Here is a 72,089-nt window from a genome sequence, read left to right on the forward strand (position 1 = left end):
GGACAACCAAACCGTTTGTACAGTAGGTTGGTGAGGGATAGGGTGTATAGCTTATGTCTTTAGTTCCCTAAAGCTTTATCAGTGAGATCGCGTGTTGGAATCACGCTCTCGCCGCTGGTTGCCCTCTGCTTTATACGATATAGCAGCTTTGTTATCAAAACAAAAATCTAAACATTAATTCCAATGCAGCTCTTAATGGCATAAATTCAATCATATCAGTGGTTTACCGGATTGCACAGTATATAGTAGATGTATACTCTCAATATTGATTTATTTCCTCTGTATATAAGGTCTAGAGCTAATGTCCTTACGAGGTCATGCATGAAATATTTCCAGATGCCAGTAGCGTTTTTGTATTTCCTATATGACAGAATGATGGTGTAAGACTATTGTCTGATAACTTAGCTTCTAAAATAAACCGCCGTTTTGGGTCCAAAGTCTAATGATCCAGTGGCCACGAAATTACATATTCCATGAGGACAACATGGCCTGCTACCTTATACTACAGAAAAATGACCCAGTTTTAGTACTTCCTTGTTAACACAAAATCTTCAGTGTGATATAGCATTTGAATTATAACAAATATATGGGTTGAAATTATGATTATTGTCTGGAGTAAGTGTTGAAGTATGAAAGTCTATCTTCAAACATTCTCATAGATAATCATCCGTTTATAGATAACCCTCTCTATTCACTGACTCAAGTTTGCTGCTTATTTGCTCGAAGAAAACATTTCTATTTTAGGAAAGGTTTCAGTGTTTTCACACTCCATTCTTGCATTATGCTACGTTAAAGCATACATGAAACGCTTGGTTTTTATTTCTTAATGGCGAGTATATTGTGTGGTCTAACGTATAATGCTAGAAAAAAGCTTCCCAGGTTTATCTTTTCTTAAACCTATACTCTCCCTTTTACAGTATGTTTTCATATATCCTCTAATGTTTTGACGACAAATACTGGTGGTTGAATATGTGTTAACAGGCTAAGGTGTAGACATTGTTGAATAACTTTTATTTCTTTATTACTCGTGCAAATGCTCAATGATCTCTTTATATCAAACATTTTATATTTTTAAAAATTGTTTACATATACCTAACGTTCACAAAAACATGTATTATATCATTAGTATTGGGTTCTTTAGGTATGCGTTATCCAGTCGTGGTTCAGCCATTTGACTGGCTTCTGACATTGGTCTGGTTTCTCTTTGCAGGAGACTTGTGTTAGGGATCTTGACCTTGGTCTGGTTTGGCGTTTGGGAAATGCCACGCACCAGTGTTTGTACTGCCTCAAAACAGGAACCTTGGCTCACTCACACTTAGCTCAGATGACCTGACATTATCCAGAAATATTTCCTGCCGGATAACTTTAAAAGAGCAGCTTTCCAGATGGATGTTGTCTTGTCAGTAGAACTGAGTCAAGTATCAGTAAGTTAGCTATTGAGTAAGTATACATACAGGTATAGCCCCGATTTTTTTCAGCGGTGAGACACACAGTTTTAATTTATAGTGTTATAGAAATTTTAGCTATAAGATCAGGTAGAGATTCATATTATACCCCAATTTTGCCAAAAAAAAATAAATGAATAAAAATAAATAAAATAAATCATCGGATCAATTTTATTCTTTGTTCTTTTACTCTTACTTCTTCATGCAGTCAGTTTTTGTTCCTTGGTTGACTTTATTGCGTTGTAACATACACCTGTTAATTTGTACTTCTAACTTATTTATTTGATTGGTGTTTTACTGCTATACTAAATATAGGCGGGAGGAAACAACGGCGGAAAACCACGATCATCCGCAGTGAAATGTTTATGAGGCCCTATTAACTGACAAACAGCTGACCTTATCGATCTCAAATTTTCTTATTTGGATTTTCTATACACGTTTCTGTAGATTGTCTTTCCCTACGTTGTATAGGATGGAAGCTTGGTTAAAAAATCTTCGATAAGCCTGTCTTATGGTGCACATGACTGTTTTAGCTAGGGAACAAACCCTTGTGGTTCATAAATTTCATGCATTTTATGTGACACTTGAGACTCTACATGGGTCGAAAACCATGAAGACATGAGGTGAGTCTATGACTGTCACCATATTGTCTGTAATGTTCTAGTATAGGTATTTAAATTCACCTCTCGAAACCACTATCTGGTTTATTGGGGGCATATTCAACATCTTCGGACCTGATCGTAAACTGAATTCACCGTTCAACGGAATAGGGGAATAGCGTGTATTGATCAGCAAGTCAAGATATTGGGAGCAGGTGTTCGTCACTTTGAAACAACTTACACATCGCCGCATACATCTGTCAGCTGTCGCGGGAGGAAATTTAGCAAAACTTACCTGACTGAGGGGCCAAACTCTAGAAAACGTGTTCTTGTTTCCTGGTCTTTTAAACGTTAGAACGCCCGATTTGTGTGCGGTAGCCCTGTGATCAATCCCGAACAAGGCCATGTGACTGACTTGAAAATGGTCTGCTTACATTTGCACCCCGGGGCTGATACCGCCAGGTGGAAGTGTCACTGTCTGACAAGGAAGAGTGTTCTTCATGATGCATGAGTCTTGTGTGAATATGGCGGGACCGACCGGGGTCTGTTTTAATAGTGGGTGACGCCGTCTTGAAAACGGTAAAACCTAATCAGATGATTCCCTTCTGCTGACTGAAGAAATGGACTGTTTAAGAACATCTTCCGAGGTGTGGTGTTGGGCTTTAACTAAGCTCTGAAAAAGCTACCACATCGACATAATATAACTCCCGCAAGGCTCATAGCACCATGGCTTAAGTGGAATAAGGTGAACAAAAATGCAGTGATTTCAATAGACGTCACTGGTCTATAACACTGGTCGATGCAATTTCTCATCTATGTAAATATGTATTGGATGTTTATACCCGCGTATATAGATCTCACTTTATGACTGACATTTGATGTAACCAAATGTAACCAAAATGTAACCAAAGATACCCCACTTGTACATGAAATTACTTTTGTCATTGCTCAGTGTTTCGATATATGTCACTGGCGTTTGACTCAGCTTAGTCAACATTATTTTTTGTGCATATGCATGGCGTGCACCTCAGTAATATTGTTCTGTTAGCATCTATATATCGTTGATGGACGATCCACATAAATTCACATAGCCAGTATTTTATGATGCTGTACATATGCAGACTGGACTGCCTGCAGCGGGTCTCCACATTCAATATTATTTCATCCACATGTACTTGTAGGCTTGCAGCTTATATGCTGATCTCTGTGTCCTCTCAGTTCATTCTGCCCGGTCTGCATAATAAAGAGTTTTTAAAGGGCAAGAAAGGTCAAAATAAGAGGGTGAACCGGTAGACGAATTAGAAAATATTTCGCGGGATTTTTTTGAGTGCAATGGCTAAATATATACCCATGTTCGTTTCATTTCGATCACTGTTCATGACAGAATTATTGGACAGTTGGAGATCATTCCATCTCAGAACACTTTAGTGAGAAGATATCTCATCCAATTATTACGACCGATATTGTATATCGTGTACCTTTATTGCAGTAACAACCAATATTATGCCAACTAGTAAAAGATAATATTAACGTAAGGCCAGTAATGTTTACGGTTTTCTTGCCGATGTTGAAAGTGGATTCCAACAGGTGATGTCCTTAATTAGCGTTAATAACACTCATATATGATGTACGGATTATTACGTCATCATCGTAAGTTACTACACGGTCGCATAGATAAGAGTTTACTATGTGTCAATTAGAAAGGAACATATACACTGTACTGCGTTATTGGTGTTAACACAATATCCATGAGAAAAAGGTAACTATACTATCTAACTGAAGTGTCTGCAGCATCGAAGAGAAAAGTTTTAACATTATTGGTTGTTTATATAAATGTATGTAAAGATGATACAAAATGGGTTTGTTTACTACAACAAAGTAGCTACTTCACAATTGGTCGTAATAAGAGACTTATGCAAAAAGATATACCAAAACACAAGCCTATATCATGAGTTATAAATGGTAATCATAGGATATATTTATTATCTGCGTGTGAGGAAAAATTCAAGGTAGAATCACAACAAAAATATAGTTAAAAATATAGGAATAAGTAAATGTTTCCAATATTGCATGTAGTACAAAGAAATGTGTATCATTTTGAAAATTGTTCAACGCCGCAATTTGTGCAAGTTGTGGAACGGTGCTTGGTGTCTTACGAAAAAGAGAACTTTCGCCGAAGGTTAGGTTTAGGGACCGTTGGTTTCGCTTTAGGATAGCTATAAGGCCCGACTTTGCCACAGCCCTTATGCCACTGCCTGAGTGTTATGAAGGAGGCCACTCCTGCCAGTGCCGCGGCCCCGCTCACCACGCATACAATCAACACCGTGTCGTCGGTTGCTCCGTCGCTAGTGGACTCCTGGGTTTTTGGCGTGGTCACTGGTGAAGTTGTGGGCAAGATGTATTCCACCGCAATATCTGCGGCTGATATTGCTGTTTCGTTGGTCAGGTAAACACCGAAACTGTTGTAGTTCGTTGATACGGTTCCAGAACCAGTTGACGTGATGACCACAGACAGTGACCTGGGGAGACATGCGGGAGAATTATTTCTCATCTGTGAATTTAGCTATATTTATTTATTTATTTATTGTTTGATAGGAGGTTTAACATGAATGAGAATTATCAATCGTCTGTGGATCTAGCTGTATTCATTTCCCTTTTGTTTTGCTTGATGGGTTGTTTACTTGCTAATATTTCAGTTATATGGGTGGAGGAAGTGTGTATGTGTAATACGAGGAATAAATTAACCTCCAGCCTTTCGCATGGAACTGACCAACTTTCCCAAATGACAAGTTAGCTATTGATAGAATATATAGGCGTCAAACAGACATTCGTATACCAGCCGTTAACCAAAATGCACGTCCTAGGTCAATAATCGTGAGATCAACACCGTTTAACACGAACCATCAAAGAAATGAGAAAGTATATAAAGTAAGATATTAGGGCTTATCCCTACAAAGAAAAGCAGCCAACAACTCTCAGTGACGATGGAAAGACGTAAGACATTTCTTCGTCAAATATTTTCATTTCCAAAATGCACAAGGCACTGCTTTATATATGCCGATAACGACGTTATGAGTATATAAAGTCATGAAACTCACCCAAGGTCAAAGTTTTCTGTTAGGTTTAACCCCTGCAGATCTAAAATGAAGACCCCAGAGCCATTTCCGGCAGCCGAGGCGGTGACGACGAATGTGGTATCAATCAGACCGCTTGCATCTGTTATGGTAACCGTGAAGTTTTCATCAGAGCTCCCATAGTTGTGGAGAGTGTAAGGTATCTCAATTGGTACGTTTGGGTCAGCTCGAACTGGATAACAAGGACATAGACAAAGGAAATAACACTAGTAGTCATTGGTGTAGTTGTTTTGAAATCAAACCTGTGTCATGGTGACATAATGATATACATGCACTGAAGCAAACAAAAAAAACCAAAATAATAATAACTAGAATGGATCTGCGAACAGCACATCCTAGGCCGGGATCCCGGATCGGATCGATGACGTTTTCCCCACCCAATAATACATGGCCCTTGTAACTGCAAGTTCATACTTCTACGTATCAATCCACGACCTGTCATGCACAGACTATCTGCCTGCCCCCCCCCCCCCCCCCCCTCTTGACAACGGGGCTAGGCAGCCATACTTTTGCACACATAGAGTACATGTGTAGCGCTTTGCACTCGGTGATTTTCAGCTTTACACCTGTTACGGTTTTCTCGCAGCAGACCTCCAAATGTGGTGAAGAATTGCGCTTTTTCGCGTTTTCATCGCAATTTGCGGCAAAACTATACGTCGCCGGAAAGAAATAAGTCCACATTCATGATCAGGACGCCAAACAGGTAGCATGCTTACAATGTTCGTGCCTTCATCCTAGTTGCAAATGCATTTAAAATGCATCATATAACATGGGGACATCAAAGTGCCAAATATAGCAAATCGGCCTTTGGACAATATTTGAAGCACTGCAACTCCGACGTTTATTGACACACTTCAATGATTTTCCTCACGCTTACAGTACACATATGGCCCTTTGGATCGAACTCTGACATGACTGACAGGCATCAGCGGTAAGAGAAGAGAAAGAAGAAAAAAGGACATCGGGACATCTGCCTGATGTCCATTTCTTGACGTCGATCATCTTCGCCGCTCGACTGCCCCAGACACATCTGCGTCACGCCACACAGCCGGGAGACGGTTAGCGTTTAAATCCTTGTGTAATTAGGTCAAGTCGGAGAAAATTTCGCCACCATCTCCCATACCATCCACACTATTATATATCTCACTAAATCCCCAAAGCAGTCGCAATTCTCACTTCAAGTCTACATACACATTTTCTTTACGCTTATATCTTTCATATGGAGCATAAGTTATCGTTCGAAAATCAACACATAACCAGCTACACGGCTTTCAATGTTTCCATGCGACCTTACACTGTTTGTCACAGAGGCAGTCTGCCAGTCATTCGCTATGCTACGCTACGCCCAGTGAAAAACGGCCATTCCTTGGCAGACCGAGCCCGTGTTACAGCAAGTTTTTACTTCCACGACAGGGGCCTCCGTGGCTCAGTCGGTTAGCTCACTAGCGCAGCGTAATGACCCAGGAGCCTCTTACCAATGCGGTCGCTGTGAGTTCAAGTCCAGCTCATGCTGGCTTCCTCTTCGGCCGAAAGTGGGAAGGTCTGCCAGCAACCTGCGGATGGTCGTGGGTTTCCCCCGGGCTGTGCCCGGTTTCCACCCACCATAATGCTGGCCGCCGTCGTATAAGTGAAATATTCTTGAGTACGGCGTAAAACACCAATCAAAAAAAAAAAAAAATCAATCCACGACCTGCCATGCACAGACTCACTGCTCTATTGATAGATCGGCCGTTGTCAGAAAGTCAAAACCTGCACCACGGCACATGTCCATATCTGTCAATCACCCTGGCCTGGTTAGCTATAGTAAAGACAAGGTGTGCGCAAAACAAAACTAACTTTTACAGGTCCACGTCATGTGCTGTTGTAGTTCGAACTCTACGCCATCTAATAGAGTACTGGAGTTAGATGGGAACTGGACTGAATGTCATCGTACAACCGTTTCGGGAGATCACGGACAGTGTAGCCGAAAGCATCAGGTCAAATACTATAAACCAAGTCCAGTTCCCCTCTAACTCCATGTTAAAGCAATAGGATTCTCAAATTTTTCTAAACAAAAAACGGTGTTGTCCTTTAAACGCTTCTAGTGAGAAAACTGTTGATCGTAGATCAAATCCGTTGGCGAATGACAGAAAGAGCATGTCTTGGGTTACACTTTGGTGCAAGTTGCACATTTCTAGCTTCCATAGTTCTCGAGTTAAACGTCATTGAAATTACCTAACTTTGTTTAGTTTTTTGCTTATATCTCCAAAAGTTACATAGATATGGAAAAAATAAAAGCAGATTCGGAATCAGCAGCTCAAGATACATCAGAACCCGTTGAGAAAAATTGAAATTTCAGAACTTTTTTCGACCAGTGGCGAGCTTCCAGAGTTTTGACCGGAAGTGAACCATTTTTGGAAACTTATTGTCACTCGTGACCTTCCAGCTGCATGTGGAATTTGAAAACGATCGGTTCTGTGGTTCTTGAGAAGAAGATTTTTAAAAGTTTTACACAAAACCCAATATAGCGGACGAGGCACGTGACCTAGAAAAAAAATGGAGAATATATCCCTAGGAAATCTCTGCCAGATAACATGAGCAAAATTTGGGACCTCTATGTTGAGCGGTGTTGGAGTTCTCCTGCTAACAAGGTTGGTGAAAAAAAATAATAAGAAAAAACAGAACGATTTCAATAGGGATCTCGTTCGGGAAGAACGGGATCCCTAATAAAAAATATCCATCGGGAGCACCTTGACTGATATATATGGTTCATGACTCCTACATGCACTTTTCAACTTTAGATTTAAAAAACTGGATACTGAAAACAAAAGACTGACAAAACCTAGATACTTTCAAACAATGATTTTGTGTGCGAGGTTTGATCGTGCTGATTATCTATTTACTTGGTGTTGGTTGATTTATTTCAAGTCTGAAATCTTGGGGCTCATAGTAGTCCTCTATCAGTCGGTGAATGGTGTTCCCTGCGTTGTCCATTCCCGTCAACAGTATCTGGAAAGGCTGTAACACAGAGGAACTAAGCGATAACCAAAAGTCACTTCTTCAAGAATCGCGTTGCCTTGACTAAAATATCAAATCTACTTCATCAAAGATGACATTAACGCATAATTTTAAAATTTTGTGAGGGATGCGCACCATAAAAGCCATGCCATTTCCCAATGATGCAAGCAAAACACATACATAGGAGTAAAGACCTGCAAGTTTATCGTAGAAAAGAAGGCCGCGTACATTAACCCTTAGGCATATCTATACATATATTACATGTAATTTGTAATCTGGTACATTGTTACAATCTGTTGCGGAAGACTAACAAAATAAGTCTATAAATACACTGTAAAGCTCTAGACTTTCTCCATATGTACCGATCTTTTATGGCACTGGACATGTACGCTTGTCACATAATTATAAATTATTATAACAGGGTAGGCCTCTATACAAAGTCATTAAGCTCTTTGACACATAGGTAAAACTAAATGACGCTTTGGGCAAACTACATACCTGGTTAGGAACGGTTACTGACGCTGTCAAGAAATTCTCCGTGATGTATGTTAAAGGCACCTCAGAGATGGTATTCCCCTTTATATCCATTAACGTGACTTTCGTAAAGTTCCCAACACCAGTCGCACTTAATATGGAGACGCCCAATACGACATCTTTGCCTGCAGACAACACATTAGAATACATGAGGAATGCAAGATTTTTGTTACGCTTTATAATCACTACAAATTAAAATGTTCCCGTAGTTAACAAGATATGTTGGTGTACACAGTAGTTCTAGGAACACTTTTTAGTGCCCCTGCTGGCTTCCTCTTCCTCTCTACGTGGGAAGGTCTGTCAGCAACCTGCGGATGGTCGTGGGTTGCCCCCGGCTCAGCCAGGTTTCCTCACACCATAATGCTGGCCGCCGTCGTATAAGTGAACTATTCTTGAGTACGACGTGGAACACCAATCAAATAAATAAACAAATACACTTGTTAGAGTATATATTATTATATGGTTATATCTTTTGAATTTCCAATGAGATCAAGAACTGATATATATCAGAATACCTGTCACCGGCTTGCCCTCGATGGGAAAGGCTTGTCCATCCTCTGTCGTCTCAAACATCTGCACATGGACATTAACTGAACTTGCCCCGACTATTTCTACATGTAATCCTGGAACAGGGCTGTCAAGGTGCAGTCGCCAGTTCCCCTTAGTAGCGTTTTTGACGTTGTAAGCAACAAGATTGGTGGTTTGTATCTGAGTTGTCAGTACTTCATCTGTAAGCAATTATATAATCGTGTGAACAATTTACGTAAAAAAATATGCGAGGGCTCATAGCGAACAATAAGTACAGAGATGTATATTCAAAAATTGTAAGAAACCGATAAAGAGGTTTACAGTGAAAAGTGTTTAGGTGAGATCAAACATGCAATGAAATATTTATATAAATAATACTTTGATAAAACCTCGGAGTAACTAAATAACTTAAAACCTTACCATTTATTTTTCACATATTTTTTGTAACATGTGGCAGTAGCCACAACTTGGTTTTCGGTCTAATTATATCGTATTCAATATATATATAGTATAACAATACAATAACGTAGTCATTCATAGCACAGAATACCTGAGAATCTTCATTTGCATATACTTCACGCACCTGATGGGGTAAGCAGAGACATTCCGGGCAGGTATGTACCGGATGTCGAGGAGATGAACACAGAAAAATCCCGCAAAGTCTCATCCACTGGAATATTGTAATCCCTTTTTCCACTTGTTGTAATCCTCAACAGAGAGACTTGATCGCCTCCTGACAGCAAGTCGAGTACGCCACTTGCCTCGTTGATATCACTCTTCGACGAATAGAAAACGTTTCCTCCAGTCTGTGCAGCAAGAGTTGCAAAAAGTCCAGGATACTGAACTTCTGCAATTAGATTTTCTTTACTCATCAGGTTTTGGTTATGAGGGTTCTTGTGCTCTTTGCAGCGTTTTGACGTGCGAATGCGATATCTCTTCATTAGAGCTTGATACGATTATAAATTTAACACTAATGATAATTTTGTTTCACTACATCGGACATCCACGCATGTAAAGGTATGATTCGGACATTTACATAAGCTTTAAACATTAGTGTCTGTAGAACAAGAGAAGTTGAAACATGTACACACCACTGGGGTTGCATTCTCCTGTCAGCAAGAACTCTAATACGATTTGTTTGGAAAAGGCTGTGGCTATAACCTTGTCCATCAGCTGTCCGTCTTTGGCATTGGCATCTGAAAAAGTGCAACGAGTACTCAAAGTAGATAACAGGTTCTGGATAACAGTACCTACAAAATTAGTCCTCCAACCCAGCTTTTGATACCCATACAGCATACAATGATATGCTCACTCAAGTGTATATTCATATAGTAATATGAAGACTCTAACACACCAAAACTTATGCACCAACCACAAATGTATAACATATTCTATTTAACTCTCTTTCCTGGTTCACCTATGATTGTGAGAAAATGACAGAAACAAAACAACAACAAAAAACGTCATGCTGGCTTCCTCTTTGGTCGTATTCGTGGCAAGGTCTGTCAGCAACCTGAGGATCTTCTTGGGCTAATTAGCACATTTTTTTGGACTTACATAGACAATGTAACCTGTGAATTTCAAAATTCTCCTTCAAGTAGTTTTCAAGATATGAGTAAACCGACCTACAGAATAAGGACTCACTATATACCTACGGTTTAACCAGATATTGAACCAACTTAAGTGTTTATGTGAAATGATTCTGATCTCTTATACCATGGCGGTCAGTTTCATTTGAGGAGGATTAACCAGTATGCCCGGGGTAAATCCCCGAACTCTCCTAGGTGTGACGTATAAAGGTGCGTTGGCATTTTCATGGAAGAGAAGTGGTTCAAAGTAAGATTGTGCCAACGGTTCCACACGCGTCACCGACTGCTAAATGCCACAATGGCCTCAGCAATGAGAACAGAGATAGTCAAAAATAACCAGTCAAAGGCCCGGATCGAACCCGTACCTCGTATGCTCCGATGATGAAGTCATGCATCTTTCCATTCAGTATGCACGTCCTGTCCCATTATTTTGGACATTCATGCATAATGGGGTTCCTGTCGCGTATAATTTTACTGATATGAGGTAAGGACTGATGGGTATATACATGGTTTGGTCTCTTCCTGTAATCACAATCTATGTTAGACTGACCTGTGAAAATGAAAACTTTTGAAAACTCTGCGGTGGCCTGCAGCCCAAGAAGGATCCCCTCGAGAGTCCGTTCTGGGCAGTCTCCTCCACCATGTGGTACCACATCCTGGAGAATCTGTAGGAACTCCGCCCCGTTAGCCACTTCTTGGACTGGACCGATGTCTGCAAGGAAAGAAAAAAGAAACAAGCTGAGCTCAGCAGAAATAATGCATCTAAACGCTTATCTCGCAACAGCATAATGCAAATGTGTCCGATGAAATAGTTTTTTTTTTCGGCAAGAACTTAGCTGATATGAAATACAGATAGAAGCTACTGGTTTATTTTTCGTTCGCTAGGATCCATATATCTACACCGGAAATCAGGACCGTGATTCTGTGTTTGCTTATGTGATTACAGTTAAAAAAGTAAGGAAAGAGCCAGGTTGTGTGTTTCTGCTAACGTTGTCTATGTAACCATCACGTTTACTATAAAGGCTCACACAACCTGCTATAATGTACACAGTTCATGATAAAAATCTAGTCGTCAAAACAGAGATTCCTACACCAACTGGCTAAGACGTAAGACGACAACGGCCAAAACGACTTTTAAAACAAATCATCAAAGAACTAAAAAAGTATGTAAAGTTTGAAATTAGGTTTGCAAGCACAGTTTGCATTCATATGTGGAATGAAAAAGTTAGGCACAAAGAAAGATACTAACCTGGGTCTGCGAATGGGACAAAGATGAAAGATTCGGGAAGATGGACAGTCCCCGCGCGCGTGTTCACGAGGCTCTGTGTCTGTTGTTTCACAGCATTAATGTCGTCCAACATGCTGCCTGTGGTGTCCATCACAACACATAATGTAACCCCGGTTCCGAGACCAAGCAGCGTTTTAAATTTCTTATCTCCCATCACAGCCAGTATTCCATTGTCTAGGCAAAGGACAAGACAAGCAAAATTAGTTTAGTTGTAATGTTGTATTACTAAACCCTTCGTGTAAATAAACCACGGAAGCGAACAATCATATAATTACTTCCAGCATAACTAAATATTATCTTGTGTACGTGGATACAGGTATATAAGATCCCAGATCAGCAATTATTAAGCGATGCTCTTGCAATCTGGGTTTGAAGAATAAACTGTTTATTCGTTAATTTATAAATGTAAATTAAACTAAGACTGTGGTTTGAAATGTTTGAAAGTCTTATTATTGCATCAATTCGTTTCTCAGTTTCACTGCAAAAATCTGAAGATAAAGGGAGACAATTCTTTATATACATATACATGTAGGCGCTCTAACACTATACATAACAGAAACATTTGGGTAAAACATTCTATGCAAAAATACGCCAATATATAAAACAATCACATAGTAAAATTGTCTCAGAGAAATACATCCCATTTCTGTATACCTTGGTCCTGGAACAAATTAATAGCTGCTTTAACTGCGGATTGCCCGGCTATAGCATGAAGCTGGTGATGCGGGGAGAATAACGGATTGGATGTCTCCTTGTTGATCCCACCTGTAGCGGCAAACGTTCTACTGGAATCGTACATACCGCCGTGACTACATTTACCTGCTTCACTTAGCCCGACTGCAAAGGAGAGAATAGGTGCACAATTGGAGGAAACAATTCATTATCGCTTAATAAGTGAAAGAATACCAAGTTCAAACTAACAACATCGGTTAAATTTTTTAGGCATTCCACTGTATCTGACAAGAGTACATTTCTCTCTCCATGCAGCCTCGATGTACCAGCCAAATTTATGTCAGTGACATAACCTGGCACGGTTTCATTAAAATTTTAAATTTCAAAATCGCATAAAAATTAATACAAATCTACAAAATATTCAATACCAAACAAAAATAGACAGAATAACTTTTCACCAACCATTGAAATTTGATTTTTAGTCGCCTTTGGGCCAGAGGTTTGAAAAGGTATGACCCAAACATAGCTCAGCTGATAATGCAATATGTTTTATATTGAATCTTGCCAAAGCAATGATGTCCATTAGTTCTACTGGATGAACAATTTCAATGAGTTTGGATCACCATAATCAACATGATATTGAGCTATGCACCACCATACCATATTGAGAGTTGCTTGTCTTTTCTGTGTCGCTGTCACACTACTATATACATCTTACACCTGAAATTATTGCTATTCCATTTCCATATTTATGTAACAATCTGTCTTGGGGATTAACTCCATTTGTATGACTTGAATAAAAAAAAAAAGAAAAAAAAACTTAGCAGAGGACTTTCGTAAATCACAGAAAAGATCAAATACTGCAGTTAAGAGAATTCACTCAACTCAGTGGTGGTAGAATTAGTCGCAGTTCGCCAATACATAAAGATCTTTCAAAATATACACACTCGTCTCGATAGCCCCATATAGGCTACTCATTGATGCAAGTTAGAGACTTTGAGACTTGGTTTTGCAAGCAGTTCTCTAATATAAGAAGAATGCGCACCAGAACATGAATGGTATTATGAAGGATTTTATACTCACGATTTGGTTTGGTTGAGAGGTAACCGCTTGTTAACCCTATCCCAGATATTAGATTGTCACTGCAGTTGTAGCTAGCGAAATATATAATAAACATATATAAATCATGTGAAAATATATTTTCAACAGTCGCTTTATAACACGTTAAGGTCTATCACAAAAAAACTTTCCTGTCATTTTTTTAGCAGGATTATAACTTACATATAATTTTGGGTATATAATTTATATATCAAATGTTCATGAACTTTTGACGCCGTACATATCCTGTTATATCAGTACCATGTGTCACATTAAACCATATAATACCTTGTGTTAACCATCGGGCAATTGGTACATGTCACCAATGACGAATCTGCCAGTTTTAATATATTTCCACCCGTGACCCCTGAAATAAGACATATTTACATATTAAACAGATTTAGACATGCACTGTTTTACTTCACCAAATATAGGCCTTACATAATGTAAGTTTGTTTCTATTTCGACTGGCAGAGCTCTCGACTTCTTAATTGCCAATAAGATATAAAATAAAGTTGTTTGTATTTAATTTACATTTGTAGGACTTTCATGGATATTCATAAAGCCACCATAGAGTTACGCACACATGCCTTGGTGGGTGTTCTGTATAGTAAATACACATAAAATATAGAGACAGTTTGGGAGAACTGGGGGACATAGGTTGTATATATGGCGAACAGAATAATACAACTTACTCTCAGTAACGATGTGCTCAGAGGCTTGTAGAAGCCGGTTTAGATTAGTGTAATAAAGTACCGAGCTTTACATTACGCATTACATTACACATTACATTATGGGTATGGCATTTGATATTTGTAATGTAACATTATTACATTATGGATAACAAATGATATTCATCGTGTGATTAATGTGCTGTATTACACAACTGGTGGTGATTACCAAGTTTGTGCCCATTATGTAATAAAATTTGTTTACTTCTACAAGAATATATTGTGTCATTAGAATTCTGTTTACAAATGAGTTACCGTCTCAAGTTGAATTGTAGTGATGTGAGACTACATTAACAGATTCTCCATGGATTGGTGATACAAGGTGTTGCCGGTTGTCGATGCATCAACCCTAATCGGGTTTTTTAAGTCACCAATCATTTAAACTCTCTGTGTGAACTATTTGTTTCTTCATACAACTATGTGTACAACGTCGCTAACTCGGACTCACCAAGATCCTCATACAAGTCGCTGCCGTGAGTTTCGACCCAGTTTGTGTTGGAATAAAACGATGACTGGACACAAATCACGGCTCCAATAAGCTCCCGCACGACATCAAAGTTTGTGAGATTGTACGGCTTACTCAGAACTCGTTCTAAATCCATCCTCAAGGACAACAGAAGCGCCAGTCCTTCAAACAGAAACACAAACTGGTCCACAAAATTTATTACTTTTATATGTGTTGTACATACACCCATATTCGGAAAACCTACCATTACAAGCCAATACCATGCAGTAATGGCCAGAATATTATATGCCTTCAGGAAATTGACTGAATTATTATTTATTTTGTCAAAAGAAAAAGCATTTCCGTAATAATACTGTAAACGTAATACTCGATTTCAAAGAACATGGACACGTGAGATTACCATCTGCAATTTCCTCGCTGAAAAAATGCGCCGCTCGGTTCTCAAGTCGACAGAATTTCATAGCAGATGTTGCAATGGAGAGGACATTTCCTGAAAACTTCTTTGCTGAAACCTCGCCTGGATTTGTGAGAAAATAATATGAGATTATACAGACTGGACCTGTGACATTATAATCTTCTTCATAACATTAAAAAACTCACATGTACACTTTTCCGTTTGTTTTGCAGAACAGGAAACTATTTCTAAAACAAGTGTAAGCCGAGAAAATATATTAACATGTTTTTACCCACGTTTAGGAATGTTAACCGCACATAAGTGTTCTGACTTGATTGTTCTCTTTATTAAATAGTAGAGACTAAGTCAGTGCTATTTATCGTTTACAGATAAAAAACTAAACTAGGGAAGTGAACACTGCATTCAGTTTAACCGTCATGTACTCCAATACAAATCAACACCTTTTCAGCATTCCATTTTTAATACAGCTACATATTCCAGTCTATAAATACCACCGGAAAAAGGGAATAATTTTTATTACCAACATTTGTCTACAATTCAATGACCGTTGCCGTCATATGTATTCGATTAGGATATATGTAGCTGCATTTGAATTCTCATGTTAAACATGTAGACGTTTGAACATAAGTTACGCGATCTGAAATGGATAACAAATATATATTTACCTCCATAGTATGCGTTGAACAAGGAACTTTCTGTCAAAGGGTCTAGTGTTTCCAGAGAAACTGCTGTAGAATTCGGCAGTAGACTTTGTAGAAATTGTGCCGTCACGTTCAAAATTGCTTCCCTTGTGATCGACGTAATTGTGTAGTCATTCTTTGAAATATCCACTCCTATGCTGTTTGGGTAAAAACTTCTGCCGAAGGATACAAAAAGGAACAAAATCATACAAACTTGGATCGTCGAGGAAACCATGTCGCCGTTGTTGTATTCACATTCTAGGACGTCGAGGAAAGTTTTTCTTCCGGTTGGCTTTATATATATGGGACTTAGAGGTCGCAAGTGATAATCCCAGTATATTCTTTCAGGTATAAAATATGTATTTTAGGTGTACATGTACATCAGACCAACCAGCCAACATGTAGATATACACCCAGGGATTGTTGCACAGTTGCAGAGTTTCTTCTCTTACTTCAGGGAACACTCACCACCATATATTCTACTGTAGGTAAAGATCTATAGATACGTTGCCAGCTGGCGTGGCTGTATGCGTTTAAGACCTTTGGCACCTCCCACATGGTACTTCGTTACTCGGAGACTGTAACTTCTGACCTGAGTAAGGATTAGGATTATGACTCACGCGAGATTAACTCACAAGAAATCTGAATGATATGATTAGGCCACGAGATTAGCATGGATAAGAATCCCATGTTGTTTAATGGCAACAGGCTATATCCCTTATAGCCTCTATGTATGTAAACATACCTTATGTCGTGTGTTCAATCAAGACACTCCTCAAACGTGAAAAATGTATGTTGATTAACTTAAAACGGATTATACATTTAGCTCATGATCAACATGGGTCTTCAGCTTTAAGAACTACATTATGTACCATTGGGCATGTTTAAACCCTGTTATACATGTAGATGTATATAATAGGGAATTATGAAGGGATATGTTTTAGTCATACTTGAATGGGTTATGATTGCAGCTCGGTTTATAGTTTGGCCTTGTTAGTGTACCGTAATTAGAACATATTAGCATCATGTCATATTCCTTATTTTCGACGTAATACGGAATTTGGCTGGCTGATATCCGGTCCTGTATATAGGCCTCACACTCTTAAAGCCGAAATTAAATTTCTTGTTTAATACACATTTCAAAGACCTCACGCATAGACTGACCTTGACGTGTCTACATCCCAAGGATCAGTCAGTATCGATCTTGTTTTCCTGTAATTGTTATTGGAAAGACGCTGTATCACAAACTTTGAGGAATCCTGGTTAATATAACCAGTTTCAGTGGGCACGTTAAAGTTAAACAGGCTGGTCAGCGTTTGTGAATGCATCTCCAAAATTGTCAGCGTCTTAAACCATAGGTATTAAATAGTGAATTAATAGGGTATTAAATAACGGGAAAGCTCTAGAATTAACTGTTAGAGCAAAGATGAACAGGGTGATCGTTTCCCATTTAACGGAAGCGGTCAGACTATTGGCTTGTAAAAGAGGAAGAGGAGGGCGTTGTGAACGGAAAGGTCTCCGGAAATTTGAGCCGAAGATCCATTTTACTGACGCTCAGAAAGATTATAAAATGAGAATACAGATGAATATCATGGGACTTATCTTTATGATCTGAGAATTCGTGGCACAGCTGAATTTGATATTGGTATATTGTCTTAACAGGTACTTCCACACAGGAAATCATCAACATTTATTATTTGGCAGGCCTTTAGTGAACAGAGTAATTTTGAGAAGGAAGCTGAGATAATCACAAACCGTAAAGGGTCGGTCAGTCGATGATCGCAAAACCCATATCCTAGTAATAACACATTCATTTAGTATCCAAATCTTGTACTCTGCTAAATATACCAATACAACTCACGTGTTTTGAGAAGATTTGGTAAATAGTTCAGGAGCTGACCGGTTATTTACCACGGTTTATAGTGCCAAGATCTGTGGAATTTACAAGGCTTATGAGTTTCCGAGAGGAGTACTTAGCGTGTGGGTACTGAAGATAAAGCCAGACTGAATCAGATATAGATTATTAAGATATTTGGCTCCATCAGACTTTGACTTGTGACTTGAGCAAAGCAGACGACATTCGCAATTCACTGAACACTAGAGATGCTGAAATAAATCACCGGCACAACCAGCTTCACGGGAAGAAGCAGATAAGTGCTTAAAAAATGAAAAGGGAATAACTGAGAAGATAGTTAGCCCCTAGGCATCATCTACAGGCTTGGTTTCAATGAAAGAAGGTAGTACATGGTTTTTTTATTATTATTACAGAGTCACAGTTAAAAGATGCTTACCCATTGTCACGTACAGATGATAACATAGCTTTTACTGGCATGTAGTGGTTAAGAAAAGTTGAAATAATCAACATGATAATTATATTCATTCTACCAACATTCTTTACATTGTTATATTAATACAACATCAAGTTGTTTTTCTGAAGTAAACCATAAATGGGTAATGGTCACAAGTGACATTCATCGAGGTCACAAATACAACCATCTTGTGAATCGGGACGTGCCATCTTCTGAAATCATTTGTATAACACTTCACTGAAAACGTACTTTGTTACTATTAACAAAGTTTTTAACAAAGTATTTTGTTCTACGTTCTCAACAAAGTACCTTAATTAATTAACTCTTAACAAACTGCTATGTAAACTTTTAACAAACTAGTTTGTCAGATTAATAAACTGCTTTGTATCAATTATATAAAGTTATCTTTTAATTCAACAAAACAGTTCATCACTACAGCGAAGAAATTTGTTAAATTCAGCATAGTAGCTTGTAAGCTACTCTCTTTAATTTAACTACCTAACACTGAACAACGTAATTTGTAAAGGAGTCATAGATTTTCACACACAAAGCTCATTAACCAGTAACATTCTCATCCACAGGCAGCAATGCACTGGTCGCTAACCACACTGCTCTATAACTAGTACTGCATTGCTCCACAACCAGGACCATACTGCTCCATAACCAATTGTCCACATAACTATAATGCTCCATGACCAGTTGCTCAAGTAACCAGGAACACAATGCTGTTTAACCAGTTACACGCTACCCTGTGATCAGTGACGCACTGCCCTGTAAGCACTGCCATGCACTGTTTAACGAGTAGCTAGGAACGGACTACGTACTCTTTAACCAGCAACACAACCATGCAATGGACAACTCCATATGTTAACCCACTGGGCTGAAACTAACGAGATGCCATGTAACCATAATAACAGACTGCGGATAATGGAATATTCATGGTGTTGTACTGAAGCATACATTATTACAATTATTAATGTGAAATAAAAGAGTAATTGTCCAATAAATGAGCATAATTTTGTTTGTTTCTGAGACATGTCATGCTGATATGTAGGACTTAAAGCCCTACCCTGATTATTTCATTGTTGAGTCAGAATTCCTCTGAAATGTCTTTTCCAAGTAAGAAACGACTTATCTGTCGAATTATCATCTTGCTTCAAGAAAGGCTGTCATGCACTATGCTATCACATCCTGTACCTCTTATTTACTCTGAAGACTTACATTCATATCCTTGGCTACAGTTTTTCGATGGAAGATATAGAGCACTCAAATTCCACAAAGTTTTGTCATTTTAAATACAAAATCAGATTTGAATAGTTTGTTCAGAACTTCACGAATTGCTGTAACTAATTGCCATTCCAAAGAACCACTCCTCTGCACCCATCTATTCTGATTTGGTTTCATATTTGACTTTGAAATACAATTTAGTTTAATACATGATTTGTCCTACCCTGATTGGTCTCTTTTCCATGAAATCAGTACATTTCATTATGAGTCCATATACAATATCATACTGTTGGTGCTGTTTCACGGTGCAAATAGCTTGATGGCAAAGGCAGATATTGAGGATACGTTTAGAATTAATCCTGAACATCGTTCTGTACTTAAGGTTCACTTGGGAGGGTAAGTGTTTCCATGGACTGTTCTTCATCATTTAAATTGCATGAAGAATTCAGTTGTAGTTTACAGTGGATAATGATTCATTTCCATCGCGTTTCAGGAATGTCCCATTTACTGGATGGTTTTTCTTTATTGGTCTTGCAAATACGCCTGTGTGCAAACAATCATTTGATTACGTTTTTGAACTCTGTAACACGTTAAGTATTTTATATACTTTCTTAGTTCTTTGGCAGTTTGTGTTAATGGACGTTTTGAGAATTTTCCATGCGATTATTGTTGGCTTGTAACGTCCACCTTGGTTGTCAACTGGTGTACCAATGTCTGTTTCGAGGGACAGATTTTTATAAAATCATCCAACATTCTTACCCTCCACGTCCATTCGGATTTATGGCATTGGAATGGACTTTGCTGAAACGTTGAAAATTGAGAGTTACTTTCTTCGTAAGTTTGCATGATTTAACCATAGGCATTGTAAGCCCTCACTATTTGGTTTAACTTCTTGATATTTACTCTTAACAGCATAATGGCAGTTCACGTTTTTTGTTTGACAGTTGATTGTCTTCAGACACCATATACTGATGCAGCAGATGTAAGTGGAGGATATGAACGGCCATGGTCTCAACCATTGAGAGATCTCAACATGTGACAGCCAAGTAATTATTTCTAGTATAGTTTTGACAAAGAAATTTGGGGCAGTGCGCTAACTAAGCAAAGAATCCTTTTCATGACTGATCATTCAGCGCTAATGAAATCCTCATTTAGGGATAAGACAGACTTTCTCGGTTTTAATTCCAGGAGACTCTCAACTCGGCTCCGTGGCTAGTCGACAAGTTTTTATTTCCCTTCCATGCATTTCTTAGAACAGGTGAGATCACGACGGAAAAAATGATTCATGACTCCTCCAGAATCACACAGGTTTTTAGATCCAGTCTTCAACTAGGAAGTAACAATGGCAAAAAACATTTTCACTTCTATCCAAAAAAGACTAAATTCTGATATATTTTAACGAGGTGCAATCTAACAATGCAGACATTTATAGTGTATCAACAACTTAAGGCGTCTGTATGGCAGCATTAGCCAGTAAGTGCTCCTTTATTCTTCAGTTCTGAGGCAAATCTTGGACCCAATGCCCGGGTTGAGACGCCATTGCCGGACTAGCGTGGTCAACTTTCCATTCTATGGAAGTGAGTTTCGGTTGCGGTTTTTCGACTTTCGCTACATACACAATGGCCCACATAATAGTTTTAAGAAGTGGAACACTGGCGACATTTTTCGCTGCGAAGTATAGGACGATGGCAAAGTGACGAAAGTTTGGTGTCGATTTTCCACTTAACACAGTGAGAATATCTGTCGGGATTCTCGATTTAAATATCAATCAAATACCATTGAAAAGAGTATGCTTTTCCTCGCAGGTGAATGCCATAAAAATTCTAATATGTACCTCACGTTGATAAATTATGAATAAAGTCAGCGCCGAAATTCGCTGTGCGCGACCCCATTTTGCCTAAGAACTAGTCCTGGAGTCTTCTGTGTTAGGAGGAGAATTGCAGTCGGAAACCGCCGAAGTGTAGTTTGTATATTTTCGGTAGAACCCTTCTTCCCAGAAGGTAGCAAACAGTACAGATCGTTTTCCGCTTGACGATCGGAATGCTAGACGTAGGTTCCGAGTTTACACGAACAAGCCGGCAGTTTTAACTACTCTCATTGGCTGAGAGGCAACCCCCCCCCCCCCCCGCCCCGCATAAATTACAGGGTGTTAAAGATGGAGGAAAAGATGGATTCCGCGATTTATGCCAGCTTTACGGTTTTTAGGCTTTACGTGTATGGCGAGAAAAAAATAATATCGTAAAATTATGCAGCAGGCACCACCAGATAGAAAAAATGTGTTCTTTTCAGCCTATAGTGTCATGTTTTTAAGTTTTCTTCTCCTTTACAGGACAGACTAAAACGGCAGTTTAGAAATATATGGAGGGCACGTGATTTATTACTTACCATTGGGTAATGCACCATCTAAACTCAAAATGTCATGTTGTGGCGGTCGGCTACGAATCTATGCGTCGAAACAGACATTCGTGTACCTGCCGCCTACCAATAAGGATGTTCCAGGTCAATATTCACAAGGCAAATAAACAAAACGACGTAAAACACCAACCAGCAAAGAAAGAAAGCATATAAAGTACGAAAACAAGACGCTATCATGTATAGAGAAGTAGTCAACAGTTTTCAGGGATGTTGGAGTAAGTGATTGAGTGCTTGGGGTTTAACGTCGTACTCAACAATTTTCCTCTCATATGACGACGAAGGAATCCTATGAGTGCATGTAATGTGCCTCCTTGTTGCAGGAGAGATTTCCGCTGCTCTTTTATATAGTGCTGCTTCACTGAGACTCCTTACCGAAGGCAAGTAAGCCGCCCCGCCCGAGCCATTATACTGACACGGGTCAACCAGTCGTTGCACTATCCCCTTCATGCTGAACGCCAAGCGGGGAAAATACAACTTCCTCTTTCAAGGTCTTGAGGTCTATCGGGGCCGGTCAGTGATGCTGGAAAGATGCAAGGTATCTTTTGGGCGACTGAGTGAAATCAGTATTAAAATTCTGTACCATGCTAGAACATCATTGTCGAGAAAAAAATATGTATCTCACTTGCGCTTTGGTTGCAACTGTTCACATATCCAAAGTGGAGATCTAATTGAACACAATGAATATACAGCCCCATGGCTCTTCCTCGTCTAGTACCAATGCATCTGGCGGCTGGAGATCACTGAACAAAGAAATTTCGTACGACTCATCTTGGAGTTCTCAACCACCATCTTCAGTAGGATGTTGCTGGATGCCAGTAGCGTCCGCAATTGCCCACATTCTTACTACGAAAGACACTCGCAGGATATGTAGGGAAATATCTGCCTTACAGGGTGTAATCAATGTCACATCGATGCCCTTTAATTTCTTCAGTAGGTCTTTACTTATTGACTTTGGCCCAAAGCTTTCCTCAAACTCTGGATGCAGGTATGCGTCCAATGATAGGGCTGCCCCGGTTGTCTTAGCACCATACATCCTTGTTGTGAAAGCTATTACAGCTTGTATAGCACCTTGCCCTTTCTGACAAAGGCAGAAGTGTAATCCGATCCTGTAAAGGAGTGGAAAGCTTCTTTCCAATTGTCTTCCCAACGTCAGTTATGTTGAAATACATTCTGTCGTTTCATACTGATGTACCAACATCCATCCATACGTTCGCTCGAATGTTCCAGGAATGATCGACCAGTATGACAGTCATATCTGTGTCGGATGATTCCACGATCACATTCTGGACACTTCCATCGTCCATAGATTTTAACTGAGCACAGACTAGTGTATCCACTTATTCGTGGTTTTTCGTTGTCTTTAACGAGTTCTCTAATTACTATGTCTCCTTTGAACGTAGAAGTGAAAGCAGGCCCCTAGATAAGAGAGGCACACATGCTTGCAGTTGATCAATCTCGCGTAGTCTCTGGATTGTGGGCAGTCACCAATGTTCTTTGGGTGTTTTTGCTCGGCACCAGATATAACATACTCCTGCTTCTCCTTCTCACCAAGACCTCTTCTAGCCCGTTCACTCTCCTTGATATACGGAATAGGGTACGCGTCAAAAACCATATCGACTCTGTTTCCTGACATAGTAGTCACTTTCTCAACAATACCAGCTGCTAAGCCACCATGCGAGACGGGAGGGTCCTCAGGAAGAAATTGCCATCCATGACGGTTGCATCCACTGTGGAGCTGATCACTCGACTCTATCTTCCAGGAGATGGAGAAGAACGCTCTTGTCTGTTTTCACCATGAAGCCATCGGTGCTGCACATTGAGACAGGAACCGCCTTTAAGGGGTAGGAGAGGACATGTTTCAAGTCCAGATCTTCCTTACAGGCTAGTACAAGCAGTTGTTCCAACACATCACGTGGAGACACCAGAGAGGCTATCCGTTTATCTTTGCTCTGTTTACTGGACTTGCAATTCTCCTTGAACATCAGCAGTCTCTCCTTCTTGATTAACTGTTCGCAGTTGTTCGCGTTTTCGAAGCAATCAGAAAGACAACCCATGCGTATTTATGGTCCTCCGTGAATAATCTATGCAGGCAAATCTTTAATCAATAAACCGTACGTAGTCAATAATAAATCACATACATGTATGCTTTCACTGGGTGTTGTATAACCTCTGACATATTCTTAATTGACCTTTCTACCACAATTTCTGTTCTTAACTTGGTGATTCTGAAACATAACACCATACTCAACAATATCCTTTTTGTTGTAAACGTGTACCTAATTGTTAAAATGCTATCATGTTCATGTTAATTAAAATGTTAATTAGGGGTCATTGATCGTGTCATGAACTTTGATCTATTCTTAAGTGTCCTTCCGACCTCAATTTCCATTCTTAAGTTGGTGATTTATATTCAGATGACAACCATCTACAAATCCACAGTGGTTTCGTATTTGTACCTTTCGTGTTAATCAAAATGGTAATTAGCCTGGGGGTCAAGCAGGTACATTTATAGGTGATTTTCCACAAATTTGATCCAGTTAGAAGTAAGATTCTTAAAAGTTTTGACATCCCAGTGGTGCTTCTTTACTCCCTCTTCATTTAGAGACCTATATCAACTTGGTGTATAATTTAGTTCAAGAGATATGGCAATTTTAATTAGTTCCTGGCTTAATTAGAGGCCTTTGACCTATTTTTATGTGACCTTTCCACCACAAATGTCATTCTTACTTTAGTGATTCTCAACCAGGCAACCACCCTCTACATTTGGATTATGTGTGGTGCCCATAATCACTTGGCATAGAAGTGAAACTTGTACCTTTAATGTTAATTAAATCCAATTTTGGGAGTTTTCGGGTGGCGCCCCCTATCACACCCACCACCTCCGGAATGAAAGAATGGCTATTCTTTGTAAAGGCTGGGTAGTTCTACACCCTCTTCACCTCAAGCATTTTGTACCTTCCATGTTAATTAAACCTCACCCAGCTCCCAGACTAAGAGGCTAATCCCCACTGAAATAACGTTTTTCTCAATAGACCGAATGACATCGGTTGTGCGGTCTGAATAAAAATACCTACGAACATTGGAAAGGAAATAGACTAGAAGAGCTGTGTGTCATTGGTTTATACATTACATTATAATACTTTTGTATTATTAGTGCAATTTTGTACCAACATGAACTATAATGACGGAAATACCACATGTGTCCACACAGGAGATTGACGGCAATTTTGAAGACAACGGGAAAAAAAGATTAAAAATTGCGGTAGGTAGATAAAAGCTGAATATTTCAGGGTAATATGTTGTTAATATGGTACATGTATAATATCGGAAAAGGCTGTGTTCAAAACCACTTTATTCTAAATTAAGGTAAGCATTTTAAAATTAATTATTTTGATTTCTGTACCACATGCAGTAATAAAGTTTGAATTCATTGTCGATGGTCGGTTTAAATTATTGAGTTGACAATAAGCATACCAGCACCGGGCTCGAAACGTTACCTCATGTTACATCGTTCGCCATACAGTCAGTCGCCGTAACAGCCCTAAGCATGCAGGGTGTCACCCAAGTGGAACCCACTCATTTACTTCGCAGTCGCTGTGAGTTCAAGCCCATCTCTTGCTGGCATCCTCTCCGGCCGTACGTGGGAAGGTCTGACATCAACCTGCACATGGTCGTGAAATATTTTTGAGTACGGCGTAAAACATCAATCAAAAATATAAATCATTTACTTTGTACCTGATTCCAGTCCACGGAGTTTTCCACGACATTAGATTTCAAAGTTTCCATGAATCGCGAAAAGTATAGTTGAGAAATTGATGCACCGATTCTTTCCACATGTATTTTTATATATTTAGAAATGTGTACAACCGATGAGATCTTTTTTCTCTCTTTTTTCTTTATAGATATGTCCTACTGACTCTTTCTTAATTCTTCATCGTCGCCCGATTTCAACTGTGAAGACAAACCACTAGATGTATAGTATAATGTGTATAATAAAAGGACACGTCGATACTGAGGGAAACTTTAAGCGGTTTTTGCGATTTAGACGTGAAGACTACCCTGATCTCGCATCTTGGAGATCTGACCACTATGGATCAACCCATATCTGACATGGGTCAAACCCTTGTGTGGAAACTTATAAGTAATAAATGAATCTAAATGGTTCACTGTGATGACTGATGAAACTAGAGATCGTTCTAACCGGGAACAGTTGGCAGTGGTGATACGATGGGTAGACGAAAGTTTCAAGGTGAACTTGATTGAACTGGTTCAACGGAATTCCACTGATTCTGAGACGGTGAAAAAGCCTGTAAAAGATGTTCTTCTTCGTGCTCTTTGGATTTGTCGAACTGTCGTGGCCAGTTTTACGATGGGGCGGCCACGATGATGGGTAGGCTTAAAGGTGTGGCATCAAGTTTCCTCTCGGAAACCAGCTACATTGCCAATACACTGTTTAAGCGATCCCTCAAGAGACGTAGCCTTATTGAGGCATGCGTTAGATCTCATCAAAGAAATTTCTGACCTTATTTGCACATAACCGAAACGATCTGCTGTTTTTCAAAACCTCAAGCAAGAGTTGTCTCCAGAATTGACAGGTTTGCGGTCATTGTGTCCAACACGATGGACGGTGAGAACTGTTGCATTTGGTGCCGAATTGAACAACTTCCAAACACTACAAAAAGCCAAAGCAGAATATAACGAAGCCTCTCATGGTGGCTGGAGTAGTGTTGAATATGAACGAGTTCAAGATATATTTCCGTTCAAAACTGACTTATCTTGTGTTCAGTGGGCTCGAGCAACTGTTGTGCACTATACAATACAGGAACATCAGTACCAGCGAGGCACACACAGGTTGGAGGAAAACTCCGATTGTTTCTACTCTTCTGTACAAGAAGCCAAGGACGATGGCAGAGAACCTCATGTTTTCACTACCCCAAAGCCTACCACGTCGTGCAGTACTATATGGCTATTGATAGCATCCCAAGCGAAATAAAGCGTCGCTTTCATCAGGAAGTAATTGACATCTCTCAAACTGTTGAGTCCCTTCTAATACAATCCATCAACGGCGCAGTTCCTTCTGAAATCCCAGCATGCATCAAAGACCTGTACGGAAAAGACATTGATACCATAAATCAGTTTAGATGCAGATTGCCGGAAGAAAGAACTATTTTCACATCTGAAACAAATTACAAAGATGACCACTTTAGCACAGCTTCTGACAGTGACCCCTAGCGCCAGGGAAAAGACTGTTGAGGTGTAGCCTACAAAATCGTACGCATCTACTTCACATTCTAACATACATTCAAAAACTTTAACATTAAAAGCAATGGTGAGCGAAGTGTGCTAAAATTGACAATCTATACACAGTTGCCGTCCTCGTCATGGACACTGAGACGGTTCCATTTCGCTAATAAAATAGTTTGGGGGTGGGGTGAGTTGTCAGAATATCTGTTTTCTTCAAAATTTGACAGCTCGGCAAAATGAATTCATATATAACTGGTCAGGCAGTTAAGTTTAAACGTGAAATATTTACCATTACCAACATCATGTGGCCAATAGGCACTTATCCTTTGCGATATAAAGAGGTGGCATCAAACAACAAGCATCTAGATACAATATCTGAATAAGCGCAACATGGGCAGCAGTACGTCTTTCAAAGTTCTCTTACTAGTAACAGGGTGGCCTCAGTGGCCAAGGGGGTAAGTACGCCAGCACGGCGCAATGACCCAGGTGCCTCTCACCAATGCGGTCGCTGTGAGTTCAAGTTCAGCTTACGTTGGCTTCCTCTCGGGTCGTGGGTTTCCGCCCGGGCTCTGCGCGGTTTCCTCCCACCATAATGCTTGCCGCCGTTGTACAAGTGAAATATTCTTGAGTATGGCGTAAAACACCAGTCAAATCAATCTAATAAATGCTAGCAACAACTCCAAAATCGAGGGATTGCTGGTATAAGAAGCAAGCGATGGGAGTGAACAGCTAGTGATCGATGATAGCAGACATCTCCCGTGATGCTTGACACACAAACCACAATCTCCGAGCCACTAAAGCCAATGTGGAGCTGGAATACATAGGACGATGTCAATAACTGGCCACCGGAATGAGTCCAATCTGAGGAGTTACATACAACTACAGGCCGTCTGAAGAACAACGCAGCACTTAGAGCAGTGTTTTACACTCAACCGTTGTTTCTTCCCAGTCGTCGGATGCCTCTGTGACTTATATCAGCGCGTCTGGCTCCAAAGCTACCGTCACCCAGACACAGAATGCGACTCGAGTTAAAGAAGCTGTAGGCCTGAGTCTGCCGAAATCTGCTCCACAGTCATCAAATTCTCGGCAGCGTTACCATCTCAGGAAGCACCTACCATTTAAGCCTCAACTGAATCTAAAAGTTTCTCCACGAAATAAATCGTTCACTTCTGACAGTTTTTTAATAGTTCGACTTAAAACCTTCATTCCTCTGTCGTCGCAAAACTGTTATGTTCAAATTTGGATCTGAAATTGACATAGAGAGGTGCTAGCGGGAAATGTGCATTTATTGATCAATAACTGTCGCGTGCCTCTCTCTGATTGAATGATTTTCCACCCAATCCATTGGCTTGGACTTGCCCAAAATCATAACAACACGACCTAGACCGTCACATATTAACAAAAAGTTCCATAATTATCCAAACATCTTGAAAAAATGCAGATATTGTAAAATTGGATAAAGAAAATACCAGTGGATCCTATGTTTAAGTTACTTAAAATAGTCAATAGTTTATAATCATCATGCCAAGATACAAGTTTCGTGGAATCCAGGAGTCGGAGTCCCATACATATGCAAATGGGGCCCAGAAATTTAGTTCATATTCCAGTGCCGGGGCAGATCATAGGGGCAGATCTGGATCTCACATAGGTCAACATGTTGCAAATAAGCTCGGGTTCCACTAACTCTCAGACGTGCAGTTTGTCTCTTGGAAATAATTCAACTTTACCGAAACTATTCAACCTGAAATACATATACCGACCGACAAGAGGATAACTGTCATCACAACATATTAGGACTGTTGAAAGTTTTTAAGCTTGGCACACACGGTAGCTTAAAACCCGAAGACCCGGATCCTAAGCGATTGTGAATGCGAAATAGCGCCCTTAACCAACAGGAGTTATTTCTCATTCCGGCATTCGTGACATGTTCCAAACAAAGTCGTACGACCATCAATTAAAGCAACTACGTACAGTCAGCTTAGTCGGGTCTTAATTTCGCGTGTGTGCCATGCTTTAGAAGAATACATCGCGCAGATTAGTACCGGTAACTGAAGTAGGGCTATTTGGCAAAGTAGGTGGCGCTAAATTCTTACAGCCTGTAATCAATATTGGAGTTTTAAACATCACAGATGGCGCGCCAATGCTTTAGTAAAATCGTGATGGTTGATAATATTTTGTCAGACGGGGCAAATCGAGCGGAGACTGTGGCCAAGAAGGAAGCGAATTAAACTGGTGGTACAAGAAGGTGGTCAAAATAGGAGAAAGTATGTCCTGCAATGGTTCAACTGATGCAGAAAAAGTTCTTTAATCTTTGGACTTATTTTCGTACTAATAATAAATCTATTGCTCGTCCTATAATTAGGTTTACAAGCAAAGTTTTCAAAACTAGTTATCATTCGAATCTTAAATGTATTTGCTGACACTCGGAGGCTAAGTGTGATTTATTGCAACGAGCAAATTTGCCGCCAGGAAGTGATAATGCCAAGATCTTGAAGAGGAGCTATGTAAACGTCTGCAACTTCCGCAGAGTAGAACTTGTTCAATCACGTAGGTCGTACCGGTAAGTCGATAACTTAATTACGGCAATAAACAGTCTTTTGATGTTTGCTATATAGTTTTCACGATATCGAAGATGGGGGAATGTAATTAACCTCACGAGATAGATGTCGCGGACAGACGTCGGGTAAAGTCAGACACGTGTCAGACATTCTGCTTTGAAAACAAATCTGATTTTAACATCACCAAATTAACAATGATAAGTTTCTGATCAGCTCAATCTTTCATAATCTATATCTGTGTTGGCCTTTAATTTTTGTGGTTGACAAAAGTTATAACACGAGGATATACAACCTGCTGTCAAAAATGTATTTGTTACCAACGATGTCCAGGATTTATTTTGCAGATCTAAATACAACCACAGTGATGTCACAGTGAAAGATATTACATTTTGCTATTATGCAATACAGTAGTTTCTGTTTCTGTTTTCCTGTTCTTTCTGTTTTTGACCATGATAGCTGCTTTTTTCTGTGTTTTAATTTCATTGAGTCGATAAGTTGATGATCAAGCTTTTGTTATTGGTTTGTCTCTTGGAATGCATTGGATGGAGAGCAGATTTTCAGTGGATTGGTTCCAGTTGGCCGAAAGAAAAGATCCTACGTGCGCACATGTATTATTATTTAGTGCATGGGATTTATGTTCGATTGTGTTTGGTGGACCTGATTGTGTGATCGTGTATTTTCAGTGAATATTTCAGTTAGCCTACGTCTTAATTATATTCTCCAAGAGTCATAAAGTCTCGTGGAACGAATGACTGTCAAACTACGAAGTTTGGGTTTTCAGGTTTTATTCCGTTATTTTGCCAAAAACTCAACTGAGGCTTGGCATCCCAACCACGGTGCCTCAGGGCTGAAAAATAATTATATTTTTGTATGGATTTCGATAAAATTTGACAAGCACTTGCGCCTTGTGCTCAACTCGCCTTGAGTGTTTTCCCGAATGGTTTCGTTATTTTTCCCTATTTTCACGATTCCTGGGTTGAATTTTGGTATTTCGTGCATTCTGCCCGGGCACTTGCATTGGATCACCTCAACTCTGAGGACAAGGTAATGTTTGAGGTGCACTACTACATACCAGTCTTGACCGTTTGACGATGAAGTTGGGCTTTTTTTTGAAAAAAAAAAAAAATGGACGCGTTTTCAAAAGCAAAGGATATGTCGGAAACCAATATGTGTTCACAAATTTAACACTTTCCATTCTCAAGCATATTGAAAACTCATTTACCAATTTTTCCATGTTTGACCCATGTTCACATTTTACAACTTTTTACAAGACAGTTTTTAAAAAAGTACGCTTCACCTCTAACGTCTTACACCCGTACAATATCAATGCCTTCCTCTTGGAAGAGTTTTGAGAGTTTAGCAGCTGGGCTGAGGAAGTCAATAAACAAGACTACATAAACTAACATTTGCGCAGGGCTTAATTAATGCTGTCTCCTTTTCACTTTTAATAATGGGAACTGAATGGTGATAGAATATAATTAAGGCGTTACAGCATAGAGAGAAAAACTGGAGCAGCGATGTTAGTGTGATAGCTGGCAAATAGTCACACGTAACCGGTGAAATACGGTCACTTGTCAATTTACCTCAGTGTTTTATTCTAACTGTTCATGTTAATACATGAATGATAGTAAATCACTCGCCCCCTTTCACAATGGCTTAAGCAGAATTAGGTAAAAATAACTTAAAGATATTATGTTAATTGCAATTTATTAGATGCCACTGGTCTAAAATTACACTGAAAATTCAACAGCATTAATGCAATGCAAAGGGATCAGGCCTCGGGGATGCTTAGTTCACCAGCAGAATCCTGGCCTATGCAAGATACAATATAATTACAACGTCACCGCACGGAGAGAATACTATGGCAGCGACGTCTGTGTAATAGCTTGAAAATGGTCATACGTAACCGGTGAAATACCTCATTTATGATTTTATTCCACCTGTTCATGTAAATGTATAAATAGTAGCAAAGTACATGCCCCCTACCACTATGGCTCAAGCAGAATTAGGTAAAAACAAATTGAAGATGCACAGACGTTAACTGCAATTTATTACATATCTCTGGCGTAGCATTGCTTAAACTGCTGTGTTGTCATCACATATAACATACAATAACACTATCATTAAATAGAATACCTTGCTTATCTGGAACCTGGAAGACGATGGAAGCGCTTAGGACAATTTGACTTTTCGCTCATTCAACTCACGTGAAGTGTTGCTTGTTAATTTTATTTTATAAAATGCTCATGTACAACTGTATTCATAATCTCTGTTTTCTATGAATCTATTATTTATTTGGATTATTACTGTCTTTCATTTTCATTTCACCCACAAACCCTATAGGTTAGTAGAGTGCCTTTAAAACTTTAATGACAGTTTTTGCTCTGGGATCTTGTGTTTGGACATTTATTATGGAATTTTATACGACAACAATTATCCCAGGTATTGCGCAACACAAAGTAAAACAGAATTAATTAAGTTTTCTACATTGCTGATCAGTGTTCACGCAATATTCCAGGCTCTAACATTGTAATGGAGAGAGTGACGTGTTTGTGACTCTTACTGTGTAACAGTGGGTGGAAGAAACATACCCACAAATGTCCTCAAGCAGGCAGGAGATACAGCTTTCTGCCTTACTACCAACATACCTTACATACCAACAACGCTGCAGCTATGACTGTTACAGCGTCATGTTCTATGAAACATTGTTCTGAAGCACATGTCAAAAGGCGTGTGTACAGACCGCTTTGAAGCCGTAAAACTGGTGCAGTTTGTTTCTGTTTCTGTGTAATTAGCTTTCTATGCTCTTTTTTAATGATAACTGGTGAAAGAAAAGTCTTTATGAACCGTTGTACGTTAACAGAAAGGTCAACATATTTCAAATGACACTAACTGGTCGATGATAGTGGCTTTTGTAATAATTTATTCCTGTCAAGAAGACAAAATTTTATTTAAAGTTCCTAAACTGGCAGATGTCGTGAATTAGGATAAAGATAACTTCCTTTAAGAACATAATTGGTACATTTGCGTTTTTACAAATTGCGTTCCAGACGTTAATGCAGTTTGTAATAGTGTACAGTGTTTTCGTGAACCAAATAAGTTTTTACAAAAAGCCACCCTGGGCGATGCAATTGGAAATAATTCATTACAAAAAGTCACTTGACGAGACTGGTTTTTTGTGAAAAGTATTACAAATTGCATTTTTATTATAAATTCGTTGTCACAAGGGTACGTCTTTGTTACATTCTTTTTATAGCCACGACGGCAGCCAATGGTAAACCATGGAGGTATAAATAGAAGGAGGAACAGCTCGGGCTCTGCAAAGAGTTCAATTTACGATAGCTTCACAGCAGGACTCGGGATTTGTTTTCACAGGGGACTAGCCTGTAAGTCTTGTGGCAGTTCTTCGCGCATGCACTCTCGAGATTGTAGCAGCTTTTGACACCTGGGGTGGAAGTACTCAGAATGCACCCAGTCGTACGTTGCTTGCTCACAACAGCCATCCCCCCCACCCCCCGTTCAGGCGGCTAATAACAAATGAAGAACGACAGAATGGATGTCAAACCACTTTGCTAATTTCCTTGAGAATATCATGTTTAAAAGTAAATAACATCATAAGCGGAAACATACTACGGATATTTGAATAGTACTGACCGCACATGCATGGTTTGTATGCCTTATAAAGACAGCAATTTCTGATTTGTTACATTTTAACATTTTGACTGAAAGAGCTTCTTAACCATTTGTCCTTGACCCACTTCCACCTAGCAAATGACCACGTGATAGCAAGTGAGCTCCATTTCCTCCCATCGAAATGCTGAACGCCGTCGTATAAGTGCTGTCTTCTTGAGTACGATGCAAACACCGATCAATTTAAATAAAAGAAACTCTCTTCGCAAGAAGTAGATTTGAAATCACGACAATTGGTGAGATCTTCAGGTTTACTTCTTGACACCTTAATCGCCCGACAATGGCCTGTACAAGAGTAAAAAGTAAACTAAATCTATGTGAAAGTGTGATCCATCAAGGAAATCCATTGGCAAGAAGGGTACTGGCCCTTGTACATCTGCCATCACTATACGGACGTTCTTAACAGCTTGTCTAATGGCAAGGGCTCCCCGGATTCCTCCAAAAGCAGCAAAACTTTGTCACTGATTCTTGTCTTAAAACCAAGTCGTCTTCTATTTCTAATCTGTTCTGTTCAAATAACAATTTGACGGCGTTAATTATTATCATTGCAACAAAATGCATTATTTATTAAACCACTTTTTTGTCCTTCATTATTATAAGACTATGCACTAATTTAGTCAATAATTATATATTAGCATCAGCAGCACTAGGCAGTGTACCCTACTGGGGGGAAGCGAGTGGGGTGGAGTGAGGGGTAAACGAGGAAACATATCCCGTGATGTGTTTTAGTCACAGGGAAAAAATCTGAAACTTCCTCAATTTCTACATCGCTGTTCTTCTTGCCTCCCTCTGTGGCACTATACTCTGACAGTCAAAGCAATCATGTATAATGCTCTAAGCGTTAAATCAATGTACTGGCATGTACTCGGTGATAAAAACAAAAAATATAAGCCGGAATGGAAATTTTGTTCACAACAAATTTAAGTTTAATCAGCGGTAATAAAGCTTCACTTTCTTACATTGCGATTCTGCGGACGGTCGTGGGTTTCCCCGGGCTCTGTACGGTTTCCTCCCATTATCATGCTGGCCGCCGTCGTATAAGTGAAACATTCTTAACTAGGGGCCTACGTCTAAAAAAACACCAATCGAATGAATAAATAAATTCTCACATTGCCAATATGATTCTTTTGCACAAAACAATGCATCTGACGTCATTCTCTACTTTTACATCAGCCATTCAATGTACATCTTAAGTTAAGACAGGGAATAACCATTGTTTGAACAGAGAAAAATTTATGGTTAATGACAAAAAAATCTCAGTTCACAAACTTCATTTTATTTTGAAGTTATCTTTTCCGAGTCAAACATATCATATACTCATTTCATATCATCATCATGGTTGTATAGGCCTTTATAAAATCACGCTCCACTCCGCCCCCAACAATGTCTAAAATAGAGAACACTGCATATGTATGTGCAAATTTGAAACACTCTTGGGAATGGGTTTATCACTTCAGTAACCAACGAACGCTCCCCAGCGCAAGTAGGCCTACACCTGCAACTGAATCTGAGAAAAGATTGGGACTAAACTTTGTCAATTTCTCCTGTGGCAATTAAATAGAAAATGATTTACATCCAAAACATTAAAGTATACAAGTAAATGTTAATAGACAACAAGTTAAATAATGTTTGGGTCAGTGTGTCGAACTTATGATGACTCACTGAACGCGATACCATCTCATTTCACTGTTTCCCACTGTTTGCAAATATAGGCCTACTGTCAAAATACCCAATTTCACCCAGCAGGTTATATCCATCCAGCAGGTTATATGTCTAAATGCCGTGTGAACTTGATCCGTCGTACCTTAGATAAGGATACATGCATGTTTATGTGTAAGCGACACTGTATAGGCCTACACTTTTTGAAGAATGCAAATGTCGAGAACAAGTGGGCTATGCATATATATTGTGTACATGAGCTACAACACAGCTCTGCATTATCGTCGCCACAGTGCACGTATAGCCTACCAGGACTGACATCAGTAGGTCTATTACTTTTATACATGGAGGTAGAAGAGATTGTGTGCTACCATGGCTCTACTTCATGACTTCATGGTTTATGAAGAAGGCTCTAGAGACAACTCTCTTCCATTAACTTATGATTTAACAGACATACATTTAAAGTTTATACTTTGGGCCCCCCACCCCGCCAGGTTGTCAGGTAAGGGGAGTTAATTCATGATGTCTTAGTTCTGGGAAACCCCTGGAAACAAGTGCTGACACCTAGCGAGGATTCCCCCTTTTCCGCCATTTGCTGACACGGGTAAGGAGCATTTATTTGCAGCCCGCAAATTCATCGTCAAACATCTGCTTTGGCGCGTAATAAAAAATCTTTTTATTGATGTTGGTAGATGGTATTCATGTCAAGTTAAGTTGTCCGCTTATTTTTGAGGCGAATCAATATCACCCAAGCGTACACTTGGTTTTTCTCGTGAAGCGGTGCACGTGAATGTGTCAAAGGGATATTTGAAGTTGTCTTAAAACTGAGATGGTGTCGTGTTCAGTGATCTTCTTCGCTTCATATTGATTGGATTTCTTTTAGGTGACAGTAGTTGGATGTGCTATCCCGACAAAGTTGTATTTTTTCATTCAAATTAAAAATAAAGCATTCTTGAATGTTAACTGGTGCAACAACAACAAATTGACGTTTCTCTACTGCTAACATTATGCTTGATAATAGTAGTCCGAGAACTCGAACTAGAGCAGTGCTACACTAACATACCACCAGACTGTTTGGTTGGTATGAAGGCAGTTGTAAGACTAGGTTGATTCTATTGTTAGTCATTGAGCCACTTCTCAGTTGTGAACCAGTGTTTGTTAAATTAACTGACATGGCTCTTCCACATTACAGCGACCACAGCTTTAAAATTCCTAGTTCTGTTTAGACATTGAATCAGATTCCTGATGTGAGGTGTGCAAATTTGGGACATATTGAAGACTAGGGTGCTCAGTTTATGTGAATTCACACGTCTTCCCTTAGTCCGAGAGTGCTATGACGTTAGGTTTGGCAGAATTTTGTTTGGCCAAGGATGGTCTCAGACCAATGTCACAGCATGCTCCATTTAAAATGCTTAGGCATTTACCTGTCCTTGTCAAGTATGTCTAGGCTTTCAGTATAGCTGTTCACTTTGAGTGTCACCAAAGAATCTCGAACCCATGCAGTCTGGGAAATAACAGATCGACGTGCTTACGATGAATGGACAAACAAAAAGATAAGGACACAATTGTCTTCAAACTTCAGGCTATGGAGACGTATTTAGTGGTAATTTTTGTTTCTAACGCCATGACACACTGCCACGGCTATTGCATCAGGTTTTTGATAGAGATGGCTTAGGCCTATCCCTGGCCAAGCAAAATTTTGCTGAAGCTAACGTCAGAGCAATCTCCGACTATATTCCCTAGACTGGGCGATGACCAAATATGGAGAAATTTCTTTTCAGATGTAGTCCAGACTACAGACCCAACAAAGAGGTGACTTTCAGAAATATGTATGAACTGCAAACAATTGAGCGCAGAAGACTTGTGAATGACAGATGTTTTACTTCATATACTTGGTTTTGTTTTGTTTTTTTTTGTATGTAAATTGAGTCGACCATTCATATTTAACCATTGAAAAATCAGTAAAAGCGCGTGATCATTGGAAAGAAAGGCACTTGGAAATAAAACACGTAAACAGCACCATTCGATCTTCATTTATACTAAACAATGTACAGTTACAGGATAGAAAATAGTTGTAGCCTGGAAACTTCAGTATAAGGATAGCTTATAAATTAATTGATGGTCATGGTCAGTCTACGGGCTGAGACAATTGTGCACGTTTTGTAACAACTGGCTCCGACCTTTTTTGGATAATGCTTCAGAAAATCTCCATCAAACTTGGACGTCAAGATCCCTGAACACGGATACGACGTGATCATTTAATATACCAGTCATGAAGAGCAGATTTCAAGCCTTACAGATATATGCAATATGTTGCAATTAAGTTTAATTTCGGGCTTATTTCTGGGATCGGACAAAAGAAAAACATGACCACAAAGGCTGGCAAGGGAAGCCATTTTTAACAAGTTATCTCCCTTGTTTGTGCTGCCAAATTGGGTCTCAAACAACATGGATCCTGAGAAGAGTAACCGTGCTTGCGATCTTTTTCAGTCTGCTCCAAGAAATGGAAAAGAAAGCAATTTTTCACATACTGTGAATTACTTAGTTTTCGTGTGGAACTAATTTACTGCGAAAAATAATTCCAGCGAAAAAACATCCAATATTGAATCATATACTACAGGTAGTAGTAATGATGAAGTGAAATCTTTGCCAGGGTGACAGCAGTTGCCCTAAGAAAGCGTGATGGGCCAGCTAAATTTTTTAACAGCAGGGAAGGGAAATTGTCGTTTAAATATATACTAAGGTTTGGTGGGCATAAAACAAAGGGGGAGGTTATTCTTTTTTAATGTGATTTGTTCCTGTACTAAATATGTAGTCAAAACAGGAACTCTTTGTTTGTAAGTTTGTGCACAGAGGATGTCCTGTGAAATGATTTTGATTTTGTTTTTATTTTCAGACCCAAAATCTGAATTGGCCACCTTCATGTAAGCGCAATTTTTTTCTTATTTCTTCGTTCAGTTTCATGATCTGTTATGTTGATTAGCCGTTGTTAATGTGTAAATTTGGTTCATGTTAGAAGTAGTAATTCATGAACATCAGGGGAATTTTTGATTTCGAACTCTTTTATCCTTGAAAGTAAGAACAGTCCTCCTGTATCTTGTGACTTTTGAAAAATGTTAGGCAACCTTTGCTGACAATTAACTGATCACTTAGCGGGGTGCACAAATGATACTTCTTGGGAAACTTCCCAAGTTCACAAATATTCAGCTCTTCAATTTTCTTCATTTGTCTACTCTGAATAGCTTTTTGTGAAACTTTTTTCAGATGCCCATGTTATAGTAAATGTGATCCCCAATAGTTGCCTAGCATTTTTGACACGTGTTAAAGTAGGACTTTTACCGTCACCGATAAAATTTGTTTGAACTCGAAACTCTCCTTCCTGATGCAGAAGGTTTCATTGAGGGTCTATATGATCATGAAGTCCGGAAAGTGCCTGCATGTTATAAGGATAACAGTTTTGTATGTTATAGAACTGTGTCATCTTTTCAAATTTCGTTATTCTGAAGGATTCACATTGGCGACTTTGTAGTCACATTTATGGAGTAAATTATTTTTGACCAAGTTGCCTCCCTTTGTTTATGTTAAGCACTGCTGAAGAAGGTTATAAATTTGCCTTTATGGAAAATACTATACACAGATTTGATGCATTTTTGTGCAAAGCTTGGACTTCAAGTGAACACCAATGCATTAAAGTTTGGTTGTGATCCAGAGTGGGATTTTTTTACCACTGACAAGTTTTACTGTGGACATTTCTTACTATGGACATTTTCTACTACGGATCTTTTTCACTATAGACCAACAGGATAGTAGTGAAGGGTATTGTTTCTTGTAGTTGTTTACATAGGTTTGTGCTCTCAGAGTGTTTTGGATGTGTAATTTATATAAAAAGCTGATATGTGTAATGTTATGAATGAGGATATAATACATGGTTAATAAATCTATGTGCACTAGAATTTATCCTTTCGAGCTAACAAATGTGTTCAATTTGGATTTTGATCATATTTTTAGTATGTTCATGTATATTATCATAATTCAAATTAAATACATGTGTTTGGATGCAAAGGACAAATTGACATTGAAATAAATTTATTAGACATGAATCACATCCTTATTTAGAACATTTTTATGCAAAGATGATATATACCAAGAGGTGGTTGCAAATACCCATCATACAAAATGTTTTTCAAATACCCTTATCTCCTGAAAGGAAATAATTGAAAAAAATATAACAGATCAAATTTGTAAATACTTTTTTATGCTTTTCCATCTGATTTTGGCATCATGTTTATATCCTTACTGCTTTAAAAGTTGCCTCAGGAAGTTAGTTGGCTAACAGGTGTTTGTTGGTACCATGATATGATTTCCTATACACACTGTGTATATGGACCAAGTTGTAAATTACAAATCAGTAATTTGCATTAATCTAAAAAATTTTGTAGTTAGAGTTAAGAGTTGTGTTAAAGATCTTTGCGATATTATAATTCATGTGACTCTAATTTGTTCTTAAAATTAATCTGATCTTGTTTGATATATGGGATGACATTTTGTACAGATTTGGGATGAAACCAGGTTACCCTGAAAACATGAGGCAATGCGACTGACTCTGAAGATCTATTTTTATCATATTACAATTCCAATTACTCAAACTTCCATTAATTCTCTGATGTAATATATTGCACTGCCCTTTGCCGGCAGACATGCAGAGTGCAGTCTTGAAACAGGTAATGCCCCAGCCCGCAAAATTGATAGCATTGCTACTTCCTGGTTACAGTATAAAAAGGTATTGGTCCCCTCCTTACAGTTCATGGACCACTCTCTTCACTTGCTTTACATCACTTATGCCGCTATACAAAGTCAACCTGGGGCAATACAGATAATGTTGTTTAGCCTCGCCATTGATAAATTATGTATAATCAGCACCGATCAGTAAAATTATTTCAGGTGCCGATTAGAGTGTTATTGTGGATACTGTAGAAGAGAACTAGAGCAAGTCTATCAAGTATTGATAGAAAGAAGTGTTGAACAGTATGTTTGTGTTTTTGGACTTCACTTCCTGCCTTGTGACCATGACCCCAGTGATGTTGTGTTATTGCGTTGTTTAAGATTTCTGTACAAATGTCTCTAATGGTGGTAGTGATGTAAAGTGAACATGCAGAACTGCATGTGCGCTGTAAAGCCCATTGTCAGGATACATTTTCTCTGAGTGACCAGTCTGTGTGGTGTCTTGGGCAGAATAGTGGAGTGATTAATTATGTCTGCATGGGGATTGACTTGCAGACAGGGCAAATGTGGGTGATATGACCAAAATAGTGTTGAAAGTAAAACATTGAAAATCAAGCCTTACTTGCTCAGATAGTTAAAGCGCTGGCTGGATGCAACAATAACGCCCCACTACAAATGAAGGTGCTTAAATTTAAATGACAAGACAGCACCCGGCTAAAACATATTACAATAGAAAGCAGGATTCTCAAGCTTCCTAAAAAGTGTCATGCTTCATTATTTTAATGAGATTTCACTGAATAACATGTAGAAGAAATGGCTGACGTGAATCGAAGCAGACATCTTGAGTATTATTCAAATCCAACACGTTGCTATCAAATAGAGAGGCCTAATCTGTGACGTAGCCTTTACCCATTCACTTCATGAAGTGACATATGAACTGCAGTAACACAGAACTGCTGCATAAGACGACATTTTGAAATCGTTTACAACGATTTAGTTAGGTGTATCCGAAGGGGCATTTTACACAGTGTTGTGGGACAGATCTGTATCATTTACGGGCCACCACAGACATAAAATTAGTTGGTTTACAAACCATGTAACATTCAATGACTGTAACATTCAGGGACTGTATCACAAATTGTCAGACAGTAGCATACTGTCCCAGCCCAAACCGCACTCATTTCTATAGTAGATCTTAGACCTACTTGGACACGCTGTTCAAATTATACAGATATTTTTGTTGTTGTTCATTTTAGTATATAGCAGTTTCTAAATAACAAATATTGGTGAAATATTCAATAGAGATCCCGAAGGTTGATGAGAATGAGAAGACAGCATCTCATCGGCATGACCAGACAATGGATAAAATTAATTATGATATAATTTCTTTCTCTAAGTTCATAAGAATTGAAGAATTTAAGTTTTGTCTTTCTTGCATTCAACTTTGACGTTAGAGAGCTAGAGTAAAGGTGACGTCACTTTGCTGTCGATAATTGAGACGCGCTGCAGCTGTGTCAAGATGAAGTTTCACTAAACTTTTAATGGTTGGAAAAAATTCTAAAAAAATATTTAATGCCAGTTTAAAATACTTTGAATGGTAGTCTTTCACTTTGATTTTCTCACCCTTTTTGGTGACCTATTTTAAGTTGGAAGTCAGGGTTTGTTGGGTGCTCGATAAAGGCTAATGGATTTCTCCAGGCATTCTGGTTTCTTCCTACTACAAACCTGACTTCTGTTAAGTAAGTGAAATATTCTTGAGCTTTGTATTAAAACATTAATTAAAAATGACAAATAAATTTTAAAAAAACATAACCTAACAAACAAAAATGTAACATTTCAGTCAAAAAAAAACTTTTTTTGATGGTGTTTCTTGCACAAGTTGTAAAGACGGTTCATATAAATTCAGTACACCCTGTGCAGTTCCTGTGAACAGTATTGTTTACAGTGAGAATTATTCATACTGTATCTTTTTGTTTTCTTTGGCACAGAACTGATATATTTTGCATCAAAAAAAAAAAAAAAAACCGTTTCAAAATATGTTTGAACATGAAGATTTGAACGCTTATCTGGTCAGTAAACTTAATGGAGAATCAAGTGAATTGGTATTGTCAAGAAGTTATTTTGGGGTTTCACTTACACGTAGTCTTTGTTTATAGAAAAATTCTGTAGTTGCTTTAGGAAACCTGACCATATCAAGATATTGTTGATAAAAAGCTCCCATTTCTTCTCTCATAAATACCTTGTTATGCAACTTCATTTTAAACACACACTTCATACTATGATAACCTCTGACAAAACCAAAGGCATATCCATTTGCTGTTTTAAGGGTTGATAAAGTTGTCAGTCTCATTTTGAATTTCTCTTTGTGAACTAAAAATGTGCCTCACTGGAGCATGTGGGAGGGCTATCTGTGACTTGATACAACAGACACGAAAGCCCCAACTGTATCATAAACAGAAAGCCATGTGTTTGAAGGATGTCTGATAGCCTAACCTAGGATAGTGAGCAGACATTCAGAAATCGGCTTATTAGAAAAGGCAAGAGGAACTGAGTTCAGCTTCTCTTCGTATAAACAGTAATTAAACTGATAAATACCCTGCTGTTTTCTCACCCTGTTGGTTGGTAACCCAATATTGATAAGTTTTTCTTCTTACGTCAGGTCTGGCAAGTTGGAGGATGATGCCAAAATGCCATGTAGTGCTGCAAATTTACATTTACATTAGCTTGCAGACTTTGACTTCAGTTACATCACCATATATGCCTTGGTAGACTGTGTTTGAAGCTCAACAAACTACAGGTCACCTGTACTGTTAAATTCTTGCGTTTAGTTGTTGACGGCCAGTCAATTTTTATAGACAATAAATTGTGACTAAGAAAATGTGTTCTGTACATGGTGGTATATTATGAGATTTCGGCCACAACTGCTGCCATCATGAGATAAAAAAAAAAACACAGTTTGGTTCACTTACCAGCTGGGGGGTTGGGGGGGGGGGGGGGTTTCTTATAAAGACATGGAACTAAGTTAGTGACAATTAAGTATCAATCAGAGAGAGGGGCATTGAGCTCATTGAACATTCAGATCTGGATTATGATTAGCAATATGAAGGGATTCTAAATAGGCAAGCTTTAGAATGTTGTGTTGGAATAGTCAGTAATTTCGAATGTGAGGGAATTTGAGTTGTAATTTTGATTGTAACAATTGTCAGCCACAGCTGACCATGCTATGTTTGTGTAATATATGGTGTTCAGCAAACCTTTGACCGATGTGACGTTTCGTCAGTCCTGTGTAACTGGAGTTACAATCACCACACTTAACATTGTAGATAACATTACTGCATAACACATCATCCTGTAAATGTGAAATGTCTGCTTATAGGAAGGGTCTGATGTAATACAACAAATTATACTTCAGGCATTCATTAAGAAAGTGAAGTAGATGCTGGTCCTGATCAAGGGAGTCTTGAAGATTTTGTTTTTCAGGGCCATATAGTTCGCTGGTAGGGTATGACAACTTTTGTTAAAGAATTGCTTGATAACAGAATCAGTCACACAGGGTGGATACACTCTGAAGTTTGCCTATTTAGAATCCCTTTATATTGCCAAACATAATAGAGATCTGAATGTTGAAGTGAGCTCAATGTCCACTCCGTTTGTTTGATATTTAAGACCCCCCCCCTATTTTTCCCCCCTTACTGTGTCAAGTATGTTCAATTTCTTTTCACTGTTGTTAGATAGTATGTGTGAGAACACACCTGCTTTGTCTGTGCATAGTCATTGTTTCAAGCATGTAAAAGCTGTTTTGTATATTCATGTATTGTACTGCTCACCTGCTCAAGCTGTGAGCTGTACAGTTAACTTTCCTTGTATATATGTACATGTAGCTGGTGAGTGAACCAAACTGTTTTTTTTTTTTTATCTGATGATGGCAGCAGTTGTGGCCGAAATCTCATAATATACCACCGTGTACAAATTGTCAAGATAGTCTTACATGCTTTGGTTTTAGTTAAAGCTCTCCATAGTAGAAAATAAAATGTGATCTGATAGTGATGTCAGAGTTTTGATCGTTTTCTCCTCAGTCTTTATGAGTACTGACAAGTTTCAGCAAATTTTGGCATATGCTCAAAGGAGCTTCAGGAGTGACTAATTGTTATCTTGAGATGGGAAAGAGTTTTGTCACATTTTGGTGAAAATTGCTATGCTCAAGAGTAGAATCAGTCTGGATTTCTTCTGGTTGATTGTTTCGAAGTGTAAAAGTAAAATTAGCGCATTGAGATGAATGATGGGGAAAAGATAAATGAGCCAGTTTGACAAGGTTTCTGATTACCCCAAAGGCCAACAGTTTGATCTTTGAGTTCGATTAAACTGAATTTAGAGAATCATTAAGCCGTAAAGGAAACCATGGCTTTGATCTTCCCTGTTTCATTTATCACAGTCTAAAGCTCACTGATCATGAAGGTCCATATCAAAGAAACAGCTGCCTATTAGAAAATAAAGTTGATGTGAACCTAAGTGTGATAATTGGCAAGAGTAAGAGCAAAAGGTTACAGCAGTAATCTTTTTCTCTGATTTGACTTTCAATATTGATATTTTTAATAATCTGCTCAAGCATATCACATTTCATCACAGTCCATGCCTCATATAAAGTACTCTGATGTGGATATGGCAAAGAAAACAATGAATAATCTGTATTTATTCTGTACTTTAGCAACACATTGATAACACCGGTACATAGACAGTCTTTATATATATATAGTATGAAATACAACAATTCTATATTATCAGTCGTATAGAATTTTGGATACAATTAAACTAAAACCATGCACACATAGCAGTCCATTGATGTGTGGTTTGATACATATAGAATATTACAAAAGTTGTTGATCATACAAAGCCTTGTGGTACTTGAAGGAAAGTGAGCTCTGTATTGTTGTGAATTAAACTTCTCTTTCTTGGCTGATCATAGGGTGAGGAATTTTCCTCTTTGTCCAGATTGAAGCTTTCCCTGTCGACAAAAGGGTCTTCGGAACTCCCAACGGAGAATTCTTTCTCTGATTCATCCTGAAGCAAAGGTGTATGAACGATAGTCTTAAAACCAGCTTGTCTGGAGGCTGGATGGTGTATGACGGTGAGTGAGGCCGGACAGGAGATACGACGGCCGATGGATTTATTCCTGTTCTCCGACTCTGGCTGTCTTTTCAAAGACTTCATGGTCTTGGCTGTTCCACAAGAGAGTAGCTGGCAGTAGGCCTGTCGAAATTGGCGATTCATTAGTCCGTAAATCAAGGGGTTCACTGCGCTGCCAACATATACTGTCCCAGCACATATCATGTGGAAACTCTTGGAGAGCACAGTATTCCAGTCAATGATTCCAGTTATAGTACAGGGAAAGTAAGATAGGATAAAGACAGCGAAAATCACGGTCATCATTCTCGTGAGGTGAAGTTCTTTCTTCTGTTTGTGTAAGTCGAAGGTCATTGCCTGGTCTTGTCCCATTTTGCTTAGCACACGTCTGTGACTAGCACGAGTGATAAGAAAGATTCGAGCGTAATGATAGATGATAATCATGCACGGGAATCCTGCTCTTACAACCAACAGAAACAGCTTGAAAGATTGACTTTCGTGGTTCAGGAGCAAATTACATGCCACAAGCATTGGAACATAACCAAACTGTCCCCATATCTCAGTAATGGCAGGCAAGAGGCACACAACTGGCAGAACCCATGTCCCTATCAGCATGAATACTATCCGTCTTCTGGAGAATGTTTGCTTGTAGGTATGATGGTTCACCACTAGTTGGTAGCGATTCCAGGATATCACTGTTATGGTTATGATTGTTGTCCCTGGAACAATAACATGAAATTGTAACTTTGTAGTGTGACAAAATTTAAAACACCATTTATGCTTCTGATCTTACATGTTAATTAAAGGGACTAAAGAGGGGGAAAAATCTGTTAAGTTTACCCTTGTCAAAACTGGATTTGGGCAGTATTTTTCAGTGCTGTAAAAAACTTCTTTATATTTAATAAGGTTCTTGATTTAAAGTATAATGAATGTGCCTTACCTGTTAGCGTGTATCCTAGGAAACCTATGAATTTGCACAAATTCTTATTCAGAAACCAGCCATCATAAATGTAGGTGTAGATATTAAACGGAAGGACAGCAGCCACAAACAGCAGATCACAGATACTTAGGTTGACGACAAAGACGTTAGAAGTTGTCTGTAGTTTTCTGTTTGTGCGTACCGCTAAAACCACCATCAGGTTACCTGTGGATGACAAAATTAATCCAGTTATGTGAAGGTTATTTTATAACCATGGACATACATGCATGCAGGGTTTACATGCATGCTTGCATAAAACTGTTGTTAGTAGCTTGAACCCTGAAATTTATTATACATTCAATAGTATGAATGTGGAACAAAAGGAACTTCTGTAGGTTTCATAATCTCATCATTTGTGGAACTGGCATTTTCAAGCGTGGTTTCAGTTTGAGGCCATAGTACTGATTTCCATCACATCGTGACCAATATTCTCTTCCAGGAAGATTAATCAACTGACTTTATTGACATGATTCTGCATGGTTGATGGTTTGAAAAGTGTTGTCGCTTGAAAAACAAGAACTCCAGCTGAGCCCTCTCAATGTATAGAGGTCATCAATCACCCATATATTCCCATTGTCCTGGTGAAGGGATTATTGGAATGACCCCTCTCTGTTGCCACTACATTCTTTATTACTCAAATAAAGCAGATCAAATACTGGGTACAGGTACAGTTTTGATGGAGTCAGGCTTGTAGTCTACAATGTATTTATAAACATTTGGATGTTCACTATGTTGCATAGATAGGCACTGAGCCAGTTAATACAAAACATTTTTGATCGTCTGTCATGTCACGTTGACATTTCCAAGATTACATGCAGAGATTGGAAAGTGAAGCATTCGAATATTGGCCAGGGTTGGAGGGCTTAAAAATCTATACTTTCAGGCACGAAGGGGCTGTTTTCAGTATGAATGATGATTGGAAAAGGGATACCAACCACCCAATTTTTGGCAAGATATTACGACAGATCTCATTTTTTGGCCTGCTGATCGGTGTTAGCTACTGGTTTATTCTTTAATGGCACTTCTTACGTACATTTTCTCAATTTTATTCCTGCTACATGTGTCTGTGTCATTGTGTGTTATCTGTATAAAAAAGGGGTTTACATGCAGAATGGGAAAAAGCTCTGGATGTAAATGTTAATAAGCACTATGAATCTTTGCTCATAAATCTTCTTGGGAGTTGGGAGTAGTGCTCAGTGAAATTTATGACTGTAATGGCATATTTAATGTGGATGAAATTCTTATTGAAACTCTGACATTTCTTAGCAAATTTAGCATTTGTAGTTAAAATTTAAAGTCATTATGTCTTTTGAAGATTGTACCTGAACACTACTATGTTTGAACCTCAGAATTATCAATAAATTGAATATGATATATTAACTACCTCAGAATAAATTGAACGAAAGATACAAACTAAATATATACGTCAACTATTTTTTATCTCTCCTCATTGGGTGTAGCTGGATTTCGATGATGTGGGCATGGGCATGAAGTGTTCTTGGCTCTCTTCAGGATATTTTAATTTCTCACTGGCATACATCTGTGATGACTATACCTTCTTACCAAAATTTTTTTACAGCAGCGTTTATGCTGCAAATGCAACCACTGAATACAGTTGTATCTTTACATTAATTAATACTACTATAACTAAAACAACTGAGGTCTGCAGAGTAGTCTTTGTGTCTGGATTGGTCATAATAAACTTGTGATGGGAATGAGTATTATATTGAAAAAACAATGTGTATACATACATGTGAAATACATTTCATGACGATTTTCCAGCTTTAACACTCGCTTCATAACAGTTGTTGTGGTTTTCCTATTTCTTCAACTCACCTATAGAAAATCTCCGATTAAGAAATTAAGAAACCAGATAGTTTAGTAATGTAAAAAACATGTTAACTATGGTATTTACCTTGTTACGTAAAAGGTTAAAAATGACAAACTTATGTTATATCTTACCTATAGTTCCCACAACAATTGTGATAGCCATGGCACAGCAGATGGAATAGAGGACAATGTCTTGGCTGGTGGTGCTCACCAGGGTGCTAGTATTGATCCCTAACTGCTCAGGGAACTGGTCGTACATCATATCACGACCATCCTGCGCTGATGAATTAGGATCCCCTGATTCTGCAGTTTGCTCGATGAGTTCCTCTCTGTCATATTTCATTGCCATAGCTCTGATGTACACTATATTATAATCTCAAGTGAAAACTTGACAACACAAGTCAAGGTAAAGTTTCAGTTCAGAGGTAAGGACAGTCATGGACATGCACTTCACTCCATCCACAACAGCTTCACTATTCCTGGGTGTATAACTTTACCATCTTTTATGTTTCTCTTCCTGTTTGTTTTAAGTTTGCTGATTTCCAGTTTGCTGTCTTGTCAGAGCCAGTTGATCAAATGCTTGAAACTCATCATTAAAATATTGAAGTCTGAGCATCTTCCCTTTCTGATGAAAAAAAGGTTAAGCAGATGAAAAGAGAATTTGTTGACAAACCATTTGTACAAGAACGTAAGGCTGGTTAGTTTTTCTCAGCACTTCTGTCCCAGCACACTAAGACTGATGCAGAACTGACAGTCCATATATACATGAATGCCTGGGCAAGCATCCACTGCCTCAGGCTGAAGGGTGCAATACTCACTGGTACCAGCAGAGCCTTTACCAGTAGCTTTATCTTAAGTCTGTATCCTGGTGGCACACAATTGGTTGACTGCTGTCTGAGGCCTGTATCGGCCAATCAGAGATTTTGCCTGAATCTCTCCTCTACCACACCTCAAAGGAATAAGCTAGGCTGTGGTGGACATGGACACTCCGGGTTGTCTTGACTATTGCATCCTAGAAACACAGATTTAAGAGATGACTGACATTACAAATTACATAGGATATATTAATGCTTACAGTATAAGTTTTTACATGTACAGGTGCTATTACGTGCCTTTCGGTTTGAAAATATTCAGAAATTTAGGCAAAAAGATGCATCATTATTTGCTTGCTCTGCTTGATTCTGAGACGCACATGTATTAGCTTTCTAATGACAGTTTTACTGTCTCTCTGTTTAAACATATTCTCGCCATGGCTGCAATATTGCTGATGTGTCACTCAGCCATTTATCATTCATTCCAATAATTACTGGCTTTATGGGATGCCATAACTGACACTATCGGCATACTTAAAGGGTGTCCAGAATATGTGAAATCGAGAGGACAGAACATCAAAAAATCTTTTAATTGGGTTCCTCCTGAATTCTGTAATTAGCTAACCCAAAATTAACACCTATTAGGCCCACTACATGTTTATGTACATATACTACTAAATTGGAATGGAATGTCAAAAGATAATGCTCAATGTATAGATCTGAATGTAGCATTGAATTTCCCTGTCTGCAGAAAATCAACTGTTTATTTCAGATAAGAACACTCTATAGTTTAACATAAATACAGCATAACATGCATCTAACAGGTACAGAAAATTTCTCTCTCTCTGTGCTTTGTTCATTCTTGGAAGAGGAAATGAGTATCTTGTTGTGTGTATCATTGGCTTATTTATGTACATGTTGGTGTCCATGCACCACAAAAATGATACCCTAAAGGATTCACATACAGTAATCCCATGTAACATGTTTTTTCCACAGTGACATGTTATTGCAATTATAAGAAAATAGAAAATGATCATTACGGAGCATTTTCATCATCTTGTTCCAATTGCTTCTACAGTTCAATTGTGAAAGGCCAGAAGTTTTTGTTTGCTAGCAATTTTCTGCACTCACTGTCTGAAATGCATTGTGAACATGGATGATTCTATTTTTTCGAATGTTAATGCAATGCCAAAAATTTAGAAAAAAAAATCATTTTCTAATGATTTTTTTCTTTTGTAGTTTACTTTTGGTACATGTATTGGCTTCATGACAAAATGCTTTTCTAATTTGTGACGACAGCTTGGGAATGTGTTTTGGCGCAGATAGTTTCTCCTTGCTCTAGTCCACCATGTGCACTCATTCCCTTGCAGTCTGACTGCATTAAGCTGTTTAAAGTCAAGCTTGTAGATATTTTTATTAGATTCCACTATATAAAACTTACTTGTCATTTAAATGTCAAGTGAGGCCTCTGTGGCCTACATGTAGTGGTTACTGTGCTAGCGCAGAATAATGACCCAGGAACATCTCACGGAGACAGCAGCTATGTGTTCCATAGAGTTCAAGTCCAGTTCATTGTGACTTCCTCTCCATGGGTCCATGGGAAGATTGGTTGTGGGTTTCACCCAGGCTGTGCTCGATTTCCTCCCGCTATAATTCTGGCTGTCATTGAAGTGAAATGTTTTTGAGTGCAGCACAAATCATGATGCAAATAAATAAATGATAGTTGTATAAACTCAGAAAAATTTATGCGTTACAGTGTAAGACAATAGTTGCGTTGGTATGCACATGCAACATTTTCTCAAATTTCTCTTTAAAAGTCTCTGTTGACATTGACATGTATGATGTACATATGGATTTGTATGCATCAAATCTACAAATGCTTAAAAATGCTTTCCTGAACCCATCGCTGGAGTATGACAGGAAATGTGTCGCGGAAATTCTATCACAATTCATAGGACTAATCAGTTAATCATATAGCTTACAACACTTCCACAAAAATGCCTGGAAAACATGTCCAGCATTTATACTTTTTGCAGTGTGCAAAACAAATTTGTCCTGTCATCTCATCCTGATTGTTTGGAGAACTATAAAGTCTTAAGGCAAAGTACTCAGTAGCTTGACAACGTGCATGCAATTGAAGTTTCTTGGGTATGGTGTTGGACATAGACCTATTAAATAGATTAATCAAGTAATAGCTGAATATATTTTCTCTTTCAGTAGGTTGAAATTTGCCAATCAGATCTACAGAGATGGCTAAGTCAAAGAACCATACCAATCACAATCAGAGTAAGTACTTTAAAACATCCCTTGAACCACTAATTGGGGTCCATACGTGTACAATTACTGTATCAAATGTGTGAAATTACAGATCGATATGGTGTGATTTATTAGCGGGTGTACTACCCCCCTTTTTTAGGCTACAGTAGTTGATACATGGAGTAAGAAAAAAACTTCCACTTCCTCCATGTTAAAAAGTGAAGAAAAACTAAAACCTCCAAAGCAGTATCCATATGTTATTTGTGGAGTGGATAAAGAACCCTTTAGAATCCAGCTGTATCTAGCAGGAAGTATAGGCTACAATCCCACCTTTGTTACCGACCATTAGTGAGGGTTATCTGAGCCTGTTAAGGTTCCATTCGTGTATGTCATCTTAGAGCTGAATGCGTTTACTGTAATAAAACTGTCTGTAGGCTATCTAATGCCCCTGCTCATATTCTTCAGCTTGTGAAATGTGAGGGCAGAGGCAAGCCAGAAGCCAGTTATCAAATTCTTTAGCCTCTATTTTAAATGGCGTATTTGAATATAGAGTTATACTCTTTGTATTTGCTGATTGCAGTGGTTATGAGAATGGTATTTATATGTTGGATGTTAACCAATATCGTTATTAAGATGAAATTGTGCTGATGATTTAAGAAAATATGCAAGTTAATACAAATCAGAAGTGGAAAAGAGTGAACCTCCCAAATCAAAAATACAATACTGTTCCTGTGTGTAGATTTTTAATAGATTGATAGTACAAGTCAACGTTTTGCTATTAAACTAATAGGAATCTGTGTTTACTTAATGATCTCGCTGCAGCCACTTTGGCTTATGTTAGGTTGGCCAGGTAGGCCTGCTGGAGAAAGGCCGAGACCTGAGAAGCATTGTAAAATATTCCAGTATGGCGTTAAACCACTAGCAAATAATTTAATAAATTAATGTAAATCAGTTAGTCATAAACATGTGCTCGAATGGTATAGTTCACTATAAAGCCACGAAACATTGATCACTTTTTGTCGTGACTGTCATAAATCTGTTTCGTCTTAAGTTAAGACCAAAATACTCTAATTTATAAAATTTTGTGAAAGGGGCCTCATACTAGAAAATTTTTCACTTTTATTTTCTCTGAGTGCAATAACCCAGACATCATTTCCCTTACAAGTCTGAAAGCCATAAATTTTTGGTTGAAAGTCTGAGATAAGATTTTCCAGATGATAGATAACAGGAAGTTTGAACTAAGAACACAAGATATGACATTTTGGGAAACAGCGGCATGGTAACTTTCATTCAACTTTGAAAAATGGGTCCGTGTTTTGATTCCAAGCTGTTGTCATGTATGATACTGACACACCTGTTAATCATATGTCTGTTGTAGAACAGGTGAGGATTAGTGTAATTCTTCCACCTTTTTCGCATTGCAGGGTGTTTATTCAAGCATTGTCTGAAGGCATTATTTGATGTTGACTGATAAAATTACATTTTTTTGTGAAGCCCTGAAATTGGCAAATCCAATTTGTCTCCAAAATCAAATTAAAAATGTGCACTGAAAATTTCTGTTTCATATGTGAAAATGTTGAGGAATTAAGACAGAGTTAATTTACAATGTGTAATACATGTGTATTCCATTTGTGCCTTCAGACCGAAAACATCATAGAAATGGAATTCACAGGCCGAAGACCTACAGATACCCATCTCTAAAAGGGGTAAGAACGCAAAACGTTTCATGGATTGAATTTACTCAGTATTGTACATATATTTGTTTTTGTATAGGATAAAATCTGTCACAATGATGTGACGTGTACACAGTTGTTTTTAACTGAATAGTTGTCCGTTTACCATGCACGTAACAGCCTTGATTATTTTGAAATATTCAAATCCACATTATGTGTAGAAAGCCATTCCTCTCGGATGTGATGATCTAGTTTTCACTACTTTCTCAACTTTTTTTTTAACATGTATACGGTACTCTTCCTGTCTACACTGTGAACATTTATTTTCCAAGAAAACCCATTGTTAGTACTGAGACATTGTACTGTGCTAGGCAATTTTTCTTCTCCCTAAAGGTCTGGAGAGCAGACATAAAATGTTTCTTGACAACTTATGCCTTGGCGTGAAAATAAACATTTCTATAGGGCCTAGTATTTTGTGACTTTGATCACACTGTCATGATCACAAGACAAAGCATCCCTGGAGGGAGAAGCTGGATGTTTTGTACGTCACATGATATTTGAATTTCATAGGAATCGTTGGTTGTGGTCTAATCAATTAAGGCATTATCAATTTTGACACACAAAAAACTGACTCTAACTTTGGAATTGCAGGTTGACCCGAAGTTCCTGAAAAACATGAGGTTTGCCAAGAAGCACAACAAGAAGGCAGTGGCCAAGAAATAATTCTTGGTCTTGTTCCAATTTTCTATGTGACTTTGTTAAGCCTCAGTGGATTATTTACTTCACCTTGTTTTCACCATGGCTAGAGAATAAAGATGATCGAACTTCGTCTTTATGAAAATAGAAGACTTTTTTATTCATGACATAACACTGCGTGTGACAGTTTTTAAATGCAAGGCAATTTTGAGTAATTCTAAACCAATCATTTTTTCCCTAATCCTCAAACCATGTGCTAGGGGGCATGTAGGTTCCTGCTATTTAAGCAAGAAGCTGATTTTCACTGGTTAGGTTTGATAACTGAAAGTGTCGTTCTGGTTTTACTCTCCATACAAGGAAACTTTTTGATTCAAAGATCAGTTTAATACCTGTTTGTGTTGCTGTGTGTAAACCTGAAGTTTTATTAACATTAACTGAATAGAGCCATTGAGTTATTTTATGGCTACATTAAATGGTCTATAAAGCGAGATTTATTTTAAAAGTTTCACCAAAAGTGACGTTTATTTGCCTCTAAATTGCACTTTTTGGGGGTTATGTACAGAACGTATTCCTAATGGCAACTCTTACAGACGTCAATGTTAATGACTGTTGTCATTCTGGTTTGTCAGACTGCGTTGAGTTTTCAATCTGGTGTCTTTTACATTGCCTTATTACAACGACATGTGAAAGGGAAGAAACTGCGAATCCTTAAAGCGTCCGTGTGGTATGTTGAAGATTTGTTTCGAGTGCTGTGGTACGGCCCAGTGTTGTAGTGGATGAGGCATCGTGTTTGATCTCCACTGCATGACGCTGAAGTCAAGCCGCGTTCACACACCGCGATGGTGGAGTGGACTTCAACTTGTCGAATGCAACGAGTGGAATGAAAATGACATTTCTGTTTCATAATTAAGCCGCATTCAGACGATGCGATATGTCAAACGCTACAATTGGGTGAAATAGCGCAATACTTACTTTCATTGGAGTCGACTAGACAATCGCAACATGTGAAGACCGCTTTAGGGCAACAACTTAAACATATCTGCGTTGGAAGGTGTTGTTCCTGATATGATTTAAAAGGAAATCCGTTAGCGTGGCAGCGCTGGAGCCTGTCACCAATGCGGTTGTTGTGATTTCAAATCCAGCTTATTCTCTCGGGTCGAACGTGGGAAGGTCGGCCAGAACCTTGGGGAAACCTTTAAATGAAATACTCATGAGTGCGTCGTAAAACACTAATCAAATAAATAAAATATGACCTAGACATCCTGAAGTGTCGTCATTTACTCAATTGGCATTCTCCCAAGAGTCAAAATGTGCATCGAAAGTCGTGTGAGTCGGACATTGTACACCAAAACACCAAAATCAGGTCAGATTAGCATTGATTTATTTAAACAATATCTTAACCAAGAGTAAAAATATTTAACATTATTGGCAATTACTCGCAGCCAATGAACGGAGGGTCTCCTGATTTTGTCGACAGCAAACGATGTGTTTGTCAAAAAACGAACACAAAAATATCACACGATGGCGGTTTGGTCGCACAACTCAGACGTCAAAATCGGCTATCTTGGTTTCTTCGGTGATAAGGAAATTGTGTAGGTGTGAGCGCCTGCCTTTAAGCTGTCCATCCCGCGGCTTCTTGTTAATTGCAAGGGATGACGAGGCGAAACCATGGCGATGAGACCGAAATGATTTAGCAAGATATGATAAGCAAAATGGAAAATATAAACAAACTTGGCGGGAACGTAAAGCAATACAAATACAAATATAAGCGGCAAGTCCGACATTCCTATACCATTCGTAGTCCGTAAAGGGCGTTCCAAGTCGATAATCGCAAGATCCATTTCCACAACAACGTTTAACACTAACTCCCGAAGACAAAGGTATAAGAAATTATACAAATAAGAAATAAAGCCGGTAACACACGAGAGAAGGGGTCATCAGTTTTCAATGATGCCGGGCAGACAATGAATATTCCAGGCATGAATTCCATATCGAAGTTCAAATTCGTAGTCCGTGAATGAGTTCCATGTCAAATAACAGCTAAACAAGTGTCTCAGTCGCGCTTTCATTGCAACTGTTCATAAAGGCATCATGCTGATGTAATTATCATCGCTACCTTTACGACCCCTGGCCCCAGGTTAAGCGGTATTAGATACAGTTTGAAAATGACGAGCGTTACACACCCTAACTGATCAGATTATGATTCAAAAGTAACGGACGATTACGTCTTTCCCGTTAATATGTAAAGATGTCATACTACAAGAGGCGCCATCTATGATGTTACACATGACATACAAGATAGACGGTTACACTGGGCAACCAGCACCATTTATGTTGTTAAATACCGTGTACGTGATAGATATGTACATAGGGATAACAGCGCCGTCTATGTGGTTGATCACAATGCAGATCGCTAGAGATTCTGAACGCTCTGTCCATACCTGCCAACTAGAGTGTTATATTCATTGTAAAATTTGAGAAACTTAGAATGAAGGCGTTTGATGGAGTATCCTTGACAAACTAGTTTTTGAACTAGCAACTTGTGACGCAGATTAAAGACACTTCTGTAAAGAGAGGAGTCAACATTTATGAGATTTGACAACGTTTACGCAGATTTTGATCATAGAACTGCAAGGGGAAAATATGCATGGAACATCACATCGCAAACCGTGTCCATTCAAGCATGATGACACGGACGCAAGCATCTGACAATTTAGCTTTCTAGGCGCGCAAAGCCGTCTATACTAGGATTAAAATTGTTCACCCAAAGCAGCTATTTCTGCGTAGGAGGTTGTACGTGTATGCGACAGAGGAATTTTACTGAGCTGCTTAAACATGCTTTTACGGCAAATGCGTCATTCGTTCGGGTGTTGGTTGTGAGCGCGAGTAGGCGTTATTTTAACTGGGCAGGTGAACCGTTTTCACGGGCTGAGACACTGTCACACTGTTGACTATATATGTATATATTGTATCTCAATGGCTAGGACAGGAACGAAACCAATTATTGTCCAAGAGATCTTTACAATCCGCTGATCTTCCTTTTAATTATTAGGTGTCATTAGGCAAAGTTTCAAAGGCCTGGTTGGACGTGGAGGCAGATATTTTGTATTTGCGTCCACTACGATATAGAAGCATTGAAATCTAGATTGGCAGAAGGAATGGGGCTTTTACTTAATCTTACAAGTGTTCCATTTCTTGTCTCTGAACGTATACACAGTTTGAATGTCTTGTTAAAGCGCGTAGCAACCACTGGTTACTGCTAGTATACTTCATCATGAGTGTGGTGTCATATCTGCATTGTTTCATGGGCATATTTTTAAAAAGTGGATATTAAATACAAATACTTTTCTAAATATATACATGTATAAACTTTATACTACAAGAAATAATGCTATGAAAGCTACATGATTCAAGAATCTTCGCTCGATCTGGTCACACCTCAAGTTTCGGTTAAGCTGATTATAACTATCAATAGCAAAACTATACTATAGGCGAAATAAAGTTCAAGCCAATTAATTCAACCTGTATAGTGGGAAACATGCAAGAAAGGGAGAGAGAGTGAAGAGATGCAAGTCGTGACTTGTGGAAGGAGCAGCGCGGATTTGTACAGACCATTTATTGTTTGAAGTTGCAGCAAGTCACAGTTTTACCAGTTGTATATCGAAGTAGACATACTACCTAAATATGTCTTGCCGTTTTAAAAAGTTGAATGACGTTGCAGCCGGCACATCACGTAACTAAAGCTTCACGTATGTGAATCTGACCATCATGTTATAAAAGGCATGGTGAAATAAAACCGAAATATAAGGTTATTACATAAAATATAAAGCTATATACTTTTGTCATTCTTTCCATCGGGTCCTGGTGTAAACCTGGCGATATATAATCCAAGATACAAAGTGTTATACCCGAATTCGGCACATCTTTATTAAAGTTTCTAAATGAACACAGCTGCGATATATCCTGTATAGCCTATGTTGTTACACAAATGCGTGGATGTATCACTATCTAAATTTAATGTAATCACACAGCATGTTCCTGATACTACTTGACGATCTGAAAGCATGTGGCAGCATGGCTACGCATGGGCATGTACATGCGGTCACGTACATATCGAACATGAAATGTACAAGTTAATCCTTACAAACTATTTAAAGGGAAGGCGGTTTAACATGCATGTGTTGTCGGAGGTATACTTGTCCCTTCCATGATGGTACAGCGCTACTGAGTATAAGCTTGTGTAATTCTGGCGTATTGGATAAAACGCAATATCGATCCCCCTGAGAGTATATCCCTTTTGTATGATGTTCTGTTGGCTCCTGCCAAACGGTCTAGTTTCACTTTGGCTAAACGTGTTATCGTTGACTGGTGGCGTTCTTGCGAAGGGATGCCGAGGGAAACGTCCAAAATAGTTTCAGCTGTTAGTTTACCAGAGCTTTTTTCAACTTGGTAGAAGACAGCTTTTCCTTCTGTGTATACAGAACCCTAAAAAGATAACATACATGTCAGAACATATTAAAAATTTAGCTCAATACAATATTAACGACATACATAATATGTCATACATGGTACATATAATAAACTTATTTATTGTTTATTTCATGAGCACGTATAGTAACCATAGGACATACAGTTTTCAACAGTTAGCATCAATTTCAGCCTGTAAAGAAACAACTGTACTGAAAATGAAATCCAAGCCTGTATATGGATGAAAGATCAGAATCTTCCATCGTTATCTCAAGTACTTTATATATTACCACTTCTTAGAAAAGAAAACCTTCAATAAATAGTGAGATGTCAACAGTTTTTAAGTTCGAAGACATGTAGATATTCCGGTTTTTGTGTATCCACTCAAGATAATTTTATAGGACAATGAGGACAATATATACTGAGAAAGTGACTTGGTGGCAGAGGATGAGTAAACTACTACTATATTGAGACGTTTATATATATCCGTGGACAGCTCGAATAAAACCTTATCTGAGGTAAACAGAAAATCGCAATTCACCGGTTACCATTCATCAACTATCACAGTGTCGCCACTGCTCTGGTTTTACTCTACATGCTGTAGAGTAATGTTGCACTCTTTAATGTTGTAGTGTGCCCATAAAAATCCACATCACTAACACTATCAGCGGCAACTTCCCGTTATACACCTTTAAGGCAAGCATACATGTATTGCCCAATGTTCCATCTGTACATTTCATGTAGCCTACATCATGAAAAACTATGAGGTCTTCGCATGACTAGGATTTACCGTTTTTATGGGACATTTGCTAATGGAAACATGACCTTTCATGCCTAAGCTGGTCTTATATCATTGCATTAGCTATGTGAGTTTATCTGGATACTCTTGCAGTAAATCTGTTATTCACCGCTATTACACACGCAATAACCTATCATGTCGCTGATCAAGTGTTCATTTGAGTGGGTAACTTCACATCTGAATGGAGGTTTATCATGTAAGTATACACACTGCAGCTCTATATAAATATAATTGGGTGTATTACTGAATATAACCTCTTAACAATTGGTGTTGTGTCACACAAGCTGACTTTACCAAAGCGGAATACACAACTCAACTACGGTAAGCATACATATTCAGGTACCATGCAAAAATTGGCGAATCTTCGAACAGGAACAATGTTTTCCGACCATAAAAGTACGCAGTTACTGTGTTTTACTGCAGCGGTAAATCGCCAGATTTTGAGAAATAGTAATGGTCACCGTCATAGCCATGCATTTATGGTTCTTTAATATATGTCGATTTTCAGAAAGTATCTAATATTTCTTGGCATACCACAACTACTTGACACAACAATGTTAAGGTAAATTGATGACTTTCCTTAGGTAGTGTATATACGTAATTAACAAGCACCATTACTACAAGTGTTAATTCGAACCGCCGATTCTTCTTCCTCAGGTAAATATTGTCAAATCTATAAAATACAATGTGAAGAAGACTACACCAAAGTGGAAAAATGGTCACAAGTAAGCTCTGAAATCTTGTAGATGTAGATGTTTAAACGGTAGCCATTACACCTTTCCTAGAACTATGGATTAAGCAGAATTAGATTTTTTTAAAAAGCGGTGATGTTAAAGGTTACTTGTTTCAGACGCCCCAGATATAGCTGACGTATAGGATTCCGCTTACCCCAAGAGGGCCAGTGTGACCAAGTACTGACCGGCCATCACTAAGAACACAGCCCCCGTTTTAACGTTTAGTGTGGACTCGTAGACCATGGTGTAAAAAAACTGGCCGACGATGTAACTGACACAGTCGATGAAACCGAATCCAGCAAACAGAGCACCTGTCGTCAAAACCAGAAACTAGTTCTACAGCCAAGAATAGTTTTGATGTTTATGTTTAAGTTTACTGAGTTAGCTATGAAGGCCTAATTCCCCAAGTATACAAAAAAGGCTGTAGACTGATGCCAAAAAAAAAAAATGTATCCATGTCTAGGCCACTTGATGTTTTTATTTTTTTTGCTACAGACAAAACAAGCAAACGGAAAACCGTTAGATTCTTACACAGTGAATGCATGGATGCCTTTAGTGTTTTTCATTCTGGATACAGTTCATTCTCTCGTTATGTAAGCTTTCGTTGACTGAGAATGCGGTGTTCTCTTTACATTTACATTTTTATGCCAGAAAGTCTGCCAGGTTCTTGGTATGAACTTAAACACGTTTGAAGTGAACATGTCAATGCTTAGGCCTATGTCCTGGTATATATCTTCTTGCGGGGTTTAAATTATATTGAACTATGACCATATTTCTGTCGTAACTTTACAAATTATTCCTTAACTACAACTTTTGTGGACAAAATGCTCTATACCTTGATTTTCCTTTTCCGTGATTTTTGACAAGATAGCTTTCAAGAATATCATTGGCGTTAATGACAGCATCCCCACAGCATACACTGCAAATGAACCAGAAAATGCATAAAGTAATACAAAGAATCGAATGTATCAGACTAATGTAGTATGTTACCGAAACTGTTTTTATATTATATACTTTTGTTGCGATTTGGGGCGTAAAATATATATATTCTGGTCATCATTTTGTCAAATTCTTTGCCTTCAAGTTTAAATAATAATAACACCTGCCCATACAGTAATTCAGCGGGCAGACACAGTATGTGTGTGCCACTTCTTTAAATTTAGGCCTGTATCGTTTCATTTTTCTATTTTTCCTCTAAAAACTCAAATTACATGGATTGATATGCAAGTATATTTTATAGAGTGTGATGAATGATGTGTTGAACAGTGTTAAATATTAATTTCATTTATTTAATAAAATCTTACATATAATATTTCATGTTGGTATAAATAATAAGGACATGAACTTTGTCATATGCCTTCCTATACTTACTGATAAACATCATGATACTGTTGATCGCCAAACCTTCCAAAAGCAACGCTGCAATGGAGGATAAAGCCCCGCAGACCGCAATGCCGATATCAGAAAGCCAGTTCTGCAGAACTCTGACAAGAATTATTAGTCCTATGGGATGAATGAAAGCATCGATGGCGGTATTCGTCCCCATCTTGACAGAATCCCAACACAGGGGACTGTTAAGCTGAAAATACGTGGCAACATTGCCATGACCAAAATGTATCATGGAGGGAAAAAGGTATATCGCTATGCCAAGAACGTAAATCGCGCGATTGCCCTTATATGCCTTAGAGAAGTAGAATTTAAACGATCTTGAGAAGAAATGATTTAAAGAAGAGCACTGGTGAGTGATGGATTGTGTTTCCGGTGCTTCTTTAAGAAAGACGACGATGACGAAGACGTTGACAAACAGCAAAATCAAACAGATAACGTTTGGTAAATAAAAACCTATATCTCGAATGGCGTAACCTGATGTAACAAGAGCGATTGCTAGCGCAAAATCAGATGTTACTTGCAGAATTGTCATTAGCAGCGACCTTTGGTGGTCAGCCTCGGTGTAATCCGACGTAAAGGCAAATATCGCCACAAAAATCATAAACCGGAAGCCACCGAGACCTTCCAGAATGTGACCAATCAGGAGATAGTGGAGACTCAGGTGGAGCCACGTTACTACTATGTAGATTATCGCTCGGCAGCTGCTTGCGACACAAGCGACGATGAGCAGAAAACGGCGGCCGACTCGATCAGAAGCTGCACCAAGGACGATGACCATGAACATCGCTGGGATTCCAGACGCCAGTGATAAATACATTTCCCACTGCGTAGCTTCATTTTGGACTTTCTGTTCAGTGACGTAGTTTGGCTCACTTACGTTCTGGTAACACTTCGACATGCCTCGCACTTTGGTTGTGAAATTCCATTCTTCGGCTACGCGGGAATACACGTATTGATTTCCCACATTTTCAAATATTTTTGCGAAGTTGTAGAAAACGATTACGACTTGGATAATGAAGTACTTGACATCAACACCTAAAAACAGCCTGGATTCACCCATGGATCATGCCTTTAGATCTTGATAAATGTGTGTCACGTGCTTCCTGAAATGGCAATTAAATACATGCTGTTGAAAGTATTTGTCATTATGCTGATGTCAAGAATTTGGTTTTTAAGCTATATCTAACATATGCTATTGTGGAAAGAATTTGCATAATAAACACATCTCGTTCACATTGGAACATTTGGTTTTGGGGTGATATACTGTTAAGGTTGGCAATAAAGGTGAAACTAATCTATTTTCTTTCTTGAATATACTTACCAGAGTTACGGATTACCAGAGAGCGGAGTCAAGAGCATTTGTGAACTATAATAAATAGGGATTGGACATCGATAATGATTCTATCCACCTATTCCATGAACTATGATAATTGGTATTTTTTGGAAAAGTAAAAAAAAAGTATGGCACCTTAAAGCAGTCTGCTTGGCGCTTGATGCTTGTCTAATGCAATTGCCATATATTGCCATTGCCATTGACGTACAGTACACTTCGTAAATCCAGAGCAGCAACAACAGTGTCATACTAGTAGCTTGCAAATCGTTACACGTAAGCGGTAAAACATGGACTCTTGTTAATTTATCTCAGTTAGCGGTTTATTCTAAGTGTTCATGTAAATGCCTAACTAGCAGCAAAATCCCCACCACCACCCATCTTCAGCACTATAGTTTAAGCAGCACGAGGTAAAGAAAAAAAAAGAGTGAGTGAGTGAGTGCTTGGGATAAAATTTAACGTCGTACTTAACAATTTTATCATATGACGACGAAGGAATCCTTAGAGTGCATGTAATGTGCCTCCTTATTGCAGGACGGATTTCCACCGCTCTTTTATCTAGTGCTTCTATTTAGACGACTTACCGTAGGCAAGTAAGTTGCCCCGCCCGAGCCCTTATACTGATTCGGGTCAACCAGTCGTTGCACTGCCCTCTTCACGCTAAACGCCAAGCGAGGAAGTTACAACTACAACAAAAGAGAAGTGTGACTCCACGCAGGATTGATCGTGGATCTACCGCTCCCGAAGCGGAAAGATATGCACTGGTGTTTTTGCAATATATTAGACATTACTGGTCTAAAATTCTCAAGTGTGATACCGCAGTAATTCTCTATAGTGATAATGTCAATCTGCTCACCCTGTTCTTTTGTGTAAATGTGGGAGTACGTTCTTCCTTTGGTTGATTTCATATGGACAAACTGACAGTTTGATCAAGACAAGTATATGAGAAGCTAGTAACCTGCACAGTCATTATAGGCATCATGTGACATTACATTTCTATCGGTCAAACGCTTCCCGACCTGGATTCAGTCTATTTTGACATAAATTGGGTCAGCTAATCTTTAGGTGGTATGTATACAGTGTACTATCAGGGTTTATGAGGTAAAATCAATAAACACTAACGGAGTAAGATTACTTATGGGCGGCAATTGTTTTGATCACACAGCCTTCAACTAATGAATCATTAAGCAAATGAATAATCAACGTCAACATCAACAAAATTATGGAAAGATTTCATTTTTATGTGTGAATCAAAATATTCATTGAATAAAATTAAAACAATATCGTTGTAATCAGGTTATCAAGCACAACGGGAGTTTCATAACGCCTACAGTTTGGACTTCTGAAAAAGCAAATCTAAGTCAAAAGAAGTAAGTTTAAATACCCAGCAGTAGATGTACAGTTTAATGGCGATATGGCAACCTTTGATATAATACTCAGGTTGCATGTTTGAAACCAAAACAAATTAGGAAGTGATTCATTTCAGACGTTGGGTTCTCATCATATGACTGAAAAACTGCTAAGTACGACGTAGAACCCAAAGTATACGTACATACATATGTTTCAGACGTACCGGTATGCCAGATACTTTGAGAAAATGGTGGCCTTGGAAAACATATAAACTTCTCTGCAAGGAATCCCCATTCTTTTCTGGCGCAATGTTTACTGTTCCATACCCTACATTTCATGGAAATGTGTTCAGACTATTAAGTCCAGACCAGTGGTACTGAATAAATTGCAGTTAACATAACTGAGTTGCTTTTCAAGACAAGGTGCTATGGTATTTTTTTTTTTTAAATATATGCATGAACAGTTGGAATAAAACCATAACTGAAGTAAATTGACAAGAGGCCGGATTTCACCATTTGAGTGTGACCACTTGCCAACTCTCACAATACTGTCAGTATTCTGGTTTTACTCTCTATGCTGTAGTCCTTTACACCTTCAATGCATCCACGATGATTTCCTATCTAGCATAAGCGTAGGCATATATATACATAAACGTTTCATTTCTGTACTTCGGATTTATATCACATTTTTCCACAAGCCACAAGGGTGCGTCTGTTTAGCTACGGATATTCTTTATTGGAACTGTGTCAACTGATATTAATTATTGGATATATGTCTACCATGATGTTTTTCACTGAAATATGTTCGAAGTTAACATATATTACTTGCCCTCGTTCGGCTTTCTCTGTCATCACATTCAAACGCATGTCACTTAGTAGGGCTATGTTTATCAGTGTATCGTAAAAAAGATTATATGAACAAGTCCGTATAAGCAGCAAAGATGCAAAATGGATGCAAAAAAGGGTATTACCCGTCACTGTTTGGCTAGGGCTAAAATTTTGCTGGCATTGGGCAAAGAAAATTCACATCACAGTGGCTTTATAGTGCAAGCCATTAGACACCATCACAGTGAAAAAAGTAACAGGGCGATTAGTACCGTTCAAGCTAGATGTCCCATACACACAGTAATTATGAAGCGTTTTTTCTCACTTAATTCAGTGGCATCAATGCCGTCTGATTCTTTGGGGTTTGTTGGGTGTATTTAATACACAGTGCTTGGGGAAAATGTGTTACATAATATCCTTGAGGCTATTGCGTGCAGACAACGGTTACTCAGTTCAATCAAATCAATGCGATAGCATCATCCAGTTATACGTTCGAATCTTATAACAAGCAATCCAGATAGGGGCAATGGTTGTTGCCCTCTCTGGTTCGGGCAGACTGCCAGTGAGCGATGGCGTATACGCGCAGTGTCTGCATGACAAAACACCTGATCTCACGTCATCCGAGGGAGTTAATTTAGTTTCACAGCGCATCTTTTCCCCAAAACTTTCGAATGTGTGTGTGTGTGTTCTTTTCTCACCACAGAACCGAACTCAGTATAAATGAAACCATCTATAAATGAAACATGTGCTGTTATGGAAGTAATGGAAGGTACTGAGAGCACATCGCTTTGCCAATGAGCCATTCCCCCTTGAAACCTTGCCAAACAGCATGTAGTCGTTGTTGCTCAATATACGCAAGTATGAGTCTGGGATGGACTAAAGTACAAAATTTGACGTCATACTTTTAGCTGAGCCATCCACAGTTGATAAAAAATGTCTTGCTCACTATATGCTATTCGTTAGCAATCCTGTTGCTGAGGTTTTTCAAATGTGTCCTTATGCATCTAATTCTCTGTAGGGATGAAGATATAAAACTGCACGAGTATTATGTCAGTTCTGCTATAAAAGACTTCAGCATAGAGAAAAAAACCAGAGCAGCGATAACAGTTCGATAGTAGGCAAATGATTTCAGGTAACCCGTGAAATCTGACCTCTTTTTAATTTACCCCAGTTAGTGTTTCATGAAACCAAAGTTTGAGCAGAATTAGGTAAAGATGCAGTGGTGTCACGTCACCAGCCTAGAAATACTTAAACTGCTGTGTTGCCATCGCAGTGAATAAACAATGCATAGAGGCCAGGCCTCGGGGGACTCCACCTACTTATTCATGCACTGAACGAGAGCAAACATAAAACAGTGCATGTACGCTGAAAGCTTGTTAAAGGTTTGGGAAAAGCTTACATGTATTTTTGACTATACACACATGTGACCAAATCTCTGGCATTCTGTTCAACGGATTCCATGCCACATGTCCCTTTAACCCTTTCACTGTGGAGCAAAGAGTTTAGGGTATATATAATATGCGCCAATACCCTAGCTGCTTTCAGGCATAACTGATGGAGAGTTTGTCAGTGCCTAATACGAAGGTTTTTTCATTTCCATACGATGCAATCACACCACCATCCCGCGCTGTCCTATTGTAAACTAGTGGAATGATATTAGTATTTAACAAAATCAAAAAAAAAAAACATTGAAGCAGAAATACGGCTGCTGTAATTACACATCAGCCCAACTCCCAACAATTTTGGACCTAATCCTAACGCGTCGGGAAACTTTTGATAAATGAAGATGCTATTTGTTATGTCTTCAAAATAATAATAATAATAAGAAGAAAAAAACGTTTGGCCGCGACAAATTGCCGATGTATGTTAAAAATCAGCCCTTTTCCTTGTTCTTGTCTGATGAGCCACGGAGGACAGACATGGCAGCAACAAAAAGGTTGTGTGCTTTCATTTTGGAAATATATTTATTATCGACAGCTCTTAAAGTTTACGTACATAAATACATTGCGTTCTTCTAGAATTAGTTTTTCCATGGTCTTCATCACAACAAGACTGCTTATTGGCCTTTGGTCATATAAGGGTCAAGCTACTGAAATCTTTTTTTCGTGAAGATTTCCTAGTCACATGCTAAATTAAATTGCCTGATCAAGCACTGAGCAGTTGGGAATGTATACGCACACTGACGACAGACCCACCTGCTCTGTGTGTCCACAGAAGATTGATGATGCTGACCACACCATCCGGTGATCCTTCTTCCTTCTCGTCGTGGAGAATAATAGCTTAGAGTAAGGGACAAAGGTATACGACCTTTGTATATTCTTCAGGAAATTAGAATCCCCCAGGCAAGCTTTGCGGAAAAACATCTGGTTGCAGGCCCTCTTTATTGTTCATGCATGTACTTATTCATGCCTTGGATGCTCTGAATTTTGATTTATACACACATGGCAAGCACTTACCGGCAAATTTCAAAAATTTTGTTACCAGGAATGGGAGTTACTCGTGACTTATCTTGTGTCAGTTAGCTTATGTATTATCCTATGCCATACGGAACTGTTTAGTCTTTTAGAGCCGCCATACGAATCTGTAGGTGGCAACACATACACTGCAAATGTCAAAGACGCGTGACATGTAGGCCTATTTATAAAAACACAGGAATTAATGCACATAAGCCTTACTATATTTATTTGAACGCAGATGTCTTATCCATAAACGCGTTATATGTATACCGTGGGACTACACACGCATACTTTTTGTTAAAAGATGGGCTGGCATTCTTTATTTAACATTGGCGTTTTCAGTTAATCCCATTTCAATGTTTTTTCCAAAACATTGGTATATTATAGAAAACATGTGACATGTCTAATACACTGGTCACATACCCGTTTTCACTTTAACATGTATATGCCTATCACTTTTCGTTGTGTAATTGTCGACTACTGCAATAAATGCAGGCATTCACACGGTTTGAAAGCTATAGTACATGAACTTTTGGCAGTCACACGAATTGTTTTACTATTTACTGTATAAATTGCTGATTGCCACCCAAGTTGTGAACTATAACAACACAAATTGTTGACTGTTCAACGCATAAATTGCTGCTTGCCAAGCAAATTGTGAACAATTGCATAAGTTGTTGGTTGCCAGACGAATTGCGGACTATTACATGAAATGCTGGTTGCCACAAAAATTGTCGACCGTTAGATGAATTTATCACACGAATTGTTGACTACAAGTCTGACAGTCACGCGAATTGTTGACTTTCAATACAGATACCAGATTCTTTTACCAACATGCTCTCTATACTAAAATACCGATGTTGTATATGACGCTTATAGCTCCAGGCGTTTGAAACTCGACGCCAAATATAAACCGTGCATGAAATAACCTGTCTTGTTTTCATTCAACTGGTCGAACTCGACAAACTGATATAAGAAATCGGTGTGCGACTTTAAGCCTCAGATGGTTGATCTAGACGCTATATATCTGGTTTACACTGTCTTTGATACCATTCTATACCGCACTATATATGATGACAGTCTAAACTAGACTATCTATGATAGCATTCTATATACTGCACTATCTATGATATCATTCTATACTACACTAAATATAAATCATTCTATATACTGCACTATGTATGAATAACATTCTATTCTGCACTATCTATGACATCGTATGCTGCGTTATGTATATCATCCCATACTCACTATTATATCATTATGCACTGCGCTTTCTATATTAACATTCTATACTGTGCTATCAGTGTTAACATTCTTTACTGCACTATCTATGATAACAATCTACACTGTACTATCTATGATGTCATTCTATACTGCATACTTTATCCGTACGTTTAAACATATATCTGGGAAATATACACCTAGAGTGAACATAAGCAAACTGAGTGATGCAGAACCGATGATCAGATCATGGGCAAATGCTGGATATGTGTGATTCATACAAAGTACAGGGTAATAGGTAATTTTTGTGTGAGCTTTGGAACGGACACTCAGTTAATAGGGGAGGAAGTCAAGAGAGCCTAGACCTTAATTAAAATAGTGCTCCACAGCTTCCGAAGGCGTAATCCAATTACAAGAAAGTTCATCCATCAATCTTAACTTGGGTCGAAATAAAGTTGAACTCTAAAATCAGACGCATCTGCTTGGTGTCTGCATAAAAACACTGATAAATGATTGGATCAAAAAACTATTTACTTAAGGTCTATGCCATTTACATTCCTAACCCGCACACTGCTGGTATATGGCTGGTAAATTACAATAACATGATAATCATGCAATGGACATCGTGCATAATGGCATACTGTCTGCTTGGACATCTGTGTCAGGTTTGATAGTCAGTTTGACCGTTTAGTCTGATACCCGAGAATGATGTAGGGCATGAAGGTGTCAAATGTAGGGATTTTTTCAACTGATAACTTCTTCCATGATAGACACATTCACAGATACAGCATGTAGTTTTGGTGAAAGAAGTACTACTGCACTGTTTTGCAATTAAGCTTTTTCTTTGAGCTTAATACCATCCTCAAGAGCTGTTGTTCATTTATGCAGAACCTGTTGTATATGGATGGAGGGAGCGCCAAGTTACGGGTTAACCTTCCAACGAACACACTGTGACTTTTACCAGAGTATTTTATCTATTTATTTATGTATTTTGTTTTATTTATTTGATTGGTGTTTTAAACCGCATTCAAGAATATTTCACTTATACGACGGCTGCCATCATCACGGTGGGAGTAAACCGGGAGAACAACCCAGAGCCCCGGGGGAACCCACGATCATCCGCAGGTTGCAGACAGACCTTCCCACGTGAGGCCGGAGAGGAAGCCAGCATGAGCTGGACTTGAACTCGTAGTGGCCGCATTGGTGAAAGGCTCCTGGTTCATTTGCCACGGTAAGTTGAACGTATATTTTAAATGTTTTGGTGGATGCTTAACAAACGTCATGTAAGACCATCTACATTGTCCTGTTGGAGCGCTATCGGTTGTTCAAAGCCTCTAAGACCTAGAGAACGGTGCAAGTGGGGGAATGTTGAAGATTCCCTGTTCATGCAGGACTAGGATGTAACTAACACTTCGTGTATCCTCGCGATTGTAAGACAAACATCTCAACCACTACGTCACGACCAATCCCTTTTTATATTGTAATCTAAGAAAATGTAATACTGAAGTCGTAAATATGTAATTTCAGAAATTAATAGTGCTTTTAGTAAAGAAAAGTGACTAACCGCCGTGACTTTGCTCTTGATCATCCTGAGGAGCATTACGTGAGGGGAAGCATATCGTTCAACCTATTTTTTATACAGTGTCTTGGCACGAAATCAGTCTTCTTAAATGAGGTGCGTTTTTAAAGGGCTTAAACGTTTCAGTTATCAAATGTCACAGAAACACTAGTGAATTCAGAAACATTCATGTTTTTTGTGCCAATCTTACAACATGAAAGAAGCAAACAATGCATGCAATTTTGGCTTCGTATGAGACTTGGAAGGCTTCCTAACGCTTAGTGACGTCTGAACCATGCGTCTTCCTACTGACGAACACACCATCTCCCAAGGTTACACTAGAATAGTGTTCACTCTATTAATGTCTTGTGGGAAACGCCAAAGATGAGTTTATGTGCGAAAATGCAATCATACAAATTGCGGGGCAAGCTTAATGATAACGGTGTATATATAAATAATCTCCAATGATCAGTCACTACACGCATGTCAACAACTTCTTTGTCTCAGTTTCTAGTACGGTAGGTACAATTCTCATTTCTTCAAATGAAAATACTGATTTTTTGATAGGCACGAATTTCGAAAAAGGTTTGAATTAAGTCTTACAGTTTCTGAATGTCATAGTTAATTATGGCGGATATCGGCTGGAATACATAGATCAACAAATCAGCAAATATTGCACAGGAAGTAAAGTATGAACGAATGATTATGGTTTAACGTCCCATTGACAAATTTTCAGCTATATCGTGGCGAGTAAAGTATGACAAGTGTTCCTAATGGGTCAATTGCATACATAACTAATTAGCTTATCAGTTGTGTTCGTCGCGTGATTTTCTTCATTTCAGTTTTCGGGTATATGCACGTGTCGACTGGCGAAGGAGAGTTTGTATTGCATACAAGGTGCAAATTTAATAGTATAGGTGCATGCACTTAGAGTACCCTTTGCCTGGAGGAGCCCCGTCGGTGGAGCCGTACTAAATCATGATATAGCATGGAATAAACACACAAAACATATAAAGTAGAACTATTTTTATGACGTTGGTTTGGGGTGCGGGGTTACAGCTGCTGTGGGTAGATTAAATTTTCACCGGAACCACTTCTGGCGCTTCGGTTTTTCTCCTCGAGAAGCTGAGAAAGAATGTGGAGAGGATTACGTGGCCGTCTGTCAGTGTCTGCGGCTTTTAGGGGTAATCTGGGTTAAACATATATCACTATATTTCGATATACAACGACAAGTGAGCGCCGGCGGGGGGGGGGGGGGGGGGAGGGGGGGGAGAGACACTTCCTTATCATTTCATAGATTGTTCTGTGTTTCTCTGCCAGTAGGCATAATCAGCGCACGCCAGAAGAGAAGTGGGCCGTGCTGCAATCACAGACATATATATATATATACGTGCATCTGTTCGCCCAGTAATTAAGCTGCCGTTGACATATATAAGATAACATAAATTTACCTGCATACTCAAAACACGTAAACAGTATCTTGTCTAATAGCGCTGGTTATGTACTTTAATGTACTCCTAGCACTAATTGCGCAATATAAGCTAACATTTAAGAAATATCCCCGAATTGCTGAACTGTGTCATATTTGTCTAAAATAAATAAATTCAAGTTTTATGAATGGCAATGAATATTTAATAGGTACTTAAGCTTCAGGGGTCTGTCAATTAAGAAAAGCTCGTCTGATAATATTTACTGTTTAAGATTATCTTTCACAGTACTGAAACCTGTCAAATGCAATTTAGATCGGATAAGGTAAGACTGAGATTTGTCTTCTTTATATACGGATAAGGGCAAAATTTTGATTTGTATTCATGTAATATGTAATATTTATAAAAAACAAGGAGCTTTGAAAATTTCGTATATATTAATATTTAAATACAAAAATACTCACATAAACGCTGAAAGCAATTCATTAAGCCTATCTATACGTCTTCTATCACTTGACTTTTTATTTCGTTTTGTGAAAAGTTGAGAATTTTTTCCACATGCAGATTTCGATTATCTATCAAATGATGACTATTTTAATTTTATATTTCCTATGCGCTTTTTGATGATCGGGAAGTATTGTATTTGCAAATGCAATTAAACAAAGTGAAGCATGCCGAATTCAATAGGCCTGCGAAGCTGCAGCGAAGCAAAACGACATAGCTTAAACAAGGTTGACTTTAGATGAAAGAGCATGAACTTTACAAATGAGTTTCTTTAACCTTTGGGGAAATGACTACATATAAAATTAATCTGTATGAGTCGACTGCATGAGTATCAGCTCACAGGCATGACAAATTCCCGAATAAAACGGACAACTTGCAACGTCTGAGATAAAAATTACGTACACTCCAGCAAACATGTATTCTGAAGTTTTGGTAACATACATAGATAACCCATAGACACAATACATTGTTTGAGAATGCAATAAAAGAAGAAGAGGATAACATTCCACCATGTTATTTCCCAAAAGGTCTTCGGTGCACATGACCATATACGTTATCTAACTTGACATGTGCGGAATAAGAGACCAGCATCAAATCCTGGAAAATACATAGGAATTGTTCTTGAGACAACAAAAGTGTGTAGTCCAATACCTACATGCA

The 72,089-nt window shown here is 38.6% G+C and overlaps 4 protein-coding genes across 4 annotated transcripts; all 4 read right to left on the reverse strand.

Annotated features, from left to right (window-relative positions):
• Positions 1-1,993: 1,993 nt before the first annotated feature.
• Positions 1,994-9,407, reverse strand: LOC135471354 (uncharacterized). The gene is made up of 5 exons (XM_064750561.1): positions 9,225-9,407; positions 8,674-8,834; positions 8,061-8,175; positions 5,143-5,350; positions 1,994-4,563 (listed from the first exon to the last, which is right to left on the reverse strand). Exons 1-5 carry the CDS (start codon positions 9,280-9,282, stop codon positions 4,197-4,199), a joined length of 909 nt encoding a protein of 302 aa, XP_064606631.1. The 5' UTR covers positions 9,283-9,407; the 3' UTR covers positions 1,994-4,196.
• Positions 9,408-9,812: 405 nt separating this feature from the next.
• LOC135470911 (von Willebrand factor A domain-containing protein 7-like) lies at positions 9,813-17,504 on the reverse strand. The gene is made up of 9 exons (XM_064749960.1): positions 17,341-17,504; positions 16,162-16,352; positions 15,482-15,598; positions 15,064-15,243; positions 12,769-12,951; positions 12,076-12,288; positions 11,377-11,538; positions 10,369-10,433; positions 9,813-10,043 (listed from the first exon to the last, which is right to left on the reverse strand). The coding sequence occupies exons 1-9, from the start codon at positions 17,502-17,504 to the stop codon at positions 9,813-9,815; spliced, it is 1,506 nt and encodes a 501-aa protein (XP_064606030.1).
• A 27,165-nt stretch (positions 17,505-44,669) lies between these two features.
• Positions 44,670-48,948, reverse strand: LOC135471378 (G-protein coupled receptor moody-like). Its single transcript, XM_064750588.1, has 3 exons — positions 48,063-48,948; positions 46,062-46,265; positions 44,670-45,840 (listed from the first exon to the last, which is right to left on the reverse strand). Exons 1-3 carry the CDS (start codon positions 48,277-48,279, stop codon positions 44,882-44,884), a joined length of 1,380 nt encoding a protein of 459 aa, XP_064606658.1. The 5' UTR covers positions 48,280-48,948; the 3' UTR covers positions 44,670-44,881.
• Positions 48,949-57,788: 8,840 nt separating this feature from the next.
• LOC135470912 (uncharacterized) lies at positions 57,789-61,654 on the reverse strand. Its single transcript, XM_064749961.1, has 5 exons — positions 61,502-61,654; positions 60,739-60,946; positions 60,203-60,286; positions 59,522-59,678; positions 57,789-57,852 (listed from the first exon to the last, which is right to left on the reverse strand). The coding sequence occupies exons 1-5, from the start codon at positions 61,652-61,654 to the stop codon at positions 57,789-57,791; spliced, it is 666 nt and encodes a 221-aa protein (XP_064606031.1).
• Between the last annotated feature and the right edge of the window lie 10,435 nt (positions 61,655-72,089).

This window comes from Liolophura sinensis, chromosome 7, assembly GCF_032854445.1.
Source record: "Liolophura sinensis isolate JHLJ2023 chromosome 7, CUHK_Ljap_v2, whole genome shotgun sequence".
Classification (NCBI taxonomy): Eukaryota; Metazoa; Mollusca; class Polyplacophora; order Chitonida; family Chitonidae; genus Liolophura; species Liolophura sinensis.

What these genes read in the sequence shown, in the direction of transcription:
- LOC135471354 (XM_064750561.1), bottom strand. Translation starts at nt 9,282, where the DNA reads ATGTTTGAGACGACAGAGGATGGACAAGCCTTTCCCATCGAGGGCAAG. An exon ending in AATAAATCAACCAACACCAA is followed by an intron (nt 5,351 to 8,060) that starts GTAAATAGATAA and finishes CTTGTTATCCAG; the next exon opens with TTCGAGCTGACCCAAACGTA. An exon ending in ACAGAAAACTTTGACCTTGG is followed by an intron (nt 4,564 to 5,142) that starts GTGAGTTTCATG and finishes ATGTCTCCCCAG; the next exon opens with GTCACTGTCTGTGGTCATCA.
- LOC135470911 (XM_064749960.1), bottom strand. Translation starts at nt 17,504, where the DNA reads ATGCATTCACAAACGCTGACCAGCCTGTTTAACTTTAACGTGCCCACT. An exon ending in TGGGATGTAGACACGTCAAG is followed by an intron (nt 16,353 to 17,340) that starts GTCAGTCTATGC and finishes ATCCTTCGGCAG; the next exon opens with AAGTTTTTACCCAAACAGCA. An exon ending in CAGCGAGGAAATTGCAGATG is followed by an intron (nt 15,244 to 15,481) that starts GTAATCTCACGT and finishes TTCTGTTTGAAG; the next exon opens with GACTGGCGCTTCTGTTGTCC.
- LOC135471378 (XM_064750588.1), bottom strand. Translation starts at nt 48,279, where the DNA reads ATGGCAATGAAATATGACAGAGAGGAACTCATCGAGCAAACTGCAGAA. An exon ending in AATTGTTGTGGGAACTATAG is followed by an intron (nt 46,266 to 48,062) that starts GTAAGATATAAC and finishes TGTCATCCACAG; the next exon opens with GTAACCTGATGGTGGTTTTA. An exon ending in CCTAGGATACACGCTAACAG is followed by an intron (nt 45,841 to 46,061) that starts GTAAGGCACATT and finishes TTATTGTTCCAG; the next exon opens with GGACAACAATCATAACCATA.
- LOC135470912 (XM_064749961.1), bottom strand. Translation starts at nt 61,654, where the DNA reads ATGTCGAAGTGTTACCAGAACGTAAGTGAGCCAAACTACGTCACTGAA. An exon ending in TTGGTGCAGCTTCTGATCGA is followed by an intron (nt 60,947 to 61,501) that starts GTCGGCCGCCGT and finishes ACGTATTTTCAG; the next exon opens with CTTAACAGTCCCCTGTGTTG. An exon ending in CAGTATCATGATGTTTATCA is followed by an intron (nt 60,287 to 60,738) that starts GTAAGTATAGGA and finishes GTTCATTTGCAG; the next exon opens with TGTATGCTGTGGGGATGCTG.